General features: G+C 46.1%; 1 protein-coding gene across 3 annotated transcripts; it reads right to left on the bottom strand.

The window, feature by feature from the left end:
• Positions 1–33667: 33667 nt before the first annotated feature.
• Positions 33668–55068, bottom strand: LOC123062056 (probable sugar phosphate/phosphate translocator At1g06470). Of its 3 annotated transcripts, none has more exons than XM_044485388.1 (12): positions 54423–55068; positions 54142–54314; positions 39574–39659; positions 39436–39485; positions 36721–36788; positions 36316–36416; positions 36160–36172; positions 35659–35843; positions 35248–35334; positions 35056–35150; positions 34193–34330; positions 33668–34108 (listed from the first exon to the last, which is right to left on the bottom strand). In XM_044485388.1, the coding sequence occupies exons 1-11, from the start codon at positions 54833–54835 to the stop codon at positions 34207–34209; spliced, it is 1395 nt and encodes a 464-aa protein (XP_044341323.1). In that variant the 5' UTR covers positions 54836–55068; the 3' UTR covers positions 33668–34108; positions 34193–34206. The 3 variants fall into 3 exon arrangements, with proteins under 3 accessions (XP_044341323.1, XP_044341322.1, XP_044341321.1); XM_044485387.1 differs by having other exon boundaries at positions 33668–34115; positions 34202–34330; XM_044485386.1 differs by having other exon boundaries at positions 33668–34115; positions 54423–55067.
• Between the last annotated feature and the right edge of the window lie 17021 nt (positions 55069–72089).

Genomic DNA, 72089 nt, shown 5'->3' with positions numbered 1-72089 from the left:
TTGGGGTTATGCATTAGAGACGGCTGCATTCACGTTAAATAGGGCACCATCTAAATCCGTTGAGATGACATTATATGAATTGTGGTTTGGCAAGAAACCTAAGCTGTCGTTTCTTAAAGTTTGGGGTTGCAATGCTTATGTGAAAAAGCTTCAGCCTGATAAGCTCCAACCCATATCGGAGAAGTGTGTCTTCATAGGATACCCAAAAGAAACTGTTGAGTACACCTTCTATCACAGATCCGAAGGCAAGATCTTTGTTGCTAAGAATGGATCCTTTCTAGAGAAGGAGTTTCTCTCGAAAGAAGTGAGTTGGAGGAAAGTAGAACTTGATGAGGTAATTGTACCTTCTCTCGAATTGGAAAGCAGCTCGTCACAGAAAACCGTTCCCGTGATGCCTACACCAACTAGTGAGGAAGTTAATGATGATGATCATGAAACTTCAGATGATGTTATTACCAAACCTCGTAGGTCAACTAGAGTACGTTCCGCACCAGAGTGGTACGGTGATCCTGTTCTAGAAGTCATGTTACTAGACCATGACGAACCTACGAACTACGAGGAAGCGATGATGAGCCCAGGTTTCGCAAAATGGCTTGAGGCCATGAAATCTGAGATGGGATCCATGTATGAGAACAAAGTATGGACTCTGGTTGACTTGCCCGATGATCGGTAAGACATAGAAAATAAATGGATCTTCAAGAAGAAGACTAGCGCTGATGGTAATGTTACTGTCGACAAAGCTCAACTTCTTACGAAAGGTTTTCGACAAGTTCAAGGAGTTGACTACGATGAGACATTCTCACCCGTAGAGATGCTTAAGTCTGTCCAAATCATGTTAGCAATTGCCGCATTTTATGATTATGAAATCTGGCAAATGGACGTCAAAACTGCAATCCTTAATGGATTTCTCAAAGAAGAGTTGTATATGATGCAACCAGAAGGTTTTGTTGATCCTAAAGGTGCTAACAAAGTGTGCAATCTCCAGCGATCCATTTATGGACTGGTGCAAGCATCTTGGAGTTGGAATATACGCTTTGAGAGTGTGATCAAAGCATATGGCTTTATACAGACTTTTGGAGAAGCCTGTATTTACAAGAAAGTGAGTGGGAGCTCTATAGCATTTCTAATATTATATGTGGATGACATATTGTTGATTGGAAATGATATAGAATTTCTGGATAGCATAAAAGGATACTTGAATAAGAATTTTTCAATGAAAGACCTCGGTGAAGCTGCTTATATACTGGGCATCAAGATCTATAGAGATAGATCAAGACGCTTAATTGGACTTTCACAAAGCACATACCTTGATAAAGTTTTGAAGAAGTTCAAAATGGATCAGTCAAGGACAGGGTTCTTGCCTGTGTTACAAGGTGTGAAGTTGAGTCGGACTCAATGCCCTACCACTGTAGAAGATAGACAGAAAATGAAAGCCATTCCATATGCATCAGCCATAGGTTGTATCATGTATGCAATGTTGTGTACCAGACCTGATGTGTGCCTTGCTATAAGTTTAGCAGCGAGGTACCAAAGTAATCTAGGAGTGGATCACTGGACAACAGTCAAGAACATCCTGAAGTACCTGAAAAGGACATGATATGTTTCTCGTTTATGGGGGTGACAAAGAGCTCATCATAAATGGTTACGTCAATGCTAGCTTTGACATTGATCCGGATGACTCTAAGTTGCAAACCGGATACGTATTTATATTGAATGGTGGAGCTGTCAGTTGGTGCAGTTCCAAGCAAAGCATCGTGGCGGGATCTACATGTGAAGCGGAGTACATAGCTGCTTCGGAAGCAGCAAATGAAGGAGTCTGGATGACGGAGTTCATATCCGATGTAGCTGTAATACCTAGTGCATCGGGTCCAATGAAAATCTTTTGTGACAATACTGGAGCAATTGCCTTGGCAAAGGAATTCAGATTTCACAAGAGAACCAAACACATCAAGAGACGGTTCAACTCCATCCGTGATCAAGTCAAGGAGGGAGACATAGATATTTGCAAAATACATACGGATCTGAATGTGGCAGACCTGTTGACTAAACATCTTCCACGAGCAAAACTTGATCAACACCAAGACTCCATGGGTCTTAGAATCATTGCAATGTAATCTAGATTATTGACTCTAGTGCAAGTGGGAGACTGAAGGAAATATGCCCTAGAAGCAAATAATAAAGTTTTTATTTATATTTCCTTATATCATGATAAATGTTTATTATTCATGCTAGAATTGTATTAACCAGAAACTTGATACATGTGTGAATACATAGATAAAACACCGCATCCCTAGTATGCATCTACTAGACTAGCTCGTTAAAGCAAAGATGGTTAAGTTTCCTAACCATAGACATGTGTTGTCATTTGATGAACGAGATCACATCATTAGGATAATGATGTGATGGACAAGACCCATCCGTTAGCTTAGCATAATGATCATTAAGTTTTATTGTTATTGCTTTCGTCATGACTTATACATATTCCTTTGACTAGGAGATTATGCATCTCCCGGATACCGGAGGAATACCTTGTGTGTTATCAAATGTCACAAGTAACTGGGTGATTATAAATATGCTCTACAGGTATCTCCAAAGGTGTCTGTTGGGTTGGTATAGATCGAGATTAGGATTTGTCACTCTGAGTATCGGAGAGGTATCTCTGGCCCCTCTTGGTAATGCACATCATGATATGCCTTGCAAGCAATGTTACTAATGAGTTAGTTGTGGGATGATACATTACGACACGAGTAAAGAGACTTGCCGGTAATGAGATTGAACTAGGTATGAAGATACCGACGATCAAATCTCGGGCAAGTAACATACCGATGACAAAGGGAATGACGCATGTTGTCATTACAGTTTGACCGATAAAGATCTTCATAGAATATGTGGGAACCAATATGAGCATCCAGGTTCCACTATTGTTTATTGACCGGAGAGGTGTCTCGGTCATGTCTACATAGTTCTCGAACCCGTAGGGTCCGCACACTTAACGTCCGATGACGATTTGTATTATGAGTTACGTGATTTAGTGACCAAATCTTGTTCGGAGTCCCGAATGAGATCACGGATGTGACAAGGAGTCTCGAAATGGTCGAGATGTAAAGATTGATATATTGGACGATAGTATTCGGACACCGGAAGTGTTTCGGAATGTATCGGAGTACCGGGGGGTTACCGGAACCCCCGGGGGAAGATATGGGCCATAGGAGGGAGGCAGGCCAGCCCACAAGGGGTGGCGTGCGCCCCCAAGGGAGGAGTCCAAATTGGACTAGGGGAGGGGGCGGCGCCCCCCTTTCCTTCTCCTTCTCCCTCTCCTTCCCCCTTCCCCCCTCCGATAAAAGGAAGGGGGGCGAATTGGACTAGGAGCCCAAGTGGGACTCCTCCCACTTGGGGCGCACTAGGGCCAGTCTCCTCCCCTCTCCCTCCTTTATATATGGGGGTAGGGGCGCCTCTAACACACATCAATTTGTTCCAAGCCGTGTGCGGCGCCCCGCTCCACCGTTTTCTCCTCCAGTCATATTGTCGTAGTGCTTAGGCGAATCCCTACGTGCATCACTTCACCATCACCATCACCATGCCGTCGTGCCAACGAAACTCTTCCTCGACACTTTGTTTGATCAAGAGTTCGAGGGACTTCATCGAGCTGAACGTGTGCAGAACTCGGAGGTACCGTACGTTCGGTACTTGATCGGTTGAATCGAGAAGATGTTCGACTACATCAACCGCGTTAAGTAAACGCTTCAGCTTTCGGTCTACGAGGGTACGTGAACACACTCTCCCCCTCTCGTTGCTATGCATCTCCTAGATAGATCTTGCGTGATCGTAGGAATTTTTTTGAAATTGCATGCTATGTTCCCCATCACCCCCTACCTTGTCATCGCCTCGTGGACCCCCTTGACTTGTCCCCGACGCCAACACCCCCTATAAATCCCAAAAATCTCAGATATAAACCTAGATCGGGAGTTCCGCTGCCGCAAGCCTCTGTAGCCACGAAAAAGCAATCTAGGCCCTCTCCGGCACCCTGCCGGAGGGGGCCATCATCACCGGAGACCATGGAGGAGGATCCCGGAGGGGGCCATCATCACCATGGAGGCCAAGGACCAGAAGGAGAACCTCTCCCCATCTAGGGGGGAGGCCATGGAGGAGGAAGCACAAGGAGGTAGACTCTCTCCCCCTCTCTTTTGGTGGCACCGGAGTGCCATCAGGGGAAACATCGCCGCGGGGATCGTCTTCATCAACATCACCATCTTCATCACCATCCTCATCTCTTTTACGTGGTCCACTCTCCCGCACCCTGTTGTAATCCCCTACTTGAACATGGTTCTTTATGCCACATATTATGATCCAATGATGTGTTTCCATCCTATGATGTTCTGAGTAGATTTCTTCTGTCTTTGGGTTGAGTGATGATCTAGATTGGTTTGAGTTGTATGCTTTATTTTGGTGTTGTCCTATGGTGCCTTCCATGCTGCGTCACATGAAGGATTCCTGTTTTAGGGTGTTGCAATACGTTCATGATTCGCTTATAGTGGGTTGCTAGAGTGACAGAAGCTTAAACCCGAGTAAGGGGGTTACTGCGTATGGGATAAAGGGGATTTGATACTTTAATGCTATGGTTGGGTTTTACCTTAATGATCTTTAGTAGTTGCGGATGCTTGCTAGAGTTCCAATCATAAGTGCATATGATCCAAGAAGAGAAAGTATGTTATCTTATGCCTCTCCCTCATATGAAATTACAACGACGACTACCGATCTTGTTAACAATTGCCTAGGATAATTCCGCACATCGATCCATCATTATTCCACACTCGCTATTTATAATATATAGTAATATATTCTAACTTTATGTTGATAGAACCTACTTTTATATTTTAGTTCTCTGATATCATGCAAAGCTATCCTCTTCATACCCACAACGTAGTTTTATTTCTCGTTTCTAGTTGGAAGCAAACGTTCGGTGTACGTAGAGTCGTATCAGTGGCAAATAGGACTTGAGAGAAAATTGATCTTACCTTTAGCTCCTTGTGGGTTCGACACTCCATACTTATCACTTCCACCTTTGGAAATTGCTACTATGATTCCTTGCACTTGGGGATTATCAATCCGCCATCTCCAATCATTTTTCAGGAAGCTTTAAATCTGAAGGAGTCATAGCTAGGCGAGCTAGCAAAGAAAATTAATCATCAAGACGCTGAAACTGTGAAGGTTGAATCCAAATTCTAGTTTGCTCTGAAGGAGAACAAAGAACTCAAAGTGAAATTTGCTGTAGAGAGAGCTGCCTGGGAAACTAAGAAGGCGGGCTTAACCAAACGTGCCGAAGAAGCGGAGGCACAACTTAAGCCGGTTACTGATGAGCTTGCCGGCTTAAAACAACATATCACCCATATGACAACCGCCATCTTTGGTAAGTCATATGCAGCTTATCACCTCTCTGGACATTTCCTTAATCCACCTTGTCATTTTGAAATATGCAATGTCTTAACTTGCCTAGCAACTCTGATGCAAAAAATTAAATAGGCTCTAGAAGCGCCAGTCTCGGTCAGAATATGCTGATGAAGCTCAAGGCAATATATTCATTGATTGAGTAGTTATATGCTGAAACTTTGTGAAGCCTTGTTGCTCTATTAGGTGACAAGAACCCTCCAACTCAGATCAAGACCGTGTTAGATCAGCTTTCCACGGCGCCGGCTCAAGTCACTAAATACAAGTTGTCAGCCGCCCGAGCCGGAGCCATTGTTGTTCTGGGCTCGGCCAAAGCGTGGCAATCAAAGCTTGATTTGGTTGTAATAGCCACCGGCTGTCCAGAGTTCAAGGAAGACGGGTCTGCCTTTGAGGAGCGAGACTTCAACAACCGTGTCAGAGAGATGCGGCCTGTGGCATGCAAGCTGATCGAAGATGTGAACTTAGACCACTATACTACGACTTACGATGAGAACAACAACAAGATCAAGCCACCGTCGCATGAAGTGATAAATCTTGTTCCTTCAAGGCGTAAGCACATCTTTGCCCCTGATCTTAACCCATCCATTATTATTAATGATGAAGCCACATTCGAAGCCTTAACTGGCATCGACTGGAAATCGGTTGACCTTCAAATGGCCGAAGACGAAGAGCTGGCGCAGGATGACCCGGAACCTTCGAGGCGTCAAGAAGAGAATTAAGTAGTACCAAGATGATCCAGGTGGCTCTCAGGCCGGTTTACAGGAGTGCAGCTCCAAAAACACTTGATTGAATTTTGTGGGCTCAATATAAGAACCTTGTAATAGGAAGTTTGAAAACAATGATTCGCCCTTGTCATGCCATCACACATGTGTATCGCACAACTTTGATCCAAATGGATGTACTTCATAGCATGCTCAATATGTTTTGCCTTTGGTCTTGAATATATTACCCAGGCTCATCAGCACACCCATAGGCGACTTAAAATAAAAAAACCATCCGGTGACTTGAAGTCCAAAACCAGGGCGGGCGACAACCCGAAATGCTCAAACATGAGAATCATAACCCGGAGCCTCACGACCTGGGTAGCCAAAATTTGCACAAAAGCAAAAACTTAATAAAAACATCAAAAAAAAGATACAACAATCTCAAATCTTTGCTAGGTCGTGTTTCAAGACATGACCAAACAAGTAGGCTCACGGGCCTTGTGCTTTCAAGGTCGCACAACCGTTTGGTTTATCCTAGCTCATTGTAAGACGGCTCTCTCGTGACACAAGCAGCTATTTTAACCTTAACAAGTTGAGGGTCTTTAAAAAGATTGACTGTTAAGAGTTCGACAGGTCACCTGGCGGAGTAGAAAGTTGCAAACATGCATGATAACTCATAATTTTGGCGTCCACGCCTGGTCAAGAGGGTATGAAAGCTAAACCCGGTCGGTTGGAAGCCCCCAAGTGACCTTATGATTAATTAATAAAGACTCAGATACACAGAAATGAAACGAAAGAGGCCCCAAATTTTTTCAGGGATGCCGAATTATTATATTTGATCATAAAAAGATATATACACATCATCAAAAGTATGTACAATGATAAGAGCTAGTGGATCAGGTGTAGTAAGGCCGAAGATGAGCAGTGTTCCAAGGCCTGTTGGTCTCCTACTCAGAGGTGCATGACTCCTTTCACTCACGTATATCAATCAGATAATACGAGCCATTGTTGAAATTTTTGCTAACCACAAAAGGTCCCTCCCAGGGCCGGGACAACTTATGCATGTCAGTTTGATCTTGAATCAGACGGAGCACTAAATCTCCTTCTTGAAATGCCCGAGTTTTGAATCTGCGGCTATGATAGTGACGCAGGTCTTGCTGGTATATTGTTGAACGAGCCGTCGCAAGGTCACGTTCCTCATCCAAAGAGTCAAGTGCATCTTGCCATGCTTGCTCGTTGGTAGCTTCAACATAAGCCACCACACGGGGCGAGTCATGAAGGATATCACTTGGGAGAACCGCCTCTGCACCATAAACCATGAAGAAAGGCGTATACCCTGTTGATCTATTGGGAGTGGTATTGATGCTCCAAATTACTGAAGGTAACTCCTCAACCCAACACCCCGGTGTTCGCTCCATAGGAACCATAAGCCGGGGTTTGATACCTCTCAAAATTTCTTGGTTAGCCCTTTCTGCTTGACCATTAGATTGTGGATGAGCCACGGAGGAAACATCAAGACGGATATGCTCTCGTTGACAGAAGTCCTTCATAGCACCTTTAGATAAATTAGTGCCATTATCAGTGATGATACTATGAGGATAACCAAAGCAGAAGATCAGCTTTTTCACAAACTGAACTGCAGTCACTGCATCACATTTACTGACTGGCTCAGCCTCGACCCACCTGGTAAACTTGTCAACCGCCACCAAAAGGTGGGTCTTCTTATCCTTAGACCTCTTAAAAGGTCAAACCATATCAAGCTCCTAGACTGCAAATGACCAAGTTATCGGAATCATCCGCAACTCTTAAGCCGGCACATGGGCCTATCGAGAAAATTTCTAATATCCATCACACTTACTGAGAATATCTTATGTGTTAGCATGAGCCGTCAACCAATAAACCCCATGATGAAAAGCTTTAGCCACCAAAGATTTAGAGCCGGCATGGTGACCATAATCACCTTCATGAATCTCCCGTAAGATCTCACGACCCTCTTCAGGAGAAACACAATGTTGGAACACACCTGTCACACTACAATGGTGTAACTCGCCGTTGATAATAGTCATAGATTTAGACTGCCAGATTATCTGCCTTGCCAAAGTTTCATCCTATGGTAACTCCCCTTGGGTCATGTAAGCCAAATAGTTAAGCGTCCAATCAGGAATAGCATGGAGAGCCGCCACCAACTGCGCCTCCGGGTCAGGGACAACAAGATCCTCCTCAGACGGCAACTTGACCGAAGGATTGTGTAAAACATCAAGAAACATGTTAGGAGGCACCGGCTTACGTTGAGATCTGAGCCGGCTTAAGGCATCAACCACCTCGTTCTTCCTCCGATCAAGGTGATCCACTTGATAACCCTTGAAGTGACCATCAATATTATCAACCGCTCGGCGGTAAGCCGCCATGAGCGGGTCCTTAGAGTCCAACTTGCCTGAGACTTGCTGAGCCACAAGATCTGAGTCGCCCAGGCACCTGACCTGGCTTAAATTAATCTCTTTAGCCATACAAAGGCCATGAAGTAATGCTTCATACTCAGTTGCATTGTCAGTACAAGGAAACATTAACCTTAAAACATAACAAAATTTGTCACCTCGTGGGGAAGTCAAAATAACTCCAGCCCCCCGAGCCTTCCAACTGCCTGGATCCTTCAAAGTGAATCATCCAATACGTGTTGTCAGGCTTCTCCTCAGGTGTCTACAACTCAGTCCAGTCATTGATGAAATCCACCAAAGCCTGAGATTTGATGGCTATCCTTGGCACATATATCAGACCGTGAGGTCCAAGCTCAATTGCCCACTTAGCAACCCAGCCCGTGGCTTCTTTGTTTTGAATAATATCTCCTAAAGGAGAAAAGCTAACCACGGTAATAGGATGACTAAGAAAATAATGCTTCGGCTTTCGACTTGCCATGAACACCCCATATACCAGTTTCTGCCAATGTGGATATCGTTGGTTGGATTCAATCAACACCTCGCTGATATAATAAACCGGCCGTTGAACCGGGTATTCCTTACCCGCCTCCTTGCACTCCACCACAACTTCCACACTGACAGCCTTACTATTAGCCACCACATACAAGGGCAAAGGCTCTTTCTCAATGGGAGCAGCAAGAATGGGCGGCTTAGCTAACTACTTTTTGAGATCCTCAAACACTTGATTAGCTGCATCGCTCCAGGCAAAGTTTTCTGTATTCTTCATCATTAGATACAAAGGGATGGCCTTATCTCCCAAACGGCTTATGAACCGGCTCAAAGCTACAATACGAACCGCCAAGCGTTGGACGTCATTAACACAGGCCGGCTTAGCAAGCGAAGTAATGGCCTTGATCTTTTCCGGGTTAGCTTCGATACCTCTCTCTGAAACCAGAAAACCCAATAGTTTACCTGCAGGCACACCAAAGACACACTTGGCCGGGTTAAGCATCATCTTGTAGACCCGGAGATTATCAAAAGTTTCCTTCAGACCCTCTAGCAGAGTTTCTTTCTTCCTAGACTTAACCACAATATCATCCACATAAGCATGCACATTGCACCCAATTTGAGTATGCAAGCAACTTTGAACACAACGTTGGTAAGTCACATGAGCACTCTTGAGCCCAAAAGGCATAGAAACATAACAGAAGGCTCCAAAAGGCGTGATGAAAGCCGTCTTTTCTTGGTCTTTGACTGCCATCTTGATCTGATGATAACCAGAATAAGCATCCATGAAACATAAACTCTCACATCCCGCCGTGGCATCAATAATCTGGTCAATATGAGGGAGAGCGAACGGATCAGCTAGACAAGCCTTATCAAGATATGTGTAATCAACACACATACGCCATGTGCCATTCTTCTTGGGTACAAGCATCGGGTTAGCAAACCATTCAGAGTGAAAAACTTCAATGATGAACCCAGCCGCTAAGAGCCAGGCCACCTCTTCTCCAATAGCCTTGCGTCTCTCTTCATTGAATCAACGAAGGAACTGCTTGACCGGCTTAAACTTAGGATCCACATTAAGAGTGTGCTTAGCGAATTCTCTCGGGACACCCAACATGTCAGAAGGCTTCCAAGCAAAAATGTCTCGATTCTCATGGATGAACTCGATGAACGCTCTTTCCTATTTAGGAACCACATTAGCCCCTTGATGTCTACTACACAACCTTCTTCTTGTAGACGTTGTTGGGCCTCCAAGTGCAGAGACTTGTAGGACATTAGAAAATTTCCCTCAAGTGGATGGCCTAAGGTTTATCAATCTGTAGGAGGCGTAGGATGAAGATGGTATCTCTCAAGCAACCCTACAACCAAATAACAAAGAGTCTCTTGTGTCCCCAATGTTGGGGATCGTAGCAGAAATTTAAAATTTTCTGCGCATCACCAAGATCAATCTATGGAGTAATCTAGCAACGAGGGGAAGGGGAGTGCATCTACATACCCATGTAGATCGCTAAGCGGAAGCGTTACAAGAACGCGGATGAAGGAGTCGTACTCGTAGCGATTCAGATCGCGGTTGATTCCGATCTAAGCGCCGAACAATGGCGCCTCCGCGTTCAACACACGTGCAGCCCGGTGACGTCTCCTACGCCTTGATCCAGCAAGGGGAGAAGGAGAGGTTGGGGAAGACTCCGTCCAGCAGCAGCATGATGGCATGGTGGTGGTGGAGGAGCACGGGACTCCAGCAGGGCTTCGCCAAGCACTACGAGAGACGAGGAGGGAGAGAGGTAGGGCTGCGCCAAGGGAGGGAAGAACTTCATGTCTCTTGCAGCCCCTAATACCTCAAGTATATATAGGGGAAGGGGAGGGGCTGCGCCCCCATCTAGGGTTCCCTCCCTAGGGGTGGCGGCAGCCCCAAAACCCATCTAGGTTTGCGGCCAAGGGGGGAGAGAGGGGGGCGCACCTAGAGTGGGCCTTAAGGCCCATCTGGACCTAGGGTTTGCCCCTTCCCGCTCTCCCTTGTGCCTTGGGCCTTGGTGGGGGGGTGCACCAGTCCACCTGGGGCTGGTCCCCTCCCACACTTGGCCCATGCAGCCTTCTAGGGCTGGTGGCCCCACCTGGTGGACCCCCGGGACCCTCCCGGTGGTCCCGGTACGTTACCGATAGCACCCGAAACTTTTCCGGTGACCAAAATAGGACTTCCCATATATAAATCTTTACCTCCAGACCATTCCGGAACTCCTCATGATGTCCAGGATCTCATCCGGGACTTCGAACAACATTCGGTAACTGCGTACATACTTGCCCTATAACCCTAGTGTCATCGAACCTTAAGTGTGTAGACCCTACGGGGTCGGGAGTCATGCAGACATGGCCGAGACAACTCTCCGGTCAATAACCAACAGCGGGATATGGATACCCATGTTGGTTCCCACATGCTCCACGATGATCTCATCGGATGAACTACGATGTCAAGGATTCAATGAATCCCGTATACAATTCCCTTTGTCTATCGGTACGATACTTGCCCGAGATTCGATCGTCCGTATCCCGATACCTTGTTCAATCTCGTTACCGGCAAGTCTCTTTACTCGTTCCGTAACACATTATCCCGTGATCAACTCCTTGTTCACATTGTGCACATTATGATGATGTCCTACCGAGTGGGCCCAGAGATACCTCTCCGTTTGCACGGAGTGACAAATCCCAGTCTCGGTTCGTGCCAGCCCAACAGACACTTTCAGAGATACCCGTAGTGCACCTTTATAGCCACCCAGTTATGTTATGACGTTTGGCACACCCAAAGCACTCCTACGGTATCCGGGAGTTGCACAATCTCATGGTCTAAGGAAATGATACTTGACATTAGAAAAGCTTTTAGCATACGAACTACACGATCTTGTGCTAGGCTTAGGATTGGGTCTTGTCCATCACGTCATTCTCCTAATGATGTGATCCCGTTATCAACGACATCCAATGTCCATGGTTAGGAAACCGTAACCATCTATTGATCAACGAGCTAGTCAACTAAAGGCTTACTAGGAACATGGTGTTGCCTATGTATCCACACATGTATTTGAGTTTCCTATCAATACAATTCTAGCATGGATAATAAACGATTATCATGAACAATGAAATATAATATAATAATAACTAATTTATTATTGCCTCTAGGGCATATTTCCAACACCCAACACACCCAATACAATGGTAAATTGTATAGGTTCACTAGTTCGGCGAAGAGATGGTGATACAAGTGGTATATGGATAGTAGATAAAGATTTTTGTAATCTGAAAATATAAAAACAGCAAGGTAACTAATGATAAAAGTGAGCACAAATGGTATTGCAATGCGTTGAAACAAGGCCCAGGGTTCATACTTTCACTAGTGCAAGTTCTCTCAACAATAATAACATAATTGTATCATATAACTATCCCTCAACATGCAACAAAGAGTCACTCCAAAGTCACTAATAGCAGAGAACAAACGAAGAGATTATGGTAGGGTACGAAACCACCTCAAAGTTATTCTTTCCGATCAATCCGTTGGGCTATTCCTACAAGTGTCACAAACAGCCCTAGAGTTCGTAGTAAAATAACACCTGAAGACGCAAATCAACAAAAACCCTAATGTCACCTAGATACTCCAATGTCACCTCAAGTATCTGTGGGTATGATTATACGATATGCATCACACAATCTCAGATTCATCTATTCAAACCAACACAAAGTACTTCAAAGAGTGCCCCAAAGATTCTACCGGAGAGTTAAGACGAAAACGTGTGCGAACCCCTATGCATAGGTTCATGGGCGGAACCCGCAAGTTGATCACCAAAACATACATCAAGTGGATCAATAGAATACCCCATTTTCACCCCGGGTATCCCACGCAAGACATACATCAAGTGTTCTCAAATCCTTAAAGACTCAATCCGATAAGATAACTTCAAAGGGAAAACTCAATCCATTACAAGAGAGTAGAGGGAGAGAAACATCATAAGATCCAACTATAATAGCAAAGCTCGCGATACATCAAGATCATACCACCTCAAGAACACAAGAGAGAGAGAGAGATCAAACACATAGCTACTGGTACATACCCTGAGCCCCGAGGGAGAACTACTCCCTCCTCATCATGGAGAGCATCGGGATGATGAAGATAGTCACCGGAGAGGGATTCTCCCTCCAACAGGGTGCCAGAACGGGTCTAGATTGGTTTTCGGTGGCTACGGAGGCTTCTGGCAGCGGAAATCCCGATCTATTGTCGTCCTCGAAGTTTTTAGGGTATATGGGTATATATAGGAGGAAGAAGTACGTCGGTAGATCTTCGAGCTGTCCACGAAGCAGGGGGGCGCGCCCCCCACCCTCGTGGGCAGCCCGGGACTCTCCTGGTCCAACTCCGATAGTCCGTGGGCTTCTTCTGGTCCAAAAATAAGTTCCGTGAAGTTTCAGGTCAATTGGACTCCATTCGATTTTCCTTTTCTGCGATACTCTAAAACAAGGAAAAAATAGAAACTTGCACTGGGCTCTAGGTTAACATGTTAGTCCCAAAAATCATATAAAATAGCATATAAATGCATATAAAACATCCAAGGTTGATAATATAATAGCATGGAACAATCAAAAATTATAGATACATTGGAGACATATCAGCATCCCTAAGCTTAATTCCTGCTCGTCCTCGAGTAGGTAAATGATAAAAATAGAATTTTTGATGTGGAATGCTACCTAACATATTCATCATGTATTTCTCTTTATTGTAGCAAGAATATTCAGATCCATAAGATTCAAGACAAAAGTTTAATATTGACATAAAAATAATAATACTTCAAGCATACTAACTAAGCAATCATGTCTTCTCAAAATAACATGGCCAAAGAAAGTTCATCCCTACAAAATCATATAGTTTGGTCATGCTCCATTTTCGTCACACAAGAATGCTCTCATCATACACAACCCCGATGACAAGCCAAGCAATTGTTTCATACTTTAGTAATCTCAAACTCTTTTCAACTTTCATGCAATACATGAGCGTGAGCCATGGATATAGCACTATGGGTGGAATAGAATATAATGAGGGGGTTATCTGGAGAAGACAAAAAGGAGAAAGTGTCACATCGACGCGGCTAATCAATGGGCTAGGGAGATGCCCATCAATTAATGTCAATGCAAGGAGTAGGGATTGCCATGCAACGGATGCACTAGAGCTATAAATGTATGAAAGCTCAAAAAAAGAACTAAGTGGGTGTGCATCCAACTTGCTTGCTCACGAAGACCTAGGGCACTTGAGGAGGGCCATTGTTGGAATATACAAGCCAAGTTCTATAATGAAAATTTCCCACTAGTATATGAAAGTGACAAAACAAGAGACTCTCTATCATAAGATCATGGTGCTACTTTGAAGCACAAGTGTGGAAAAAGGATAGTAGCATTGCCCCTTTTTATTTATTTATTTATATTTATTTTATTTATTTATTTGGCCTTTCTTTTTTTATTTGGCCTTGATACGTCTCCAATGTATCTATTATTCTTGATTGCTCCATGTTATATTATCTTCTGTTTTGGACATTATTGGGCTTTATTATACACTTTTATATTATTTTTGGGACTAACCTATTAACCAGAGGCCCAACCCAGAATTATTGTTTTTTCCTATTTTAGGGTTTCGAATAAAAGGAATATCAAACAGAGTCCAAACGGAATGAAACCTTCAAGAACGTGATTTTTGGAAGGAACACGATCCAGGAGACTTGTACCCTATGTCAAGCAACAGGGAGGCCACGAGGTAGGGGGGCACGCCTACCCCCCCTCCCCCCAGGCGCGCCCTCCACCCTCGTGGGCTCCCTATTGCTCCACCGAATCGATCAGACACGGAGCCAAAACCCTAATTCCACCGCCGTAACTTTCTGTATCCACGAGATCCCATCTTGGGGCCTGTTCCGGAGCTCTGCCGGAGGGGGCATCGATCACGAAGGGCTTCTACATCAACACCATAGCCTCTTCGATGAAGTGTGAGTAGTTCACCTCAGACCTTCGGGTCCATAGTTATTAGCTAGATGGCTTATTCTCTCTTTTTGGATCTCAATACAAAGTTCTCCCTGTGGAAATCTATTCGATGTAATCTTCTTTTGCGGTGTGTTTGTTGAGATCGATGAATTTTGGGTTTATGATCAAGTTTATCTATGAACAATATTTGAATCTTCTCTGAATTCTTTTATGTATGATTGGTTATCTTTGCAAGTCTCTTCGAATTACCAGTTTGGTTTGGCCTACTAGATTGATATTTCTTGCAATGGGAGAAGTGCTTAGCTTTGGGTTCAATCTTGCGGTGTCCTTTCCCAGTGACAGTAGGGGCAGCAAGGCACGTATTGTATTGTTGCCATCGAGGATAAAAAGATGGGGTTTTCATCATATTGCATGAGTTTATCCCTCTACATCATGTCATCTTGCTTAAAGCGTTACTCTGTTCTCTTGAACTTAATACTCTAGATGCATGCTGGATAGCGGTCGATGTGTGGAGTAATAGTAGTAGATGCAGGTAGGAGTCGGTCTACTTGTCTTGGACGTGATGGCTATATACATGATCATACCTAGATATTCTCATAACTATGCTCAATTCTGTCAATTGCTCAACAGTAATTTGTTCACCCACCGTAAAATACTTATGCTCTTGAGAGAAGCCACTAGTGAAACCTATGGCCCCCGGGTCTATCTTCATCATATTAATCTTCCAACACTTAGTTATTTTCCTTGCCTTTTATTTTACTTTGCATCTTTATCATAAAAATACCAAAAATATTATCTTATCATATCTATCAGATCTCGCTCTCGTAAGTGACCGTGTAGGGATTGACAACCCCTTATCGCGTTGGTTGCGAGGATTTATTTGTTTTCTGTAGGTGCGAGGGACTGGCGCGTAGCCTCCTACTGAATTGATACCTTGGTTTTCAAAATCTGAAGGAAATACTTACGCTACTTTGCTGCACCACCCTTTCCTCTTCAAGGGAAAACCAACGCAAGTGCTCAAGAGGTAGCAATAAGGATTTCTGGCGCCGTTGCCGGGGAGGTCTACGCAAAAGTCAACATACCCAGTACCCATCACAAACCCTTATCTCCCGCATTACATTATTTGTCATTTTCCTCTCGTTTTCCTCTCCCCCACTTCACCCTTGCCCTTTTATTTGCCCTCTCTTTTTCACTCGCCTTTCTTCCGCCATGTCTGAATCAAAAAGGGTTGGGGGTTCTCTCTCGAGTTTTAGTACTTTGGACAATCCTTCTATTATCGCTAAGCTCATAAATAAGGATACAATGGAAAAACCTACCGGAGTTATCAATGAGAATCTTAATAATTTTGATGAAGATGATTCCAGAATTTTTCGTTTTTTACCTGATGAATCTTTGAAAGATGATTGGTATATACTATTAAGGATCAAGGCTAGCTATGTGCCTCAATACCAAATTGAAATTTACTTAAAAAGCTTTTATATTGCCCTTCCTTCTTCTTTTAAGCATGTCTTAGATTCTATATTTGAAGAAGGCTTTCTTGAAGGGGATTCTGTAGACACTTATGAGAAGATGAAAACCATATTTGGTCACCCCATGAATGAGAAAGTTGAAACTACATCTCTTTTGCTCTCTTACCAAAACGAATCTATCAAAGAGATGAAGGCTAGCTTAGATACAAATTTCCGTAACATACTTAATATTTCTTCTACCATTAATAGCCATGTGCTTTATCAAAATAGAAAGATTAATTCCATAGATAGCAAGTTTGCTCTTTTCTTCCCTAAAACCAAAGATGGCAATACTTAGATCTATCCTTGTTTTTATGCCTAGCTAGGGGCGTTAAACGATAGAGCTTGTTGGGAGACAACCCAATTTTATTTTTATTCCTTGCTTTTTGCTCATGTTTAGTAATAAATAATTTATCTAGCCTCTGTTTTGGTTTTGGTTTTTTGTGTTTAATTAGTGTTTGTGCCAAGTAGAACCGTTGGGAAGACTTGGGGAAAGTCTTGTTAATCTTGCTGTAAAAAACAGAAACTTTAGCGCTCACGAGAACTGCTGCCATTTTTATTTGGAAAGTTCTATTTAGTTAATTGTTTTTGCAGATGATTAATAGATAAATTCCTCACGTCCACCAATTTATTTTAGAATTTTTGGGGTTCCAGATTTTGCGTTAGATACAGATTACTACAGACTGTTCTGTTTTTCACAGATTCTGTTTTTCGTGTGTTGTTTGCTTATTTTGATGAATCTATGGCTTGTAAAACAGTTTATAAACCATAGAAAAGTTTGAATACAGTAGGTTTAACACCAATATAAATAAATAATGAGTTCATTACAGTACCTTGAAGTGGTCTTTTGTTTTCTTTCGCTAACGGAGCTCACGAGATTTTCTACTTTAAGTTTTGTGTTGTGAAGTTTTCAAGTTTTGGGTAAAGATTTGATGTATTATGGCACAAGGAGTGGCAAGAGCCTAAGCTTGGGGATGCCCATGGCACCCCCAATATAATTTAAGGACACCTAAAAGCCAAAGCTTGGGGATGCCCCGGAAGGCATCCCCTCTTTTGTCTACTTCTATCGGTAACTTTACTTGGAGCTATATTTTTATTCACCACATGATATGTGTTTTGCTTGGAGCGTATTGTATGATTTGAGTCGTTGCTTTTTAGTTTACCACAATCATCTTTGCTGTACACACCTTTTGAGAGAGACACACATGATTCGGAAATTATTAGAATACTCTATGTGCTTCACTTATATCTTTTGAGTTATATAGTTTTGCTCTAGTATTTCACTTATATCTTTTAGAGCACGGTGGTGGATTTGTTTTATAGAAACTATTGATCTCTCATGCTTCAATTGGATTATTTTGAGAGTCTTAAATAGCATGGTAAATTGCTTAAATAATCCTAATATGCTAGGTATTCAAGATTAGTAAAAACTTTCTTTTGAGTGTGTTGAATACTATGAGAAGTTTGATACTTGATAATTGTTTTGAGATATGGAGATGGTGATATTAGAGCCATGCTAGCTGAGTAGTTGTGAATTTGACAAATACTTGTGTTAAAGTTTGTGATTCCCGTAGTACGCACGTATGGTGAGCCGTTATGTGATGAAGTCGGAGCATGATTCATTTATTGATTGTCTTCCTTGTGAGTGGCGGTCGGGACGAGCGATGGTCTTTTCCTACCAATCTATCCCCCTAGGAGCATGCGCGTAATACTTTGCTTTGATAACTTGTAGATTTTTGCAATAAGTTTATGAGTTCTTTATAACTAATGTTGAGTCCATGGATCATACGCACTCTCACCCTTCCATCATTGCTAGCCTCTCTAATACCGCGCACCTTTCGCCAGTATCATACACCCACCATATCTTTACCTCATATTAAAAGGAGGATTGTTTCTCCACTTTTTTTGGGGTTCGGTGGGACCAAATTAAGTTTTGGTCCGTCAACACGATTTCTCATCTCGATCTCCTGATTTGTTTCCTAAAAAAACGTAGGATGCACAGGCCATCATGGGCCAGCCATTAGCGTACCAACTACTCGCGCCAGTAAAAATGTCCAAGGGAAAAATACTACTGTGAGGAATCGATCCCGGGAGCTCACACTAAACCACTAGGAATGCCACCCACCAGGCTAAACAAGACTTGGTGTTTAGTAACAGCGCAACGTCTTAAATTAAGATAATAGTCGCGACAGACAGCAAAATATTTAATTTAGAAAAAGTGAATATATTTTTGAACGCGAATATTTTGCAAATCTTTGAATAAAAAATCGAAACTCGAACATTTTTTAGAAAAAGAACAATATTTTTTTTAATCTTTTTGAGACCTGAATATTATTGAACACGAACAATTTCTGAAAACTAGGAGGTACTGTACTGTTTTTTTTATTGCGAACATTTTTCTAAAACACAATTTTTTTTTGAACTTCCAATTTGAAAAGGCAAACATTTTACAAGACATTATTTTTTTGGAAAACTGGGAGGTACTGTAGCTAACATTTTTCTAAATCTATACCTATGAAAAACTAGGTGAATTTTTAAAATATGCCTACGAATGCATTGTTTTAGTTCATTTTATTAAACTAGGGATATGAAAGGAATCTTTGTCTCCGTCGTGTCTTCACGTACGACCAGCCTCGCTCGGCCCAGTCACACGCGTCAAAATGAATGCGGAGTCCAACTAAGATTTCATGATCTATCTGATGCAAACTACTCAATTTACATGATAATAACACAGACATATGTTATATGCATTGGTTTTCCCTGTCTATTAGCCGGGTGATAAAAAAACTTTGGTCAACATTCTTGATCTCGCCGGACACGAAGGGGGCTCAACGATCCAGCTATTGGATCTCGCCAACCTTGGTTAGTGAGAACTGGTACTGCGACCACTGATACAAGGACAACAAAGAGGACAAGCGGAAACATGGGCCTGGTGTTATACTAGAATAGAGGATGTGAACCTGAGGATGAGGTATTAATTATGTTTATTATATTAGGGGCATGAGGGCGAGGTCTTTAGCCATGCTCAGTGGCAAGGATGTGTGAGGGTTGGTGTTCTCCCGTTGCAACGCACGTACATGTTTGCTGGTACCTTCCTCAAAACAGCCACCATACCTACCTATCATGGCATTTCCATAGCCATTCCGATATATATTGCCATGCAACTTTCCATCGTTCCGTTTACTATGACACACTCCATCATTGTCATATTGCTTTGCATGATCATGTAGTTGACATTGTATTTGTGGCAAAGCCACCGTTCATAATTCTTTCATACATGTCACTCTTGATTCATTGCATATCCCGGTACACCGCCGGAAGCATTCACATAGAGTCATATTTTGTTCTAAGTATTGAGTTGTAAGTAAATAAAAATGTGATGATCATCATTATTAGAGCATTGTCCCAAGTGAGGAAAGGATGATGGAGACTATGATTCCCCCACAAGTCGGGATGAGACTCCGGACGAAAAATAAAATAAAATAAAAAGAGGCCAAACAAGCCCAAATAAAAAATAAGAGAAAAAGAGAGAAGGGACAATGCTACTATCCTTTTACCACACTTGTGCTTCAAAGTAGCACCATGATCTTCATGATAGAGAGTCTCCTTTGTTATCACTTTCATATACTAGTGGGAATTTTTCCTTATAGAACTTGGCTTGCATATTCCAATGATGGGCTTCCTCAAAATGCCCTAGGTCTTCGTGAGCAAGCAAGTTGGACGCACACCCACTTAGTTTCTTTTTGAGCTTTCATATACTTATAGCTCTAGTACATCCGTTGCATGGCAATCACTACTCACTCACATTGATATCTATTGATGGGCATCTCCTTAGCCCGTTGATACGCCTAGTTGATGTGAGACTATCTTCTCCCTTTTGTCTTCTCCACAACCACCATTCTATTCAACCTAAAGTGCTATGTCCATGGCTCACGCTCATGTATTGCGTGAAGATTGAAAAGGTTTGAGAATGTCAAAAGTATGAAACAATTGCTTGGCTTGTCATCGGGGTTGTGCATGATTTAAATACTTTGTGTGGTGAAGATAGAGCATAGCCAGACTATATGATTTTGTAGGGATAACTTTCTTTGGCCATGTTATTTTGAAGATACATAATTGCTTAGTTAGTATGCTTGAAGTATTATTATTTCTATGTCAATATTAAACTTTTGTCTTGAATCTTTTCGAATCTGAATATTCATACCACAATTGAGAAGAATTACATTGAAATTATGCCAAGTAGCATTCCACATCAAAAATTCTGTTTTTATCATTTACCTACTCGAGGACAAGCAGGAATTAAGCTTGGGGATGCTTGATACGTCTCCAACGTATCTATAATTTTTGATTGCTCCATGCTATATTATCTTCTATTTTGGACATTATTGGGCTTTATTATACACTTTTATATTATTTTTGGGACTAACCTATTAACCGGGGGCCCAACCCAGAATTGTTGTTTTTTTTGCCTATTTTAGGGTTTCGAAGAAAAGGAATATCAAACGAAGTCCAAACGGAATGAAACCTTCGGGAACGTGATTTTTGGAACGAACAAGATCCAGGAGACTTGGACCCTACGTCAAGCAACCAACAGGGAGGCCACGAGGTAGGGGGTGCGCCTACCCCCCCCCCTAGGCGCGCCCTCCACCCTCGTGGGCCCCCTGTTGCTCCACCGACACACTCCTTCCTCCTATATATACCTACGTACCCCAAACGATCAGACACGGAGCCAAAACCCTAATTCCACCACCATAACTTTCTGTATCCACGAGATCCCATCTTTGGTCCTGTTCCGGAGCTCCGCCGGAGGGGGCATCGATCACGGATGGCTTCTACATCAACACCATAGCCTCTCCGATGAAGTGTGAGTAGTTTACCTCAGACCTTCGGGTCCATAGTTATTGGCTAGATGGCTTCTTCTCTCTTTTTGGATCTCAATACAAAGTTCTCCCCCTCTCTTGTGGAGATCTATTCGATGTAATCTTCTTTTGCGGTGTGTTTGTTGAGACCGATGAATTGTGGTTTATGATCAAGTTTATCTATGAACAATATTTAAATCTTCTCTGAATTCTTTTACGTATGATTGGTTATCTTCGCAAGTCTCTTCGAATTATCAGTTTGGTTTGGCCTACTAGATTGATCTTTCTTGCAACGGGAGAAGTGCTTAGCTTTGGGTTCAATCTTGCGGTGTCCTTTCCCAGTGACAGTAGGGGCAGCAAGGCACGTATTGTATTGTTTCCATCGAGGATAACAAGATGGGGTTTTCATCATATTTCATGAGTTTATCCCTCTACATCATGTCATCTTGCTTAAAGAGTTACTCTGTTCTCTTGAACTTAATGCTCTAGATGCATGCTGGATAGCGGTCGATGTGTGGAGTAATAGTAGTAGATGCAGGCAGGAGTTGGTCTACTTGTCTCGGACGTGATGCCTATATACATGATCATACCTAGATATTCTCATAACTATGCTCAATTCTGTCAATTGCTCAACAGTAATTTGTTCACCCACCATAAAATACTTATGCTCTTGAGAGAAGCCACTAGTGAAACCTATGGCCCTCGGGTCTATCTTCATCATATTAATCTTCCAACACTTAGTTATTTTCATTGCCTTTTATTTTACTTTGCATCTTTATCATAAAAATACCAAAAATATTATCTTATCATATCTATCAGATCTCACTCCCGTAAGTGACCATGTAGGGATTGACAACCCCTTATCGCGTTGGCTACGAGGATTTATTTGTTTTGTGTAGGTGCGAGGGACTGGCGCGTAGCCTCCTACTGGATTGATACCTTGGTTCTCAAAAACTGAGGGAAATACTTATGCTACTTTGTTGCACCACCCTTTCCTCTTAAAGGGAAAACCAACGCAAGTGCTCAAGAGGTAGCAGGCCTTTCCTTTTTTGGGGGGGGGGGGGCAATGCTCTATTATTAATGATCATCACGATTCTATTTATTTACAACTCAAAGATTACAACTCGATACTAGAACAAGATATGACTCTATATGAATGCCTCCGGCGGTGTACCGGGATTGCAATGAATCAAGAGTGACATGTATGAAAAATTATGAATGGTGGCTTGGCCACAAATACGATATCAACTACATGATCATGCAAAGCAATATGAAAATGATGATGCGTGTCACAATAAACGGAACGGTGGAAAGTTGCATGGCAATATATCTCGGAATGACTATGGAAATGCCATAATAGGTAGGTATGGTGGCTGTTTTGAGGAATATATAAGGAGGTTTATGTGTGATAGAGCGTATCATATCACGGGGTTTGGATGCACCGGCGAAGTTTGCACCAACTCTCGATGTGAGAAAGGGCAATGCACGGTACCGAAGAGGCTAGCAATGATGGAAGGGTAAGAGTGCGTATAATCCATGGACTCAACATTAGTCATAAAGAACTCACATAATTATTGAAAAAATCTACAAGTTATCAAAAACCAAGTATTACGCACATGCTCCTAGGGGGATAGATTGGTAGGAAAAGACCATCGCTCGTCCCCGACCGCCACTCATAAGGAAGACAATCAAATAACACCTCATGTTTCAAATTTGTTACACAACATTTACCATACGTGCATGCTACGGGACTTGCAAACTTCAACACAAGTATTCCTCAAATTCACAACTACTCAACTAGCACAACTTTGATATCACTATCTCCATATCTCAAAACAATCATCAAGTATCAAACTTCTCTTAGTATTCAATGCACTTATATGAAAGTTTTTATTATATCCCTCTTGGATGCCCATCATATTAGGACTAGTTTCATAACCAAAGCAAATTACCATTCTGTTTAGGACTCTCAAAATAATATAAGTGAAGCATGAGAGTTCATCTATTTCTTTAAAATAAAACCACCGCCGTGCTCTAAGAGGATATAAGTGAAGCACTAGAGCAACGACAAACTACTCCGAAAGATTTAAGTGAAGATCAATGAGTAGTCAAATAATTATGCAACGATGTGAAGACTCTCTAACATTTAAGAATTTCAGATCTTGGTATTTTATTCAAGCAGCAAGCAAAACAAAGTAAAATAAAATGACGCTCCAAGCAAAACACATATCATGTGTTGAATAAAAATATAGCTCCAAGTAAAGTTACCGATGAACGAAGATGAAAAAGGGGATGCCTTCCGGGGCATCCCCAAGCTTAGGCTCTTGGTTGTCCTTGAATATTACCTTGGGGTGCCTTGGGCATCCCCAATCTTAGGTTCTTGCCACTCCTTATTCCATAGTCCATGGAATCTTTACCCAAAACTTGAAAACTTCACAACACAAAACTTAAAGTAGAAAATCTCGTGAGCTCCGTTAGCGAAAGATAACAAAACACCACTTCAAGGTACTGTAATGAACTCATTATTTATTTATATTGGTGTCAAACCTACTGTATTCCAACTTTTCTATGGTTTATAAACTCTTTTACTAGCCATAGATTCATCAAAATAAGTAAACAACACATGAAAAACAGAATCTGTCAAAAACAGAACTGTCTGTAGTAATCTGTAACTAAAGCAAATTTCTGGAACCTCAAAAATTCTAAAATTAATTTATGGACGTGGGGAATTTATCTATTAATCATCTTCAAACATAATTAACTAAATAACACTTTCCAAATAAAAATGGCAGCAATTCTCGTGAGCACTAAAGTTTCTGTTTTTTACAGCAAGATCAACAAGACTTTCTCCAAGTCTTTCCAACGGTTCTACTTGGCACAAACACTAATTAAAAACAAAAAACACAACCGAAACAGAGGCTAGATAATTTATTTATTACTAAACAGTAACAAAAATCAAGGAACAAAAATAAAGTTGGGTTGCCTCCCAACAAGCGCTATCGTTTAACGCCCCTAGCTAGGCATGATGATTTCAATGATGCTCACATAAAGGATAAGAATTGAAACATAAAGAGAGCATCATGAAGAATATGACTAGCACACTTAAGTCTAACCCACTTCCTATGCATATGGATTTTGTGATCAAGCAATTTATGGGAACAATAATCAACTAGCATAGGAAGGCAAAACAAGCATAACTTTGAAACTTTAAGCACATAGGGAGGAAACTTGATATTATTGCAATTCCTACAAGTATATATTCCTCCCTCATAATAATTTTTAGAATCATGAATGAATTCAACAATATAACCAGCACCTAAAGCATTCTTTTCATGATCTACAAGAATAGAAATTTTATTACTCTCCACACAAGCAAAATTCTTCTCATTCATAATAGTGGGAGCAAACTCAACAAAATAACTATCATGTGAGGCATAATCCAATTGAAAACTAAAATCATGATGACAAGTTTCATGGATAACATTATTCTTTATAGCATACAAGTCATCACAATAATCATCATAGATAGCAACTTTGTTCTCATAAGCAATTGGAACCTCTTCCGAAATAGTGGATTCATCACAAAATAAAGTCATGACCTCTCCAAATCCACTTTCATCAATATAATCATCATAAATAGGAGTCATGCTTTCATCATAATAAATTTGCTCATCAAAACTTGGGGTACAAAAAATATCATCTTCATCAAACATATCTTCCCCAAGCTTGTGGCTTTGCATATCATTAGCATCATGGATATTCAAGGAATTCATACTAACAATAGTGCAATCATGCTCATCATTCAAATATTTAGTGCCAAACATTCTAATGCATTCTTCTTATATTGAGCACAATTATCGGAATCCTTATTTTCATGATAGATATTAAAAAGATGAAGCATATGAGGCAAACTTAATTCCATTTTTTGAAATTTTGTTTTATAAACTAAACTAGTGATAAAACAAGAAACTAAAAGACTCGATTGCAATATCTAAAGATATACCTTCAAGCACTCGCCTCCCCGGCAACGGCGCCAGAAAAGAGCTTGATGTCTACTACACAACCTTCTTCTTGTAGACGTTGTTGGGCCTCCAAGTGCAGAGGTTTATAGGACAATAGCAAATTTCCCTCAAGTGGATGACCTAAGGTTTATCAATCCGTAGGAGGCGTAGGATGAAGATGGTCTCTCTCAAGCAACCCTGCAACCAAATAACAAAGAGTCTCTTGTGTCCCCAACACACCTAATACAATGGTAAATTGTATATGTGCACTAGTTCGGCGAAGAGATGATGATACAAGTGGTATATGGATGGTAGATAAAGGTTTTTGTAATCTGAAAATATAAAAACAGCAAGGTAACTAATGATAAAAGTGAGCACAAACGGTATTGCAATGCGTTGAAACAAGGCCTAGGTTTCATACTTTCACTAGTGCAAGTTCTCTCAACAATAATAACATAATTGTATCACATAACTATCCCTCAACATGCAACAAAGAGTCACTCCAAAGTCACTAATAGCGGAGAACAAACGAAGAGATTATGGTAGGGTACGAAACCACCTCAAAGTCATTCTTTCCAATCAATCCGTTGGGCTATTCCTATAAGTGTCACAAACAGCCCTAGAGTTCGTAGTAAAATAACACCTTAAGACGCAAATCAACCAAAACCCTAATGTCACCTAGATACTCCAATGTCACCTCAAGTATCCGTGGGTATGATTATACAATATGCATCACACAATCTCATATTCATCTATTCAAACCAACACAAAGTACTTCAAAGAGTGCCCCAAAGATTCTACCGGAGAGTCAAGACGAAAACATGTGCCAACCCCTATGCATAGGTTCATGGGCGGAACCCGCAAGTTGATCACCAAAACATACATCAAGTGGATCAATAGAATACCCCATTGTCACCACGGGTATCCCACGCAAGACATACATCAAGTGTTCTCAAATCCTTAAAGACTCAATCCGATAAGATAACTTCAAAGGGAAAACTCAATCCATTACAAGAGAGTAGAGGGGGAGAAACATCATAAGATCCAACTATAATAGCAAAGCTCGCGATACATCAAGATCGTACCACCTCAAGAACACGAGAGAGAGATCAAACACATAGCTACTGGTACATACCCCCAGCCCCGAGGGAGAACTACTCCCTCCTCGTCATGGATAGCACCGGGATGATGAAGATAGCCACCGGAGAGGGATTCCCCCTTCGACAGGGTGCCGGAACGGGTCTAGATTGGTTTTCGGTGGCTACGGAGGCTTCTGGCGGCGGAACTCCCGATCTATTGTTGGCCTCGAAGTTTTTAGGGTATATGGGTATATATAGGAGGAAGAAGTACGTCGGTGGATCTCCGGGCTGTCCACGAGGCAGGGGGGCGCCCAGGGGGGTGGGCGCGCCCCCACCCTCGTGGGCAGCCCGGGACTCTCCTAGTCCAACTCTGATACTCCGTGGGCTTCTTCTGGTCCAAAAATAAGTTCCGTGAAGTTTCAGGTCAATTGGACTCCGTTTGATTTTCCTTTTCTACGATACTCTAAAACAAGGAAAAAACAGAAACTGGCACTGGGCTCTAGGTTAATAGGTTAGTCCCAAAAATCATATAAAGTAGCATATAAATGCATATAAAACATCCAAGGTTGATAATATAATAGCATGGAACAATAAAAAATTATAGATACGTTGGAGACGTATCACCCCTATCGTGAACTGCTGAGATGAATCGCTAGGGACAAAATCAACTTGTTTAGTATCATCAGCCTGAAACTTCAAAAGAGGGTCTTGCTCAGTAGTGGGCTTCCTCAAAGGATTCATATCAGCCGGGTCAACATTATCTGTATAAAACTTGATCTCTTTCGTGGCACAAGCCGACTCAGCATAAGCAGCATCACCTTCCTCACACTCCAAAGCGATATTTTAGTTGCCATGGACCGTAATTGTGCCCTTATGTCCTGGCATCTTAAGATGCATATAAACATAACAAGGCTAGGCCATAAACTTGGCATAAGCCGGCCGCCCAAACAAAGCATGATATGGGCTCTTGATTTTGACCACCTCAAACCATAATGTCTCTGCCCTATAGTCATGATCATCACCAAAGGCCACTTCCAAGGAAATCTTTCCCACAGGATATGCTGATTTACCAGGCACCACACCATGGAAGACTGTGGAGGATGGCTTAAGATCCTTGTCAGTTAAATTCATACGTCGAAAGGTGTCATAATATAAAATGTTGAACTGCTGCCTCCATCCATAAGTACTTTAGTGAACTTATAACCACCCACTTGAGGGTCTACCACTAATGCCAGATGACCCGAATTCTCGACCCAGGGCGGGTGATCCGCTCTACTCCATGTGATCAGATGTTCTGACCATCACAAGTACCGTGGAATTGCCAGCTCAAGATTATTGACCACGCGCTTACGAACCTTCTTATCACGCTTGCAGAGACTTGTGGTGGACACGTGATATTGACCCCCATCAAGCTGCTTTGGATTGCTCTGATAGCATGACTTAGCATTTTGTTGCTGGTTGCCCTGACCAGATTGTTGGTTGTATCCACCATGGTTACCTTGACCTTGATAACTGGAATTTGAGCCGCCACCACCAAAACTGGGTCCCTGTGACCTGGATCCTGACCCGCCAGGTGGCCCATTATTATTACCATGATTCTGATTAAAATGAGAATTCATGTATTCTCTCATGATAAAACAATCCTTCCAGACATGACTCGCCGGCTTATCAGGCAGACTGTGCTTTGGGTAGGGTTCATTAAACATCGCCTCAAGGTTAAAATTCTTTCCTCCAAAGGCCGGCTTACCATTACCATTACGATGCTGGCCTTTATACCCAGTGTTGGTGTTGGCCACTATATCTGACCCGCCATCAGGGTGCCTGCGCTTACCACTGTTGCCCCGATTGCGGCCATTGTGCCCTGTCACATTCTGCTGCTGACCCTTACCACTGCCATTCTTCTTGCCCTTGTTAGTCCATTAGCTCACCCATGTCATTACAATGACGTTTAAGGCGCTCGAGCTTCTGCTTGAGAGGGGTGAAATGATAATTTTTCTCCAAGACTAGGACCACTGAACCCGCCACAATGTTGTTGATGAGTGGATAATAGCTGAAACCCGGCGAACCCAATGGTGGGCCGACTCATCCTCACGTTGCACGCAGTTATCGAGATCAATAATCGTCAGAGGTTGCTTGCATGTACCTTTAAAAATATAAATAAACCGTGCCTTCAGCTCTGCCCATGAGCTGATGGAATTGGCAGGCAAGATTTTTAACCATGTTTGAGCTGGACCATCGAGCATCATAGTAAAGTACTTGGCACATACAACATCATTAACATCCAACATCTCCATGGCCAATTCATAGCTCTCAATCCAAGCCTCGGGGGAAGATCAGCTGTATAATTAGGCACCTACGAGGGCCATTCTTGGGCAACTGTTCATTACGCAAAGCCGGTACCAAACATGGCACACCAACTATCCTGGAAGTCATCCCAGTTTCAAGTGAGGCCGAAGGGTTCCCCAGGGGCTGCTGATAAGTGCCCAATTGAGCCGCTACTTCCGCCTCACGGCAAGCTCGAGCTTGATCCACAATCTCCTGAGCATTAGCTAGTAAATTATCATCACGGGGCGGGTTATTCCCACGAGGCGGGTCATCATTGCGGGGCAGATTACGACGCCGTTTGCTGCTGGAAACCGCCGGTGAATCAATACGTTGGCTATAACTTTGACTTGGGCGAGGAGTTGAATGAATTCGCTCACGGCCGTATGAATAAGCAGCCTGATGTGCTACAGCTGTCTGAAGAAGCTCCACAATGTTCCGGGTCTCCACTGCAGCCGGAGGCTCGCCCTTAATCGGAATAGCTACCAATCGTGTCGCCGCTGCTATCATATTATCCACTGGGTTAGAATTATGGCCAGAGGGTGTTGGAAACCGCCGAGGAGGGGTATGATCCCTACGAGGTGGGTCCGGCAAACGAGGCTGATCCTCCGTCCCGCTCCCTGGCACCTCTGCAGCCCGGGTTACACCGGGCGGGTTACTTGTCCCGGCCCCAAGTGTGTTAAAAAGGTTCCGCCCCTCATACATTGTGATTCCGCATCCATCAGAGCTCGCTCCGTCACCATCCTGGTATTCTCCGCGTTAAGATCCTCCTGGGCCTTAGCCACCTCATCTCGCACCTTTGCAACTTCTGCATTGTGCTGTACTTGATTCGTCGTAGTAAGCTCTATGGCTAACAGAGTCAACAAAGTGCCCAAGAGTTCAGATAAGACTTGAGCCGGCGGCTGCGCTGAGCCGCTGGCCCCAGCTGTCACAGCGGCAGTCGATCCAGACGTCATCACTGCTGCTGTTGATGAATTAAGAGTCGGCCCAGTGCCAGCCATGAAGATCGCAGCCCTGGAGGGCGGCTCATAGGGGTCTGAAATACTGTTGTCATCGGAGTAGCCCCCAAGCTCGTCGTCTTGAAGCTGATAGATGGATTCCGTCTCTCCGGTTGAGGACTCAATCACCCGAGTAGATGGCCTTCTCTCCACCAGATGCAAAATCTTCCTCAAGATCTACCCCATGAACAAATCCAATGAAAATGTGCTTCTGGCCGGGTTAAACCCTGGCAGGTCGTGCGCGCTGAACCGTCTCGACGATGTCGGTGCAGATGTCCGGCTCAGGCTCTGACTCGCCGATCTTGCCGATGAAGACGTGAATTCCGCCAAAGGGGACCCGGTACCCATACTCGATTGAGTCGGCCTCAGGGCCCCAGCCAGCATTGTCGATGTAAAGCTTGCCGTGGCGACTCTTAGTCATCCGGCCCATGGCATATCCTTCGATCCGTGGGAAATTTCCCTTCAAGAACTTGAAACCACCGTGCTCTGGCTCCACGGTGGGCGCTAACTGTCGTGGTTTTGTCACGGCAGATGTCCTTGTGAAAGGATTTAAGCGTGGAGCCATCGCAACGTAGGTTAGCTCGAAGGGGTTGAACGGGATGAAGGATACAAGTTTACCCAGGTTAGGACCCTCACAACGAGGTAAAAGCCTACGTCCTGCTTTGAGTTGTATTGCTTGAGTATCAATTGCAGGGGAGCGAAATCGCTTGACCTAACTCTCGATCAATTGTTTCTTAACTTAACCCACCGCAGGGTCTCGCCTTTATATACACAGGTCGAGGCCCTGGGCTTACAAGAGTCCCATTCGGATCACACAACGTGACCGGCCCGGGTTCTAAACTATCTTGTCTTTATAGACAAGTCATCTTCCGGCGGCTTACAAAGGCCGGTTCTCACACCACCATCTGGGGTTGGGCCTTCGGCGGGTCACCACCTAAGCCGCCCTCTTGGCTCTTCATCTGGCCTCTTGAGCCTTCTTCAAATATCGCAAGTTGAGTCGCCAACTGTGTAACCCGACCCCTCCTAGGCGGGTCACACCGCGGGGTTATATCCCCAACTCTACTTGTCCTGGACATAAGGCATGTGTAATGATTATGCCATGAATGATCACAATTATAACTATGTGAAACTTTATCAATTCCCCAACAGTAATTTGTTTACCCACCATTGCCATGCTTTCGAGAGAGATGCCACTAGTGAACCTATGGTCCCGGGTCTATTTTCCATCAATCCAAAATTCTCCATAATTGCTCTTTTTATTTGTTCCTTACATTCTACCGCTTTGCATATCGCCATCTGCTTTTAATCCAAGAACAAGGGGAGTGATGACCCCCTTGCCTTTGTTGGGTGCAAGCAATTGTTTTGTTTGTGTGCAGGTGCTTCTAAAATTGTTCGTGTGTTGCCTCCTACTGGTTTGATAAACCTTGGTTCTTAACTGAGGAAAATACTTCCTCTTGCTGTGCTACATCACCCTTCCTCTTCGAAGAATCCAACGACTCTATCGTGAGTAGCAAGCATCCAAGAAAATGGTCAACGTGTCCTGATACCATTCTGCATTGCTAAGGTTTCACACCTGGATCCATCTCGCTCTCCACTTCCTAAGATGGTTGCATACCTGTGTTGAGATCACCTTCGTGCTACAGAGCTCTAAAAACCGTCTTCACAACAATGTTTAGGTGCATCTCCTTGAACTCGTTGTCAGTCCTCACCCCGTTGGTGATGATATCGTACATCTTGTCGAGGACGAAGGGACATAAAAGAAACCCATTTCATTGTATCCTCCTTCATTGACTCCCTCATATGTGCCTTGTCATCCTTAATGTCTACCTTAGTAGCTACCGCAGGCATCGCCACAACTAAAGAGAACACAAGAGGACCATGTGCATGCGGAGTCAACGACTGGCTAGGAGTCCTAAACATAGGAGGTAAATAATTGGGTGTCCAACAAAACAAGGGCCTAACTAAAGTCTTCACCGGTCATTGTCTACAATGGTTAGCATCAGGACTAACTGAACAAGAACAATGCATCTAGCATATTCCACATGGACTGGTCATGAAGCTGAAGACACTACCACATCTACCATGCTAGCATGGAGTGATCATGAAGCTCAACACATTGCCACATCTACCACAAACACCATGGACATCATCGCCGCCAACAAACAAAAACTACCATACTACAAAAATGGCACCACTAACATCTGATCTACCACATCCTCCCATGACACCATGACACAATACTTGCATAACCTACCATACTACCTGTTCTAATCTACCACATGCTCACAGATCTAGGCTACAACAAGTAGAGTGTGATGTTACTTACAACCATCGAAAGAGTGGGGAGAAGGTAGGGAGCAACTCGGAGAAGAAGACGAATAAGGCAATCGGCAGGAGGTGATGAAATTATCCCCAACGTTTTTTCGGCCACGAGCATGAGCTCACGCCATCCCTTCCCTCGTACGAGCTCAGTCGTCGTGTTACCAATTCGGACATTATTCTCTCTGGCTAGGCTGAAGAGTGCTTTAAGATTTGTGCGGACCACTTTCATAATGCAGCCTAGCTAACCAAAAATGCCAAATTTGCACCCCCAGAGCCTACATGGGGCTGCGAGCAACCAAACTATATTAAAAGCTGATTGCAGATTTTAGATCTGGCCTCTAAGTTGCTATAGCAGTGGGGAGAACATCCAGACCACAGAGGATCACTCATTAGCCAAGCTCTAATATGCTGACAAAGGAATTAAAATGGCCGACATAAAGGAGGATAAGAGCGATTTAAGAGTGAACAAGATCTCAATTTTGTGAGAGAAATCTTCTAACTTGGCGTCTAAGATTTACACTTTCTCGTGTACTCAATGAGCTAAAAACATTAAGGTGCACAATCGTATACAACACATACCACCAATCTAATTCCTTTCATTCTCAGCAAGTAATGTATATTTTGTAATGCTAATATATGTGGGGCTCACAAGTTGCACCAAAATTGAGCTCTTCACACTCCCAGTAAAAAGCACAGCAGCTGTATTTCTAAGGGACCGCAAACATTCTTATCTTCCCCTAATAATAAAGCAAATAGTGCTTCTGGTCGTCCGTCATTAAAACTGTCCCTAAAGTTGTAAATTATTACCCACCAATGCCACCGGTAAGTGAGAAAAACGTTTGGTTTGTTTTATTTTGTTTCGTCTGCGGCGGCCATAGCTCAAAAGGAAGAGATCCCCACTTATGAAATAACCATGCACACAGTGCACGGTTGGTGTCTTCACCTACCACGCTGGAGGTTGTGTGTTTGATCCCCACCCTTTTCCTTTTTTCCAAAAGATCAAATACTTTTTGAAATTTTCATATCTTTCAGACCCTAACTCCAAATCTAACATGTCATATATGATAATTCATCAGAAAAATGTGTAGATTCCAAATATTCCTTTATCATTAATTTTTATAAATATCATTAATTTTTAGAAATATGTTCAGGGTGCAAACTTAAATAATACGTTCATTATATGATGAGATATTTTAAAAATGCCTATTACATATGCCCTTATAGATTGGTTGTTTTTTGTGGAGCAATCCGATATGTTTGCAACCAAATTAAGTCTTGAATTGAATTATGGTTGCAAATGCACATATATTTTTATATATGCAAACATATATATGACAAAGATAATGCTCTTATGCATATGCTATCATGGAATACTAAAATGTACTTTGCTATTTTCATTCTAATGCAATATTTTTTGGGCATCACCGAGAAACAACATCAAATGCATAAACATATACCGGCAACTAGGTAGATATTTGTGTTGTATAATGAATTCTAAACACCTTGAATACACTTCAAAAATCATCACACATTTATGTTTTTTCACAACACCACTTAGCATGTTGTTGTTGCGTGGCATCATGAAAGATTTCAAGGAATTTGCTGTGTCGTCAAGTGTGTGTATGAGGGGTGAATTTTTTTCTCCCGTTGCAACCCACGGGCATGTTTGCTAGTATTCTTATAATATATGATATACAATTTCTGCACAGCTCTTGGTATGCACCATTTTTGTTTCCGAGTAACAAAATCTTTCTTCTGCTACTTGTATCAGTGTGCCTCTTCTCAATCAGCGATATGATTTATGGCATGACCACCATCATGCTCATGCACATGCAGCATAACTCCACAAAGCCGTGGAAGAACACAAGTAAGCACTGGTGCCTCTGAAACCAAGCAATGGTAAGTCGGTAGCAGTGTCCTGAGCCGAATACGCCAGCCCATAAAATGGTCTGCTCTCTGGAAAGGAGAAAATGCAATGAATGCAGATGTCAAACTGATAGCAAACAATGTAAACTATTTATTCGATTATCCACCTTTCATACTTGGGTCAGCCTGTATCATCCTGATCTTCAATATCATCATCAATGATAACATATTTTGAGGCATCATTGGAGGAATGGGAATTTGGGTCAACATGTTTACTGTGGCGGTCTTTCTTGAACCTATGATACCTTCATATATCACAAGATAATAGTCAGAATAACCATACTAACACATCAGAAATTAACCTACTCTAATATTTCCACTTTACGCTTTTGTAGTCAAATTATGATCAGTGTTTACTAATGGCTCTTTTTATAGTTAGTCTTATTGCATTTCTCTCTGTACAAGGTGGCATGACATAGCAAGTTCATTGACTTGCCTCCCGCAAAAAAAAAAAGTTCATTGACTTGCAAATAGGAAAAAATATATTTGTGGACGTGAGCAAATTAAGGCTTCTTTGATTCAAAGGAATTTTATAGGATTTCTGGAGGATTGAAGTCCTTAGGATTTTTTCCTATATTGGTCCTTTGATTCATAGAATTGGATCCCATAGGAATTTTTCCTATGGAATCTTTTGTACTACATTTCATAGGAAATTTAACATCCACTCCAACCTCTTTTTACAATTTCTTTGTTTTTCCCGTGGCATCAAACAATCATTGCTAATTCTATAGGATTCAAATGGGCATGCCACTCCAACCCTACACTTTTCCTATTCCTACGTTTTCAAAATCCTACGAATCAAAGAGGCCCTAAGTTTGACTCCTCTTGAACAATTTACTCCCCAAAAAAGTTGGCATGGAAGTCTGAACTTATCAACATAGTAAGAAATTTGAAGTTGATTCTGTGAGTCGTAAAATATGGACTGGAAATAAGTTAGTAGCTTGGAACAACAAATATATGAACAACTCACTTGTACAGATTGAAAAGGCTGACACCAAATATAATTGTTGCCAGTCCAAATCCCTTTAACCAGGTAAATGGATCATTGAAGAAAAGCACAGCAACCTGTCGGATTGTTTGTCATCACAAATCACACTTATATGCATGAACAAAGATAAATTCAATGAAACTTTGAAAGTAACTATAGAGTGGGAATCAATACCAAAATTGTGACAGCTTCCTTGACAATCCCAGCTATGGTCACTGTTACAGCACTTGTTACAGAAACCAGAACATATTCTGTCAAAACCTTCAAAGAACAAATCAAGTGATTATAAACCAGATAAAAAAATGCTAACAAGAATACTTTTTTTTTGTGAATACCAACAAGAATACTTGGCAAGCATGTCTTAACAACAAACCAACAATAGATGACTGCAAAAAGGATTTATTGGTTATTACAAGTATTCTCAGACTCTCGGTGCATGAAAAAATGAAATAGTAAGAACCAACAGTGTATTGACTGGTTCCAGCAAAAAAGAAAATGACTTTTTGCATGACAAATGTAATGATTGGTAAGTAAAATGCTCTGGCATAAATGCTGTACTTCCCAGGAAGGAGTACTGATCCATACCATGAAGAATGCCAAAGCACCACCTAGAAGCATCAATAAGATGCTTCTTAATATGTGATCTGGACTATCAAAGAAGTGACTTGCTCTGACTTCATGCCATGGATCCATGGCAATGGAAATAATTGCAGTTGTTATTGCCATCACCGGGGTAACATAACTCATTAAGGTGAAGGGGTTCTTTAATCCTGCATAACACAATAAAAATGATGCTGTAAAGGATGCTGCATTACATATTTATTGAACAAATCACGTTCGATATTATCATTTTGATATTTTTTAAGAGAAGACAATGCACATAGCCGCTACAGCTCATACTGATGCACTAACTCAGATTTAAACAAAAACAGGTGTCCATTGAAAATACATGAGTCATACATGTGCCTGAAATTAATAAAGCTAATCTCGCTGCTTTTCAGTTTTCAAGAATGAGATGCTAAGACGACAACGAACAGTATTTATAATTTCCTCTCACTGGACAAGAAGCTAAGATAGAACGCATACCATATTCCTCTTTCTTCAGCAGATTTAAGGGACGCATAAGGGTAAAAGAAAAGTTCAGTCAGGACAGGAATGAAAGGGAAGTAGAACATAGGATTAATAAGGCATATTACCATGTTCAGAACAAAAAAATGGAAGTACTACATTACACTGACAAACCTGGAGGAGAATCTGTGTCATGCACCAGCGGAAACCAGACATGACAGCAGCAAGCATAATAAATATAAATCCCCAAAGATTAAATTGTGTCTCTTTAGCAACTGCAAGAGGAACAGTATTACCACAGTCCACAGTTAAGATGATGAATCCACATAAGAGAAATTTAAGAAAATAGAGTCAGGATGCAAAATTAAGCCCACAAATTACAGTGCCAAAAATCTAATCAAGTAAAAAGCTATTACCTCCGCCCTGAATTACTTGTCTTAGATTTGTCTAGATACGGATGTAATTTGTGGCGGAGGGAGTAGCTAGGAGGTCTTTTTCTGAGCTCTCTCCAGGAAAGCACAGAAGCATGTCACTTTGGAAAAAGTAATATAAGCTGTTGATGTACACTTATGACTTTACCTGTCAGTAGAACTCCAACAGAAACAATCAGCATGATTCCAAGAATGTTAAAGCTCGGCTTCTCTAGCCTTCAGGGAAAAAAGGGAAACCTTCGATTAATAACATGAAAATGATATGGAGACGCAGAATACAATGGTTGTTGACGTTCATTTTGTGGTTCTGGTGCTAGGAGCCTTCTGTTTTAGTTAGCTGCGATATATTTGCATCAGCGTAGTCTCGGTTTTTGTTTTGCTGCTGTTGCTGGGGTCTATGTGTTTTTCGAGCAGTAATTTTCTTCCTTTGTATTTCATACTTCTCCTAGTCCTGTTGGCTACCTTTATATCTGAACTACCGTACTCTGCTGCTCTGTTATTTTTTAGCAATAGTGGAACCTGACCACCATGAGCAGGCGTAAGGAAAAAAAGGGAATGATATAGAGCATAACAAAAGCCCATAAACCGATAATTAAACAGAAATAGGTGCAGTGTTGTCAGAAAGACAAGTTACAAGAGGGCACAAAATTATTTGCATAGGAACATGAAAAGGCTAAGGCCAACTCCACCGCGCGACCCTATCCTGTCCGGCCCCATCCGTTTGGGGTAAAACGGACAAAGGAGGCGGCCCAGCGCGCGACGGCCCGGACCCATCTTGTCCGTTTTGTGTCCGGGCCTACCCATTTCGAGCGCAAACTTGCGCCGGGTTTGGGTCGCGACGGACACCAAACGGACGCCCGCCTCGTCTGCGTCGGGGCCGCGTGGCAGGCGGCCACCTACCTCCCACCCGCCCACATCAATGCACACGAGCGGTCGGCCCCACCTGTCATCCGCACGTCGAACGGTCGCCGTCCTTCTTTAAGTGGGAAGCGTGGACGGGTCGTCGTCCACACTGCCCCACGCCACCCCGCGGCCTCCTCGAAACTCGACAGCCCTGGTCCCAAACCCTAGCCAACACCTCGCCGGCCGGCCGCCCGCAGCAATGGGCCTCTGGAAGTCCGGCCGCAAAGGCAAGCACGACCGCGAGGCTGGTTCCTCGTCGGGACGCCGCCGCGGCTCGCCATCGCCACCACGCCGGGCCCCCGCGCCGCCCGCGTTCTCCATCGCACCCACGTCTGCCGGCGACCGCGACCGGCATTACGTCCGCTCGTCGGTGTGCCGCCGTTATTGGGAGACGAGGACGCCGCTCCCCTGGAGCAACGTCCATCTCCCCAATAACTGGCATCTCTCCGCCGACCGGGTCCCGATCCCGACGAGCGGTCGTGCGCGCGAGAAGGAGATCGAGCGCCGCGCCGCCTCCTCCCCGACGACCTCTTCTACGACCCCAGGTACGCCCCCGACTCCAGGCTCTGGGACACCTGGTTTCGTGACGAGCACGACACCAGGAACGCGTCCTTCTTCGCCGGCACCTCGACGGGGTCGCGGCGGCCACGACAGGAGCACGCAGCGCCTGCTCCCCAGGAGCGCGGGCGTAGGCGGGTGCGCGGCGTCACGCCCACGCCGTCGCCTTCGCCGTCTCCATCGCCACCACCACCTCCTCGCATGACGGACGAGGAGGAGGCCCGTCTCATGGCGCGTGTCATGGAGGACTCCATGTACACGCACGATGAGCGGCAATGGGAGGGCCTGGAGGAGATGACGGCCCGCTCCGCTGCCGGCGAGGTAGCCATCCCCGAGGAGGAGCCGGTGGCTGCGTTCCAGCAGCTGCTGGGCTAGGGGTGGGGCTGGTCCTGCACTGCTTCGGAGATGGCCGCCGACGTGGGCGTGAACTGGTGCTCCACTCCGCCGCGGTCACCGGAGCGGGAGGCGTCGCCACGGGAGGAGGTGGTGCAGGCACCTCCGTCCGTCCAGCCCGCCCCCGTCTACCACGCACCGCTGGCCCACCTGTGGACGCCGCCGGCCTACATCGACCTCGTCAGCGACGACGACGACACCGGCGGCCAGTGAAGACCGTGACGGCCACGGCACCGACGGGCGCGGCAGGAGCGCGCGGGAGGCGTTTTTTTATTTTGTTTTTATATGTTAATTATGAAACGGGGCCTTTTAAGTGGTCGTGGAAACTGGGCCGTTTTGTGGCCGACCCCTATATATGTTTTATGTTTTTTTTAAATGTGTTTATTTACTTTTTTAGTTATTTCATTCTAGTTTTTTTAAAAAAATTATTCACGTCCACCCCGGACACGATTTGGGGTGTGGCCGCGCGGTGGGCGCACGCACGACCCATCGGACAAAGCCAGACACAGGCGAACCCATCGGCGCCCCCAAGGGACAAAATCCAGCCAATCCGGACGTCCGTTTGGGGTCGCGCCGTGGAGTTGGCCTAAGTGAATGTCAAGAAGCAGTACTATAAGAAATGATGGCTATGCAAGAAACTGCTCAATGTTTTTTCTTTGTCGGGAGATACTGCTTAATTTTAGTTCTTGCAGTTCTAACATTTGCATCCCATTTCTCAAAATGATGTGTATATGGAACCAACTTTGTAAAGTCTGCAAGCTAGTTCAAAAGTATTCAGTTGGCCTAGGACAAATGTTTCACATAACCTAATAGTACAGGTTAACCCTCTTCATCCCACCCCACCCCACCCATAGGAGATGAAAACCATTAGAAAACAGCAGAATGAAGCTCAACTTTTTCAGGACAAGGTTCTGTAACTGATATTCCATACCAATGAACACAAGAAGTTGCTAAACTAGAAGACAAAAAGGGCATGCACTGCTGAAAACGAACCAGCAACTGAGCTTACCTGAATAAAAAAGCAAAGAGAAGAATGAAAATTGGAGCCCCAGATTTACACTGCACAATAATTGAAAGCCATAAATTAGAAGTCCAAATATTAAGTGAGAAGAGCAGGAAATAATAACTCACATGGAATGAAATGTACCATTGTAGCGAATGTCACAGTAATGAAAACAAACGAAATGTTGGTCAAATTTATATCAAGAGCAGTAGCCAAAGCTGTTGGAACAACTGCAGAAGAAATATTCAAATTGTTACTATATCTTTAAAGATGATAAACACAATAAGAACGGACAAAAAATCTCTACATATTTGAAGTAGAATTGTCGGGTGGTAGGTGCGACATATGCCAACGGGTGGCTTATCATTGTGGGAGCCAGTAAGACGTCGCCGGTGCCTGGAAGCGGGATGAGGCGAAGACATGCACGCCGGCGAATCTTACCCAGCTTCAGGGCTCTCCGTGGAGATAACACCCCTACTGCTGCTCTGCGGGGTCTCCGCATGATCACTAGATGAACGAGTGGCTACAAGATGCTCCTTGAGCTGTTTGGCGAGAAGAAGAAGAAGGGCACGGCTAGCTCTCCTCTCCTCTCTATGTGGTGTCTCAAACTAGATCAGATCCCCCTTTTGCATGGGTGCCCCGGGGGGTTTATATAGGCCTACCCCTCGGGGGTACAATGGTAATCCGGCTGGGCGTGGGCCCTAACCGTCTGTGTCTACGCTCTCCGGCTTCTGCGCCGGCTGCTGGGGCCCGCCGGCTGGTGGGTCCCGCCGGCTGCCGGCTCCTTGGTCGACAGGCAGGCCCCACTGTCAAGGGCCTTGTTGGTGGCTGGTTACTGTTGCCTCAAACCTGGTGACGAGGGCTTCGCCGAGGTAAGCGTGGCTACAGTGCCGCCGCCCGGCGGGCGATCGCTGTAGCCTCACCTCGTCTTGTCTCCTTAATGGGGCGTCTCCTTCGAGGGAGGAAGCAAGCCGGCTGTGGGGAGCCGGCCCTGTCTTGGGCCGACTGGGGGAGGCCTGGCCGCCTTCGGGTGTCTCTCTGCCTGAAGGGGCCCACCGCCTGTGGGCCGCGCTGACAGCCCGTCGTGGGTGGCATCAGGGTCAACATGGCAACAGTGCCGCGCCGGACGGGTCATGGCCACCCCGTACGGCGCACTGTGCCAGGCGTGCTCCGGGATTCGGGGGTGGCAGGCTTTACTGTAGCCACGCCCCGCCACATCGCCGTTATGTGGATGCAGACTTCGAGGGTACGATCTTGACCGCTTTGTGGGAGTCGGCTTCTCGCGGCCGGCTTCTTGGAGCCGGCCCTCCCGCGGCTTTCTTCATGAGGGCTAAAGCGGGCCGCCTTTCGATAGTCGGCCTGGGAGACAGCCGGCAAGGGGAAGGCGGCCCCACGTCTTGGATTCTTGAGGGCCGGATCGGCTCGTAATTTTTTCAGAAGGGCCAGGGGGAGCCGGCTAGGCTACCCGTGGTCGTTTACTCCGACAGTAGTCCCCGAAGCTGATCGAGCTTCGAGGCTGACAAAGGGACGAGAAGCTTGGTCAGCTTCCTATCCTGAGGAGCCGGCTTTGCTTATGCGCGCCGTCTTCGGAAAGCTCCGTATCTTGTAGGCGGGAACGTGGGTCGGCCTGCGAGCTGACCGCGCGCCACCCCGCGGGCCACGTGGCAAGGAAAGCCTGCCAACGCACGCGCGCGATGGGACGCCGCCGCAGGCCCGGGCCCGCCACTTCTAGGCCTCGGCCCAAGCGCGGATCTTCTGCGGCCCACAACGGACCGCTCGCCTTCCCGCGGCGGTTTCATTTCGTCATCAGGGCGCAATAATCGCGGGACGTGGGGGAGTGGGCGCAGTTGATCCCACGTTCCCCCACACCACGCCTCCTCGGCTCCGCCGCGCGGGTCTATAAGTAGGGGGAGGAGAGGGAGCGGCAGAGGCTCGCACGCTCTCCCTCGCTCCACCCTTTCTCACCTTCCTTCTCCTTCCTTCCGCCGCCGCAGCGACCCATTGCCGCGCCGCTCCGCCGTCGGACCTCTCGGTTCCTTCGGTCCCGCCGTAGCGGGGTCGTGCGCGTCTCCGCCGTCGCATCGCCTTGTTCCTCGCCGCGTCGCTCCCATGGCGTTGTCGAGCTCGTGGGACGGCTCCAACGTCCACGAGGACCACGTTGAGTTCCTCCGCCGGACGCGGCGTCTGCCGGGCGAGAACTACGTGCGGGTTCGTCGTGCGCCGGCGAGGGAGATTTCGCCGGCACCGGAGGAGGGCGAGCGGGTAATCTTCCGCTCGCACTGCCTGCGCGGCTTCGGCCTCCCGGCGAGCGGATTCCTTCGCGCTTTTCTTGAGTTTTACCACCTCCAGCCGCATCACCTCACACCCAACGCGGTGATGCTGCTGTCGGCTTTCGTCACCCTGTGCGAGGGCTTTCTTGGGGTTCTCCCCACTCTCGAGCTCTGGGGAGAATTCTTCCAGTGCAAGCTCGGCACCGTTGTCGCGGGCGTGCCCGCCCCCTGCGGAGCCTTCATCGCCATGAGGCGGACGGGCGAGAACAATCCGTTCCCGCCCATCCCGCTGATCCAGTCGGTGAAGCTCTGGCAGAAGTCCTATTTTTACGTGAAGAACGTCGCCCAGCAAGGCGACTTCGTCAACCTGCCGGCTTACGTAGCCGGCCCGCCGGCTGGGAGGCAACCCTCGTGGAGCTACCGGGCCAGGTCGTTGTCTCAGGCCGGGAACGCAGCCGTCGCCCGGCTCCGGGTGATGATCCAGTCGGAGGGCCTGACCGGAGCCGACCTGGTGGCCGCCTTCGTGGAGCGCCGAGTACTTCCGCTCCAAGGCCGGCCTCACATGATTTGTCAGATGAGCGGCCGCTTCGACCCGTGCCGGCTGAGCACCAGGGAGATGCCTCATGTCGAGGTGTCTTACATGGTGAACTACATCTCCAACTGCAAGCTCGCCGAGGATTGGCGATACGGCAAGGGGCCGTATTCTCGCGCCAACCCTCCGCCTGCTGTAAGTTTTTCTTCTTTTCTTCCTTTTTGTAGCCGGCCTCATGATGGCCGACTTCTGATCAATTGGTTTGTCCTCAGCAGAACCCTCTTCTTCCGCCGACGGCCGGGGCCGCAGGGGTAGAGCGCCAGCTCCTCCCCGACCGCACGGTGGACGACGTCGATGATCCGGACCTGGGAGCGGCCGCCATGGAAGATGCCGTCATGGGGGAAGGCGACAAGGCAGGCGGCGCGGGGCTCGGGGCCGGCCTCGAGGACTGGGCGGACGATGACGAGGTCGAAGCCGTTCCGCACCGCCAGCCGGCGCTTGATCATCAAGGCGCGGGCCCGTATGCCGCGCCGGCTGCCCGTGGCAGCGCGCAGAAACGCCAGGCCGCATCGACCTACTTCGGCAGCCGGCCGAAGAAATCCAAGGGTTCCACGGCGGCGACCAAGCGGGATGAGGCGGCCGTGAAGGCGGCCCGCTTCCGCAAGGCGGTGAAACAGCCGCAGGCGATCTCGGCGTAAGCGTCAAACGTCTTGTATTTTTTGTTGTCCTCTTCGATTGAGGCTCTTCTAAACTTTTCTTTGCTCGCCGGGCAGGGCACCGCTTTCCCTCGAGCGAGGTCCTGGCGGCTCCGTAGTCGGACCGACTGGAGGGTCCTCAGGCTCCCGCCGCGTGGATCCCCGCGCCGACCTCATGGAGGCCACGGAGCGGAACGCACGGGAGGCGCGGGAGGAGCGGGAGGCGGCGGAGCGAAGGACCGCCCAGGCGGCGAAGGAGCAGGCCGACGCGGCGGCCAAGGCCCGGGCGGAGGCGGCGGCCGCGGAGAAGGAGGCGGAGGCCTCGCGCAACCAGCCTCCGCAGCTCGTCGTTCCCCTCCGCGCCGTGGCCCCCGACATCCCCGTGCCCCCGTCGGAGGAGGTCGACCGAGACGCACCGGTGATGGAGAGGAGGGAGGACCACGTTGTCTTCATGGAGGAGGCGCCGCAGACGGCGCCGACTGGAGCGGGCCAAAGCGGCCAACCAGCCGCGGCGCCAGAGCAGCCGGCCGGGGGCGAGCCGGAGGCAGGGGCCGGCCTCGAGGTGCAGCCGGCATTTCGCCGGCGCGCAGGGGGAGCTACCTCCGCGCCGGAGCCGCACAGAGCTGCGGGCGCCAGCCGGACGGCGGAGGCCCTGGAGGCGGCCAGCGCCAGCACGTCCGAGTGGACGCCCAGCGGGGGGACGGCCGAGCTGAACACGGCGGCCCAGGAGGTCCGGAACCGGCTTCAAGCCCAGGCCGCTTCGCTGCAGCGATATACCCAAGAGTTCCTCACGACGCGGGCCGTCATCCGGGTGAGCCTTCTGGCCTTGGTTGTTTTGCTTTTTTGATTTCTTCCGTGGGGGCGCGTCAGCGCACCCACTGGGTGTAGTCCCCGAGTTCCGAGTCGGCTGCTGAGCAGGCGGCTTGGAACTTACTAGGTCCTGACAGCTATCTTATTCTTGCATCCTGTCTGATCTTCCAGGAATACCATAACCTCCGCGCTGCTGCCTTCAACTCCCAGGCTCAGGAGCTGGGCCAGAAAACCGAGGACCTGACCAACAGCCGGAGTGCGTGCTTTGTCTCGTTCATCTCCTGTGGGGGCGCGTCAGCGCACCCACTGGGTGTAGTCCCCGAGATTCGGGCCGACTGCTGAGCAGTCGGGTCGGATCTTCCCTGACGACTTCTTCCTTATTGATTTTTCCTTTGTCTTCATGCTTGCAGGAGCCAATGCCGACTTGAGGGAGCAGCTCAGCGGGGCCCAGACCGCCCTTCGCGCCAAGGAAGCCGAGTGCAACGCCTTAGTCCTGGAGCGTGACCGCCTGGCCAAGAAGTTGGCCGACCAGGAGGAGAGCCACAAGGCGGCCCTGAAGAAGGCGCAGGACAGCGAGGACGCCCTCAAAGCTGAGTTCGAGACCGAAGCGGCGGGCTGGGCTGAGGCAAAACAAGCGCTGAGCGAGGGCTACGGCCGGGTTGAGGATCTGATCGATGGTAAGCCGCCTTCCTCACTCCTTGCTTGCCCCTTGCCCCCTGATTTGTGTTCTGACTTGTGCTGCTTTTTGTTCTTTGTGCAGACTACTTCCCCGGCTACTCCGTCTTTGCCACCCAGACCATCGAGGCCCACCGCGAGGCGCGCCGGCAGGCGGGGGCTGAAATCGCGCCGGACGCGAGCCGGACGCTTGAGGAGCAACTCTTGGCGGTCCAAGCCCGGCTGCAGCCGGCTCACCGCATGCTCCGCCGCCTCCAGCGCGCCGGGGCGCAGGTGTTGGCCGCCCTCTGGCCAGGCGAAGCGATTCCCCGCACCCCGAGTCGGACTGCCGACTGGCTGGAGGTTGCGGTTGGCCGCTTCGAGGCCTGGAAGGCATCGGCAGCCCGGCTTGGAGCTGGGCGGGCGCTGGAGTTTGTCCGAGCCTGGTATCCCGGGCTGAACCTGGACCAGCTGCGCACCTGGCGGCTGGAAGCCGACGAGGAGATGGAGGAGGTGCGGCCGGCTATCGCTCAGCGTGCCTCGACGATCGCCGAGTGCACTGACATCAGCGCCTTTGCTCCTGAGATAAACGACGATAGCGTTGCCCAGCCGGAGGAATGGTTCGGGCTGGAACCCGGCAGAGGGTGAGGACTCGGCGGAGGAGATCGCTTCCAGCGATGAAGGTGAAGACGATGAAGGAGAGGAAGGCGAAGACGTCGAGCCGGCCGGTGAAGCGGCCAGCCAGCCTCAGCTTGACCGTGCCTCCAGCAACGAGGCGCGTGCTAGCGCGCCCTCTGCGGGAGGTGGTGATCATGCCGAGGTTCGCCAGCCGGCCACTCCTCCAGCCAGCACTGCCGTCTCTACCGACCTGCCCGACTCGCCAGTCGTTCCCTTGGCTTAATCTGCCGTCCTTGCTTTTCCTGCTTGTTACTCTTTGAACAATTTTTATTAAACTTGCGCAGTTCCACCCACTGGGGTGTATTCAAACTATGTTGAATGCTGGCCTTTCGAAGGTCTTTTGTGTAAATATGATCGTGTGTGTGTTTGGCTTCCATTCGCGTATGCTTTTTATCCTTAGGCTGTTTCCTTTGCCGCCTTCCCCTGGCTGCTGCCTTCCCAACCGGCAGCTGCTCTGCAGCCTGTGGCTAGGGAAGAACTTGGCTATATTTTTTTTTGGGGGGAAGGCAAGTACTCGAGCTTTCATAGATTGAAGCGAGGTGAATGGAAGCCGGCCGGCCGGCTACTCTGGTAGTCGGTCGGTGGTGGGAGAAAAACCGGCTTTTGTTATATTAGTCCGTTAGTCCCTAGCCGTTTTTCGTGTGGGCGTCCTTTCCTGCCTTTAACTCTTGCCAGCCGGACAGCCGGTTCTTCGAACTGCGACTTTTGGCAAGAGAAGGCTTGGGTGCCGGCACACTACTTGTCTGACCGCGGGTAGGACTTCTAATATAACTCAAGGCGGCCAGTCCCCGGGCCGACTAGTCGAACCCGGTGCCGGACGAAAAAAGTGAATGTAATGACATGATCATAAGCATGATACTCTTCATTCATAGATAAAAGATGGCAGTCCCCGAGCTCTCCTCGGGGGGCCTATTGTCTCGTACTTAGTACAAAAGTTAGCGTGATACATACTGCATTTCAACTGTAAAATCTTCGGAGGAGGTTGGCGTTCCATGGTCGTTCCGACTCCTTGCCGGAGTCGTCTCTCTTTCGTACCTTCGGCTTCTGTGCGTCGATCAGGTAGTAGGAGTCATTTCCCAGCGCTCTGCTGATGACAAAGGGGCCTTCCCAAGGGGCCGAGAGCTTGTGCTGGCCGGCTGTTCGCTGGATCAGCCGGAGCACGAGGTCGCCCTCTTGGAAAGATCTTGGTCTGACCTTCCGGCTGTGGTAGCGGCGCAAGCCCTGCTGGTAGATGGCGGACCGGCTGAGGGCTAACAGCCGGCCTTCTTCCAGCAGGTCGACGCCGTCTTCTCGTGCTTCCTTGGCCTCCGCCTCCGTGTACATGGTTACCCGAGGCGAGTCGAACTCGATGTCAGTTGGGATGACCGCCTCGGCACCATACACGAGGAAGAAAGGAGTGAAGCCGGTTGACTTGTTTGGGGTAGTGCGCAGACTCCAGAGGACGGCCGGCAGCTCATCGAGCCAACAGCCGGCCGAACGTTCCAGTGGTACGACCAGTCGGGGCTTGATGCCGGAAAGGATGAGGCCGTTGGCTCGCTCGACTTGGCCGTTTGACTGCGGGTGGGCAACGGACGCTAAGTCCAACCGGATGCCCTGCGTCGCGCAGAAACGTGCCAATGCTCCCTTGGCGAAATTCGTGCCGTTGTCGGTGATGATGCTGTGTGGCACGCCGTACCGAGTTGTTATATCTGCGATGAATGTCACGGCAGTCGGCCCATTCAGCTTCTTGATCGGCTTTGCCTCAATCCATTTGGTGAATTTGTCCACGGCGACAAGCAGATGTGTCATGCCGCCGCGCGCCGTCTTGAATGGGCCCACCATGTCCAGTCCCCAAACGGCGAAGGGCCAAGTGAGGGGAATGGTCTTGAGTGCCGAAGCCGGCATGTGTTGCTTGGAGCTGAAGACTTGGCACCCTTTGCAATGTTTAACTAACTCCTTGGCGTCATCCAAAGCAGTCGGCCAAAAGAACCCATGGCGGAAAGCTTTGGCGACGAGTGATCTTGAGGCCGCATGGTGGCCGCATTCTCCTTGGTGGATGTCTCTGAGGATTGCAATGCCCTTCTCTTGCTCGACGCATCGCTGGAAGACTCCAGTGACACTGCGCCTGACGAGCTCTCTGTTGACGATTGTGTATGCTCCGGCTCGGCGTTGGACTTGTCTTGCCTCTGTTTCGTCAGCCGGCAGATCTTGGTTTATTAGGAAGTTGAGGATGGACTGGGCCCATGATGGAGCTGCGACTTCTTCTATTGCCAACACGGCTACTGCGACCAGGGCGGGCGGGCTGGGTGGTGAAATGCTGGAGTCGGCCGCCGCCTGTTGTGTTGGTGCAGTCCCGGGCCGACTACCGCAGTCCCCGAGCCGGGTGTGGCAGTCCCCGGGTCGGGCGTAACTACGGAAGTCCCCGAGCCGCCTACTGACGTCCCCGGGCCGACTATCGAAGTCCCCGGGTCACCTGCTTGGTTCTTCGAGCCGGACCCGGCTGCGTCGGGGTCAGGCGGCACGAAGATGGAATCGGACTCTGGAGACGGCTTGATAGACGGCTTGAGGAGGCGTTGCAGAGAGACACCGGTTGGTATTGCCTGCCGAGTGGAGCCTATTCGAGCCAGGGTATCAGCTGGCTCGTTGTCGGCTCGCGGTACGTGGAGGAACTCGCATCCTTCAAAGTACCCGCTGATCTGCTGAACGAGGAAGCGGTAGCTTGCCATATTTGCGTCCTTGGCGTCCCAGTCGCCGGATGATTGCTGGACTACCAAGTCCGAGTCGCCGTAACATAGGATCCGGCGTATGCCGAGCTCTTTGGCAAGCCGGAGCCCGTGTATGAGCGCCTCGTACTCGGCCACGTTGTTGGAGGCGGCAAAGTGAATTTGCAGCGTGTATCTGAGCTTGTCGCCTTTGGGAGAGGTGAGGATGACGCCGGCTCCCAAGCCGGTGCGCATCTTGGACCCGTCGAAGTGCATGCGCCAATGAGTGGAGTCGGGAGCTGGCGGCAGGTACTGGGTCTCGGCCCAGTCGACGAGGAAGTCGGCCAATGCTTGGGACTTGATGGCGGTGCGAGGCTGGTAGAAGATCGTGTAGGGGGCCAGCTCGATGGCCCATTTCGCCACCCGGCCGGATGCATCCCGGCTGCCTATGATCTCGGCAAGCGGGGCGGTGCATACGACCGTGATGGGGTGCTCTTGGAAGTAGGGCTTCAGCTTCTTGGCGGCGAAGTACACGCCATAGCACATCTTCTGGTAGTGCGGGTAGTTCTGCTTCGAGGTAGACAGCACCTCACTCAAATAGTACACCGGCCTCTGGACCGGCTGGGCTCGGCCCTCTTCTGGGCGCTGGACTACGATGACGGTGCTGACCACCCGGCTGGTTGCAGCAATGTAGAGGAGCATGGGCTCTTTCTCAGTCGGCGCCGCCAGGACAGGCGGCGTGGCCAGCATCTTCTTCAGCTCGTGAAAAGCTTGGTCGGCTTGGTCGTTCCACTCGAAGTGAGTGGTCTTCTTCATGAGGCGGTAGAGGGGGAGAGCTTTCTCTCTGAGCCGGCTGATGAAGCGGTTCAGGGAGGCCAAGCACCCGGTGAACTTCTGGACGTCTCGAAGTTTGGTGGGAATCGCCATTCTCTCAATGGCCTTGATCTTTACTGGGTTGCATTCGATGCCGCGTTCGGAGACCAGGAAGCCTAGGAGCTGGCCGGCTGGCACTCCGAACACGCATTTCTCGGGGTTGAGCTTGATCTGGAACCGGCGCAGGTTCTCAAATATTTCCTTGAGGTCTTCCAGCAAGGTGTCGCGCTTCTCCGTCTTCACCACGATGTCGTCTACGTAGACGTGGGCATTTCTGCCGAGCTGCTTGAGGAGGCACTTCTGCATGCAACGCTGAAAAGTGGCACCGGCATTTCTTAAGCCGAATATCATAGTCAGGTAGCAGAAAGCTCCGAATGGCGTGATGAAGGCGGTCTTCAGGCGGTCAGCCGGATCTAGCTTTATCTGGTGGTATCCTGAGTAAGCATCCAAGAAACTCAACAGCTCGCATCCGGCCGTGGAGTCTATCACTTGATCAATCCTTGGCAGGGCAAAGTGATCTTTGGGGCAGGCCTTGTTGAGGCTCGTGTAGTCTATGCACATGCGCCACTTGTTGTTCTTTTTTAGCACGAGGACCGGGTTGGCGGGCCACTCTGGAAAGAAAACCTCCATAATGAAGCCGGCTGCCAGAAGCCGGGCTATCTCTTCTCCTACAATCCTTCTTTTCTCCTCCGACTGTCGGCGGAGGGGTTGTTTGATTGGTTTTGCGCCTTCTCGGACACCCGGCATGTCCTTAGGGGACCATGCAAAGATGTCCCGATTCTCACGGAGGAAATCGGCGAGCTCGCCTTCCTATTTACTGTTTAGGTTTGCCCCGATGACGGCAAACCTTTCTGGGTGCTCGGGGTCAAGAGGTATCTTCTTCGTCTCCTTGGCCGGCTGGAAAGATCCTTGGGCATCACACTCCTTGGGATCGGGGGACAGGGCCGGCTGTTTGCCGGCCATGGCCACGACTCGGTCCAACATCTTCTTTTCTTTGGCAATCACAAGGGACTCGGCCAGCCGGCTGCTGGCTGCTGCGCACTCGGAAGATTTCTTGTAATCGCCGGCTATGGTGATGATGCCCTTGGCGCTCGGCATCTTCATCTTGAGGTAAGCATAGTGGGGAACAGCCATGAACCTGGCCAAGGCAGGACGGCCAAGCAATGCATGGTAGGGGCTCTCCAGGTCCACCACTTCAAACCAGATCGCTTCCCGGCGAGAATGATCCTTGTCCCCAAAGAGAACATCAATCTTGATCTTGCCAATGGGGGCGCAGGACAGGCCAGGTACAATGCCATGGAACACAGTCCGAGTTGGCATGAGTTGCTTCGTCTTGACGTTCAGCTTCTCCAGGGTGTCACGGTACAGGATGTTGATGCTGCTCCCGCCGTCTATCAGCACGCGGGAGAAACGGGCGGCGCGTCTGTCCGTTGCAAGGGTGGCATCCAAAACCAACGCATAAGAGCCGGGAGATGGCATCACCTCTGGGTGGTCGGCCCGGCTCCAGCTGATAGGCTTTTCTGACCAGTGCATGTGCTCGGCGGGGTTGGTAGCGACCACGTTGACTTCCTGGTGCTCTCGGCGTCTGCTGCGCCGGCCTTCGGGCTGGCTTGTAAAGACGACATAGGCGGCATGCTCGTCGGGGAACTCATCGTGCACAGCTCCGACTGCTGGCCGAGCGGTCGGCAGCTGCGGAGCCGGAGGCGGCGGACCAGCAGGCGGAGGCGGCGCGAGCCCTTCGCCTTTGGAGATTCGGGTGAGCCAGTGGCACTTCCGGGTTGTGTGGTTGGACGGCTTCGCGCCGCTGTGGAACTTGCATGGGGCGTCGAGAGTTTGCTCGTAGGAGAAGGCCGGCTGCCAAGCCGGCCTGCCGCCCCTCTGCTTCTTGGGTGCGGGCCGCCCTTCGGGCTGCTCGTCTTCGACTGTGGCCACCTGCCGACTGGTGGAGAGCGGCACGGGGCCCTTGCGCTTGTGGTCGTTCTGGTACGGGCGTCGGCCGGAGTCCCCAGCCGGCGTCTTGGGCGCCGGGTTGAGTACCTTCCCGGACGCGTCTACCCGGAGTTCAGTCTTCATTGAGGAGTCGGCGGTGGCGTACTTGTCCGCTATGACCAGAAGCTCGTCGAGGGTAGTCGGCTCGTCGCAGAGGAGCTTGTGCTTGAGGAGGGTGCCTTCTCGGCACCCGGCAGTGAAGTATTCTATGGCTTGCACCTCGTGCACCCCTTCGCAAGAGTTGCGGAGCTCGACCCAACGCGTGAAGTAGTCGCGAGTGGATTCGGCGGGGCCTTGTACGCACAAGGAAAGCTGTCTGGGCTTGGGAGCCCGCTTGTAGGTGCTGGTGAAGTTGCGGACGAAGGCTTCTGTGAAGTCTAGCCAGATGTTGATGATGTATGGCCTGAGGCTGTTGAGCCAGGTCCGCGCCGTGCCTTGCAGCATGAGGGGCACGTACTTCACGGCAACGCGCCTGTTGCCGTTTGCTATGCGAACCGCTGTGGAGTAGTCGATCAACCAATCTTCCGGCTTCACGGAGCCGTTGTACTTGGGCGTGTCTCTTGGGAGCGAGAACCCTTTGGGGAAAGGCTCGTCGCGGATGCGGGGGCCGAAGCAAGGCGGGCCGACATCATCTTCTTCTAGCGCCAGGGATCGCGCTAGGCGGTCGATCCGATGGCGGGCGTCGTTCTCGCCGACTCCTTCGCGGCGACCTAGTAGGCCGCTGAGAGTCGGATGCGTGACAGGCGGTGGGGTGGGATATCTCTCCCCACGAGGCGGAGGCGGAGGCGGGTTGCCCCGCCGCTCCACGGCCCAGGGACGGCCTTCTGCGTCTCGCTCGATGGAGATCCGGGTTCGGCTTCGGCTGGCAGCCGGCTCTTTCTCGTGTCGCGCACGGGTTTTACCCGCTGTCGGCGTCCGGGACGTCGCGCCATGCTCTCGGCGCGGGGGAGGGCTTTCCGCGCGGGCGTCGGCTTCGTGCCGCTGTGCGGCTGCATCGATTAGTTGCTGGATGCGTCTGGTCATGTGGGGGAGTTCTTCGGCCCCCAGTCCGTCTAGCTCGTCTACGGCCGCCTGGGCAGCGCGCAGGTTCTCGAGTAGAGTGGCGTAGACTGGGCGGTCGACTCCTAGCGTGTCGGCGAGGGCAGCGCCGCGCTGTCTGACAACGCCGACTCGGCTTGGCCCGCCTGGGGGCGGCGTGCCAAAGGCGGCGCGGTCGGCTTCGCGCTGGTGGGCCTCAGCGAGGCGTCTCATGGAAGCCAACTTCTGGCCCTCCGCGAGGAGGGCGAGGCGGCGAGCCTCCAGTGCTTCGGCGTCGGCATCGGCCGGAAGGGGGATGGACAAGTCGTGGACCGCCGCATGCGGGGCGTCGAGGGCGTTCTCGCTAGAAGCACCGCCGTGGCCGATGACCATCACCTCGGTGGTGGCACCGTCGCAGCCATCGGCCCGGGGAAGCGGGTCGTTGTAGATCGCGACGTCGGTGGGGAAAGCGTCAAGCGAGGCCATGTCGGAGTCGACAGGCATCGGATCGGTGGAGCCAACAGACTCCAAGTCCACAGCAGGCTCGCCGGAGACGTGGAGCTGGCCGAGGAGGTTGACGAGGTGGTCGGTGCCCGCGTCAGAGACGGGCTCGTCGGAGATGAGGGTCTCGTCAAGGAGATCGGCGAGGCCGCTCGCTACGCAGACGTTGGTGACGCCTTGCAGCGCATCGTGGCAAGCGCCATCGGGCGTGCCGGGCTGGCTACGCTCGCTGGGGAGGAAGAGGGTTCCCGTCCAGAACAGGTCTCCGGACGACGGTGCACCTGGCCCCACGGTGGGCGCCAAATGTCGGGTGGTAGGTGCGACATATGCCAACGGGTGGCTTATCATTGTGGGAACCAGTAAGACGTCGCCGGTGCTTGGAAGCGGGATGAGGCAAAGACATGCACGCCGGCGAATCTTACCCAGCTTCAGGGCTCTCCGTGAAGATAACACCCCTACTGCTGCTCTGCGGGGTCTCCGCATGATCACTAGATGAACGAGTGGCTACAAGATGCTCCTTGAGCTGTTTGGCGAGAAGAAGAAGAAGAAGGGCACGGCTAGCTCTCCTCTCCTCTCTATGTGGTGTCTCAAACTAGCTCAGATCCCCCTTTTGCATGGGTGCCCCGGGGGGTTTATATAGGCCTACCCCCGGGGGTACAATGGTAATCCGGCTGGGCGTGGGCCCTAACCGTCTGTGTCTACGCTCTCCGGCTTCTGCGCCGGCTGCTGGGTCCCGCCGGCTGCCGGCTCCTTGGTCGACAGGCAGGCCCCACTGTCAAGGGCCTTGTCGGTGGCTGGTTACTGTTGCCTCAAACCTGGTGACGAGGGCTTCGCCGAGGTAAGCGTGGCTACAGTGCCGCCGCCCGGCGGGCGATCGCTGTAGCCTCTCCTCGTCTTGTCTCTTTAATGGGGCGTCTCCTTCGAGGGAGGAAGCAAGCAGGCTGTGGGGAGCCGGCCCTGTCTTGGGCCGACTGGGGGAGGCCTGGCCGCCTTCGGGTGTCTCTCTGCCGAAGGGGCCCACCGCCCGTGGGCCGCGCTGACAGCCCGTTGTGGGTGGCATCAGAGTCAACATGGCAACAGTGCTGCGCCGGACGGGTCATGGCCACCCCGTACGGCGCACTGTGCCAGGCATGCTCCGGGATTCGGGGGTGGCAGGCTTTACTGTAGCCACGCCCCGCCACATCGCCGTTATGTGGATGCAGACTTCGAGGGTACGATCTTGACCGTTTTGTGGGAGTCGGCTCCTCGCGGCCGGCTTCTTGGAGCCGGCCCTCCCGCGGCTTTCTTCTTGAGGGCTAAAGCCGGGCCGCCTTCCGATAGTCGGCCTGGGAGACAGCCGGCAAGGGAAAGGCGGCCCCACGTCTTGGATTCTTGAGGGCCGGATCGGGTCGTAATTTTTTCAGAAGGGCCAGGGGGAGCCGGCTAGGCTACCCGTGGTCGTTTACTCCGACAAGAATAAAAATATATAAGTCCATGCTAAGTCCTAGCCCTCGTTGATTAAATGGATTCATCGAATGAAACAATAATATCCAGTAGGTCATGGCCCAACTTAATTGTAAGTTAATAAAGTACGGTGATTCATCCAGCCAGAGGTGTAGGGCTAAACTCTATTTTGAGCCCATGTGGCTCTATAGCAGCTTGGATTCACATGCAGCGCACCAGTTAAAGTTTACTTCTATCTTTAACCTTAATTTGATAACTTATGATAATCTAATTTAGTGAGTCATGTTCTGTTAATTGGCCAATGGAGGTTTCTGCCCCCACCCATGAAAATAACCGACCAGCATCCATGTTCAGTGCTTTACACCTGAGCTCGAACTGAAACAAACCCTTCTTTTAACACTAGTACTCTATATGTATGTCCCACAGAAGTGCAGAATGCACAAAGTTGCTATTGCAAATTATACGCACCAAGCCATGAAATTTCCAGGGCACTTGTTGTGACAGAATGTAAGGAACAAACTACTGTGTAAGCATCGGGCAACATAAGTTTGAAATAACACAGTAGCTACCTCGCTGAAAGTAATCTTTCCATGACATTGTATAACGCTCTGCCTCCATGCCCCGTTGCTGGAACCACACGATCACCCTCGACGCAACAGCCTGCATGGTGAAATGCACCGTGTTCATCAGGAACGGGGCAGGGAACTTCCACATGCGCTTCCCAAGCATCTCCTTGTTATACCTGGCCACAGGCACAAGGGCGCACAGAGAACACCAGCATCAAACGCGTGCCCGGCAATAGCTCCTCTGAGCATCCGCGCACAAATAACGAGAAAAACGCGTTACTCACAGCGTCAAGCAGGTGCTCAGCGTGTACCAACTCGCTATCAGAAATATAATCTTGGCGATCAGCCACGGCGAGACTGGGACGCTGTCAGATCCCGCCGCCGCTCCTGCCTCGATATCCATCGGCGAGCGGTGGGCGGCGGCGGCGGGCGGCAGAAGCGGCAGCTCGAACTCCTCCGAATCATCGTCGCTCGGCGCAGAGGCCGGCGAAGCGGCGCCGGCGGGGGCATTGGGCGCCGCGGAGGGGTCCTTGCACCACCGCGAGAACGACGGCTCCCTGCGTATCGCTCCCTGCTTCTTCTGCCCGCCAGCCACCACCTGCGGCTCCGCGGCGCCCTCCGCGGGCTCGACGGGCACTTCCGGTGCGTCCTCTTCCTTCGGGTGGGCGTGGCCGTTCTCCACGGCGCAGTCCCCCATGGACGGTGCTGGAGGTGGCGTAAGGCTCTAGAAAGGCTTGGATCTGGGCGGCGCGGATCTCATCGGCGGCGGCGGCGAAGGAGGGTTTGCAGCTAGCCTGCGGGATTTCGGTAGCAGGTCAAAATCCAGCACCTCGTGACGACGACTTCCTGCGCGGGGGTTATGCTTGCAACTTCCTCCGTCGGCTGGTACCGGTAGCTTTGCTTGCGCCAGAGGAGGACGATGTTTTCTCTCTTCTCCTCCTTTTCGCCTCGCATGAAAATGCAGAAATCACAAAACGTACTCACCATTCTTTTTTTTTTTAGAAAAACTGCCCCAAAAAGCATTTTATATGTGATAATTACCCAAGAAAATAGTACCCAATACAAAACAAAAACATCAAGATATAAAATGACTAGAAAATAAAAATCTGTCGAAAACCGTACTACTCATTTTCTTCGATCGATGGTACGTCACCCACCCCAACTTGGAACTATATTAAATCGACAATAAGTAAAATGGACCCCACACATACCCTCGTCATACTAGGCCTTTAAACCCACAGTACTCACTCGTCTGTATGAACGACATCCAGTAATTGCTGAAGGACCATCGGTTACGGCAGCATCACCCCATATAGCACTGCAGTCCTTCCACGTCAGTCAGGAATATTGGAGAAACTAGGTCACGCTATAGGACAAATTGAAGAAAGACACGAAAGTCGCCGCATCAAAGGCAAACCAATTGCCTCTCTCAAATGACACATAAATTCACAAGATTTGTCAGCATTACGGAATAAGGGGTTCCCTGGATCTGCTAATGATGGGCCTGGTTGGATCTTTCAAAGCCTAGGAGTCGAAGATTTCCATGCTCTAGACTCCCCAAGCACCAAGGCGACGGCGACCACTGAAAGCCTAAGTGGTGGTCGGGTCCTTCCCCGACTTTTCCCGAGAAATCTCTTTGAGAGGGGTTTTATAAACGGTGCAAGGGGAAAAGTTGGCCTAAATTTTTTTCTCTGGAGTCTCCGTGAGACTCGAGGCCGACAGGCACATTAATGGCAATGCCTACACGCCAGTGATAACCTACGTTTTATAGACTGTTGTGGTTCTGAACTATAAGCCGATTCATCCCAAATCGAAATGATATGGCCTGCCGCACTTCAGGAATTTAACAAGTTTAGGACACCCTTTTGACTATTGACGCGTTGGACATGGCATGTCTTCTCAACTCTGTTAGGGATTCGTCAAACCTCGCTTGCACTCGCCGCCTTATTTTCTGACAAGCCCGCGTGGGCCATGCAGGATCGGTCACTCAGATTGTGTGTACCATGTTTTACGATAGACCATTGAGGTGCCCCCAAGTCCTATATAAGGGGAGGACCGAGGCCGTGCAAAGGATTTGCAGCCTGAAAGAATACTGGCTAGCAGGAGAGTAGTTAGGGAAAGGATACTAGCTTTCCAAAACTAGAGAAAAATAGTGAGAGAGAGAGAGTTCATCTTGTAATATGTGATTCATAAACAGATGAAGGGCTAAACCAGGATGTAGGGTATTACACCATCACGGTGGCCTAAACCTGGGTAAAAAAACTTGTATATTCGCTCGAAGATTTCTAGGGTGTTTTAGCCCCTGGTTGAGTGGAAAAAGGGGATTCCAATGATCCCAGATATCGACAGTCCATCGTCCACATCTGGCATGCCATGTAGCGGGCTAAGGCTTCTGTTCTCTTCACATCTTCATCAACAATGGCCAAGCATGGATCATGGGCGAGGTTGCGATCACTGTCGTACTCAAGGGCCTCCCAAGAGGAGGGCAACCGCGTTGTAGACAATGCCTCACAAAGGGAGACGACAGAGTCCGAAGAGCATGTTTATATTGGCTCTCAGCATTCTTCGCTCCGTGTGTTTTTTGACCACCGCTAAGTGGGAGGGTGATACGTCTTCAATGTATCTATAATTATTATTGTTCAATGTTATTATAGTATCAATCTTGGATGTTTTATATGAAATTATATGCTATTTTATATCATTTTTTCGGACTAACATATTAACCCAGTGCCAGTTTCTATTTTTTGCTTGTTTTTTGCTTTTTAGAAAATCAATATCAAACGGAGTCCAAACAGAAAAAAAACATTTGGATTATTTTTTTCCAGACCAGAAGGGACCCTAGAAGGTCCAGGAGGACGCCATAAGAGTTACGAGGGACCGACAAGCTTGTAGGGAGCGCCCCAGGGGGCGTCCCTTGAGCTTGTGGGTCCCTCACATCATGTATTGACCTAATTTCACCTCTATAAATTCAAAAATATTCCCAAATCAACAGAGAGCCACCCGGAACACTTTTCTCGATGCTTCAAGCTTCTATTCATCCGCGAACCCATATAGAGGCCTTTTCCGGTACTCTGCCAGAGGAGGAACCGATCATGAAGGGCTTATACGTCATCCTTGCTACCTTCCGATGATGTGTGAGTAGTTTACCACGGACCTATGGGTCCATAGCTAGTAGTTAGATGACTTTTTCCCTCTCTTTGATCTTCAATACCATGTTCTCCTCGATGTTCTTGGAGTTCTATCCGATGTAATCTTCTATTGCGGTGTGTTTGTTGGGATCCGGTGAATTGTGGGTTTATGATCTGAATATTCATGAGAAGTAATTGAGTCTTCTCTGAACTTTATTATGCATTATTGTTATAGCCTTGTATTTCTCTCTGATCTATCTGTTTGGTTTGGCCAACTAGATTGATTTGTCTTTAGTGGGAGAGCTGCTTTGTAATGGGTTCAATCTTGCGGTGCTCTGTATCCCAGTGAAAGAAGGGGATAAGACACGTGTTTGTATTGTTGCCATTATGTGTAAAACGATGGGGTTTATTCATATTGATTGAGTTTGGTTTGTCTACATCATGTCATCTTGCTTAAGGTGTTACTCCGTTTTTATGAACTTAATACCAAAGGTGCATGCCGGATAGCGGTCGACTGGTGGAGTAATATTAGTAGATGCAGGCAGCAGTCGGTGTACTTGTCTCGGGTGTGATGCCTATATACATGATCATTGCCTTAAATATCGTCATAACTATGCGCTTTTCTATCAATTGCTCAATAGTAATTTGTTCACCCACCATATGATATGTGTTCGAGAGAGTAGCCTCTAGTGAAAACTATGGCCCCAGGGTCTACCTTTATCATATATAAAAAACCAAATACCTTGATGCAATTTTTTATTTTATTTTTTCAATTTATCTATCTACCACTACAAGATTTAATCCTTGCAAGTAACCGCCAAGGGATTGACAACCCTCTTGTTCGCGTTGGGTGCAAGTATATGCTTTTGTGTGTGCAAGTGTTGTTCACGAGGCTTTGCGTGATCCTCCTTTTGGTTTGATAAACCTTGGTTCTCACTAAGGGAAATACTTATCTCTATTGTACTGCATCTCCTCTCCTATTCGGAGAAAATCCCAACGCAGCTCACTGATACGTCCATTTTGCATCATGTTTTACCTACTGTTATTCATAATGTTTTTATGCATAATATTGCCTTTTGGAGTAATTCTAATTCTTTTCTCTCATAATTTGCAAGGTACACACAAAGAGAGAATTTCGGCAGCTAGAAATCTGGACTTGAAAGAGCTATGTCAGGCTACCTATTGTGCACAACTCCAAATGGGCTGAAAATTCACGAGGATTTTTATGGAATAAATAAGAAATACTGGAGCAAATAACCACCGGAGGGGGGCCACCCGGTGAGCACAAGACACCATGGCGCGCCTGGCCCCCAGGCGCGCCCTGGTGGGTTGTGCTCACCCTAGCCCACGTCTGGTGCCCATCTTCCTGTATATAAGTCATTTTGACCTAGAAAAAAAATAGGAGAAGACTTTCGGGACACAGCGCCACCGTCTCGAGGCGAAACTTTTGCAGGAGCACTTTTACCCTCCAGCAGAGCGATTCCGCTAGGGGAACTTCCCTCCCGGATGGGGAAATCATCATCATCATCATCACCGATAACTCTCCCATCTTGGGGAGGGCAATGTCCATCAACATCTTCAACAACACCATCTCCTCTCAAACCCTGGTTCATCTCTTGTGTTCAATCTTTGTACCGGAACTATAGATTGGTGCTTGTGGGTGACTAGTAGTGTTGATTACATCTTGTAGTTGATTACTATATGGTTTATTTGGTGGAAGATTATATGTTCAGATACAATATGCTATTTAATACCCCTCTGATCTTGAGCATGATTATCATTTGAGTAGTTACTTTTGTTCTTGAGGTCACGGGAGAAATCATGTTGCAAGTAATCATGTGAACTTGATATGTGTTCGATATTTTGATAGTATGTATGTTGTGATTCCCTTGGTGGTGTCATGTGAACGTCGACTACATGACACTCCATCATATTTGGGCCTAAGGTAATACATTGTGGAGTAGTTATTAGATTATGGGTTGCGAGAGTGTCAGAAGATTAAACTCTAGTTTATGCGAATTCCTTAAGGCACCAATTGGATCCAAAAGTTTAATTCTATGGTTAGAATTTATTCTTAATACTTTTCTCGTAGTTGCGGATGCTTGCGAGGGGGTTAATCATAAGTAGGAGCTTTGTTCAAGTAAGAACAACACCTAAGCATCGGTCCACCCACATATCAAATTATCAAAGTAGCGAACACGAATTGATTCAACATGATGAAAGTGACTAGATGAAATTCCCGTGTACCCTCAAGAACGCTTTGCTTATTATAAGAGACCGTTTTGGCCTGTCCTTTGCCTCAAAAGGATTGGGCTACCTTGCTGCACTTTTGTTACTACTATCATTACTTGATTGTTACAAATTATCTTGCTATCAAACTACTCTGTTACTTACAATTTCAGTGCTTGCAGATATTACCTTGCTGAAAACCACTTGTCATTTCCTTCTGCTCCTCGTTGGGTTCGACACTCTTACTTATAGAAAAGGCTACAATTGATCCCATATACTTGTGGGTCATCAAGGCTATTTTCTGGCATCGTTGCCGGGGAGTGAAGTGCTCTTAGTAAGTGGAAATCGGTAAGGAAAAATTATTACTACGTGATGAAATTTATTGTCACTTGTTACTATGGAAACCAATCCTTTGAGGGGTTTGTTTGGGGTATCTTCACCTCAACCGGAACCACAATTAGTTACCCCTCAACCTACTGCACCTACTGAAAATATTGAATATGAAATTCCTTCGGGTATGATAGAACAACTGCTAGCTAATCCTTTTGCGGGAGATGGAACCGAACATCCTGATACGCACTTGATATATGTGGAAGAAATTTGTGGATTGTTTAAGCTTGCAGGTTTACCCGGAGATGAAGTTAAGAAGAAGGTTTTCCCTTTATCTTTGAAGGGAAAAGAATTGGCATGGTATAGGCTATGCGATGATATTGGATATTGGAATTGGAGTTTCACCAAAAAAAATTATCCTATGCATCTAGTTCATCGTGATTGGAATTACATATATAATTTTTGGCCTCGTGAAGGAGAAAGTATCGCTCTAGCTTGGGGGAGGCTTAAGTCAATGTTACATTCATGCCCCAATCATGATCTCTCAAGAGAAATTATTATCTAGAATTTTTATGCCCGACTTTCTCATAATGATCAATCCATGCTTGATACTTCTTGTGCTAGTTCTTTTATGAAGAAGACTATTGAATTCCGGTGGGATCTTTTGGAAAGAATTAAACGCAACTCTGAAGGTTGGGAACTCAACAAAGTAAAGAGTCGGGTATTAAGCTTAAGTTTGATTGTGTTAAATCTTTTATGAATATCGATGCTTTTCAAAATTTTAGCACTAAATATGGACTTGACTCTGAGATAGTAGACTCCTTTTGTGAATCATTTGCTACTCATGTTGATCTCCCTAAGGAGAAGTGGTGTAAATATCACCCACCTATTAAAGAAGAAATTAAAGAACCGGTGCCAGCTAAAGAGCAAACTATTATTTATAACGCTGATCCAGTTGTTCCTACTGCTTATATTGAGAAACCACCTTTCCCTATTAGGATCAAGGAACATGCTAAAGTTTCAAATGTGGTCAACAAAAGTTATATTAGAACACCCAAATCTGATGAACAAATCAAAGTAGAACCTAGTGTTGCTATGGTTAAGGATCTCCCGGAAGAAATATAGATGGGCATGTTATTTACTTCTGTGAAGAAGCTGCTAGAATTGCCAAACCCGATAAAAAGATAAACATGGACCTGTTGTTGGCATGCCTGTTGTCTCAGTTAAAATAGGAGATCAATGTTATCATGGTTTATGTGACATAGGTGCTAGCGTGAGTGCTATTCCTTTTACCTTAAATCAAGAAATTATGAATGACATAGCACCCACAGAGATAGAAGACATAGATGTTACTATTAAACTTGCTAATAGAGATACTATATCACCAATTGGGATTGTTAGAGATGTTGAAGTCTTGTGGGGGGAAATAAAATACCCTACTGATTTCTTGTTCTTGGTTCCCCACAAGATGATTTTTATCCCATTATCTTTGGTAGACCATTCTTGAACACCATTAATGCTACAATAGATTATAAGAAACAAACTTTTGGTGTTAGCTTTGGTGATGAGTCTCATCAGTTTAAATTTTCCAAGTTTAGTAGAAAGCCTCATAAAAAAGAATTGCCTAGTAAGGATGAAATAATTGGTCTTGCTTCTAGTGCTATGCCTCCTACTGATCCTCTAAAACAATATCTGCTAGACCATGAAAATGATTTACATATGCATGAAAGAAACGAAATAGATAAGATTTTCTTTGAGAAACGTCATCTGCTTAAACACAATTTGCCTATTGAAACTCTAGGAGGTCCTCCTCCACCTAAAGGTGATCCTGTGTTTGAATTAAAACAATTGCCTGCCACTTTGAAATATGCTTATCTTGATGAGAAGACGATATATCATGTTATCATTAGTGCTAACCTTTCAGAACATGAAGAAGAAAGATTATTGAAAGTTCTAAGGAAGCACCAAGCTGCCATTGGATATACTCTTGATGATATAAAGGGCATTAGTCCCACTCTATGTCAGAACAAGATTAATATGGAACCTGATGCTAATTAAACCGGTTGTTGATCACCAACGTCGGTTAATTCTGAAGATGAAGGAAGTGGTGACAATGGAAATACTAAAACTTCTGGAAGTAGGTATAATCTATCCTATAGCTGATAGTAGATGGGTAAGTCATGTTCATTGTGTCCCTAAGAAAGGAGGTATTATTGTTGTTCCTAATGATAAGAATGAACTTATTCTACAAAGAATTTTTACAGGCTATAGAATGGTAATTGATTTTAGAAGATTAAACAAAGCAACTAGAAAATATCATTACCCTCTGCCTTTTATTGATCAAATGCTAGAAAGATTATCTAAGCACACACATATTTGCTTCCTTGATGGATACTCCGGTTTTTCACAAATACCTCTTTCTCAACCTGATCAAGAAAATACCACTTTTACTTGTCCTTTTGGAACTTATGCTTATAGACGTATGCCTTTTGGTTTATGCAATGCACCTGCTACCTTTCAAAGATGTATGACTGCTATATTCTCTGACTTTTGTGAAAAGATTGTTGAAGTTTTCATGGATGATTTTTCTGTTTATGGGAAGTCTTTTGATGATTGTTTAAGCAATCTTGATCGAGTTTTGTAGAGATGCGAGCAAACATATCTTGTCTTGAATTGGGAGAAGTGCCACTTTATGGTTAATGAAGGTATTGTTTTGAGCCATAAAATTTCTGAAAGAGGTATTGAGGTAGACAAAGCTATGGTTGATGCAATTGAGAAAATGGCATGTCCTAAAGATATCAAAGGTATTCGTAGTTTCTTAGGTCATGCTGGTTTCTATAGGAGATTTATCAAATACTTTTCTAAAATTTCTAGGCCCCTTACAAATCTTTTGCAAAAGGATGTTCCTTTTGTTTTTGATGATGATTGTTTAGAAGCCTTCGAAACACTCAAGAAAGCCTTAATTTCTGCACCTATTATTCAACCACGTGACTGGAACTTGCCTTTTAAAATTATGTGTGATGCTAGTGATTATGCTGTTGGTACTGTTCTAGGACAAGGGATTGATAAGAAACTAAATGTTATTCATTATGCTAGTAAAACTCTAGACAGTGCTCAAAGAAATTATGCTACTACTGAAAAGAATTTCTAGCAGTGGTGTTTGCTTGTGATAAATTTAGATCTTACATTGTTGATTCAAAAGTAATTGTTCACACCGACCATGTTGCTATTAAATATCTTATGAAAAAGAAAGATGCTAAATCTAGGCTTATTCGATGGGTTCTCTTACTACAAGAATTTGATTTACATATCACTGATAGAAAAGGAGTAGAGAACCCCGTAGCTGATAACTTGTCTAGGTTGGAGAATGTCCTTGATGACCCACTACCTATTGATGATAGTTTTCCTGATGAGCAGTTAGCTGCAATAAATGTTTCTCATAACACTCCTTGGTATGTTGACTATGATAATTACATTGTTGCTATTACCACCTAGCTTTACATACCAACAAAAGAAAAAAAATATTCTATGATTTAAGACATTACTTTTGGGATGACCCACATCTTTATAAAGAAGGAGTAGATGGTATTATTAGACGTTGTGTACCTGAGCATGAGCAGGGACAAATCCTATGGAAATGTCACTCCGAAGCTTACAGAGGGCATCATGTGGGAGACAGAACAGCTCACAAGGTATTGCAGTCTGGGTTTTATTGGCCTACCCTTTTCAAGGACGCTTGTAAGTTCGTCTTATCTTGTGATGAATGTCAAAGAACAGGAAATATCAGTACGTCAAGAAATGCCTATGAATTATTCACTTGTTGAACCATTTGATGTTTGGGGTTTTGGTTACATGGGGCCTTTTCCTTCCTCTAATGGGTATACACATATTTTGGTTGTTGTTGATTATGTTACTAAGTGGGTAGAGGCTATTCCAACTAGTAGTGCTGGTCACAACACCTCTATTAAAATGCTTAAGGAAGTTATTTTCCCAAGGTTTGGAGTTCCTAGATATTTAATGACTGATGGTGGTTCACACTTTATTCATGGCGCTTTCCGTAAAATGCTTGCCAAGTATGATGTTAACCATAGAATTGCATCACCTTATCATCCTTAGTCTAGTAGTCAAGTTGAACTTAGCAATAGAGAAATAAAATTAATTTTGCAAAAGACTGTCAATAGGTCCCGGAAGAATTGGTCTAAGAAATTAGATGATGCACTTTGGGCTTATAGAACAACATATAAAAATCCTATGGGTATGTCTCCTTATAAGATGGTTTATGGAAAAGCTAGTGATTTGCCTCTTGAGTTAGAACATAAAGCTTATTGGGCAATCAAAGAACTCAACTATGATTTCAAACTTGCCGGTGAAAAGAGGTTATTTGATATTAGCTCATTAGATGAATGGAGAACCCAAACTTACGAAAATGCCAAGCTATTTAAAGAAAAAGTTAAAAGATGGCATGATAAAAGAATCCAAAAGCGTGAGTTCAAAGTTGGAGAATATGTTCTTTTATACAACTCTCATTTCAGATTCTTTGCAGGAAAACCCCTCTCCAAATGGGAAGGACCCTATGTTATCGAGGAGGTTTATCGGTTTGGAGCTATCAAAATAAATAATGCTGAAGGTACTAACCCGAAGGTTGTTAATGGGCAACGAATAAAACATTATATCTCAGGTACGCCCATTAATGTTGAAAGAAATATTACCCAAACTATGACACTGGAAGAACACATAAAAGAAACCTTCCGGAACACTCCAGAATCGTGAAAAAGAGGAGGTACGTGAGACGGTAAGTAAACGGACTCCGAAAAATCCGCAAAAATATTTTTTGTAAGTTTTGGAATATAACAAAATTTAGGAAAATAAGAAACAACTAGGAAGGTCACCCTGGTGGGCACAAGACACCAGCCAGGCGCGCCTAGGTGGGTTGTGCCCACCTCGGGTACCTTTCGGACTCCATTTTTCTTTCGTTTGCTTGTTTTCCAAGATAAACAAATCTTTATATACCCCCCGAACCTATTGACTGCCGTATCATGGAGAAAACTTTTGGTTTCTTTTCTTGTTGTTTTCCTGATAGATCTGAAAATATGTCATCCCAAGACTGTGAGGGTGAGAGCTATGTTGTTGATTTCATCGCAAATCCCAAGTCTTATGGGGATGTGGAGCATCATGGTTGGACTTCAGAGGAAGAGGAAGACTATTATCCTAGGGAGAAGGAGGAGACGAGCTCAGACGAGGACGAAGCCCCATTGCCTCAACCTGGGGACATGTATGTGGAATTCAATAAGTCGAGCCTCTCTAACAAAGGAAAGAGGCCTAAGGTTCAGTTTATACAATTCCGCCTTTTGCAGGAAAATAAGCAAGATTTATGCAAAAAGGTACTGGAGCTTGAGCAGGAGATCGGTGAATTGAAGGAGGAAAATTGCATCCTCAAGCGGAAACTGAGGAAGAAGGACAAACCCTCTACCTCATCACCACCACCACCTTCTTCATCACCAAAAGAAAATTGAGTATCGGGTATGGGCACTCCCCTTGGCTTCCACCAAGCTTGGGGGAGGTGCCCCGGTATCGTATCACCTCCACTATCTTTTGCCTTTACTTATCTTAGTTCGATCCAGAGTTATCTTTTTTGCTTTAGATGAATAAAAGTTTTCGATTCTTTCTTTTTGAGAGTTTGCTTAGTGATCTATCCTTGTAATCGTGTGCGAGATATATAATAAAGTTTAGTTTGAGTTTTTTGCTTTCTTTACTTTCATGTTCCAATAAAAAGAAAGGAAATAAATGAAAAAGATCATATGCTAATCTTATGGTAGGTAATGACACCACATAAGGAAAAGTATAAGTAGAAAATTTTATTAGAGATTGACAAACATAGCATTGGTCAATGATGCAACTCATGAAAGAATTAATAAGGGAAGAGAGGATTCACATACAAATACACTATCCTAGAAATCTTTTGTGATTGTGAGCCCCCATCAAAATATTATATGCCAAAAATTTTGACGTTGGACAAGGAAGACAACGTAATGATTTATGTTTGTTCATATTCACATAGAAGTTATATTGTCATAGATCCTTCAACAATGTGGTGCTTGCCCCCCCCCCCCCCCCCACCTTTGCTAGCCAAAAAATCTGCACTAAGTAGAGATACTACTTGTGCATCCAAAAACCCTTAAATCCAAATCCTATTTTCAAGAGTCCATCATACCTACCTAAGGATAGAGTAAGATCCTTCAAGTAAGTTGTCATCGGTGCAATAAGGCAATAAAAATTGCTTCTAAAAGTGTTAGATCATTTAGTGTAAGAGAAAATTGAGCGTTGTACAAACTTGTGATAGCAAAGAATAAAAGCGACAAACTGCATAATAAAGGTTGCTATCATAAGGGGCAATATAACGTGATGTTCTTTTGCACTAAGGGGTTGAGCATATAAATAAATAAGCACATGGCAATGATACGTCTCCAACGTATCTATAATTATTTATTGTTCCATGCTATTATATTATCTGTTTTGGATGTTAATGGGCTTTATTTTACACTTCTATATTATGTTTGGGACTAACCTATTAACCGGAGGCCCAACCCAAATTGCTATTTTTTTTGCCTATTTCAGTGTTTCGTAGAAAAGGAATATCAAAAGAAGTCCAAACGGAATGAAACCTTCGGGAATGTGATTTTCTCAACAAACGTGATCCAGGAGACTTGGAGTGGACGTCAAGAAACAAATCAAAGAGGCCACGAGGCAGGGGGCGCACCTACCCCCTCTGGGCGCGCCCTCCACCCTCGTGGGCCCCTCGTTGCTCCACCGACCTACTTCTTCCTCCTATATATATTCACGTACCCTGAAAACATCCAGGAGCACCATGAAAACCTAATTCCACCGCCGCAACCTTCTGTACCCAAGAGATCCCATCTTGAGGCCTTTTTTGGAGCTCCATCGGAGGGGCAACGGTCACGGAGGGCCTCTACATCAACTCCATGGCCTCTCCGATGATGTGTGAGTAGTTTATTTCAGACCTACGGGTCCATAGCTAGTAGCTAGATGGCTTATTCTCTCTCTTTGGATCTCAATACAAAGTTCTCCTCGATTCTCTTGGAGATCTATTTGATGTAATCTTCTTTTGCGGTGTGTTTGTCAAGATCCGATGAATTGTGGGTTTATGATCAAGTCTATCTATGAATAATATTTGAATCTCCTCTGAATTCTTTTATGTATGATTGGTTTATCTTTGCAAGTCTCTTCGAATTATCAGTTTGGTTTGGCCTACTAGATTGATCTTTCTTGCAATGGGAGAAGTGCTTAGCTTTGGGTTCAATCTTGTGATGCTTGATCCCGGTGACAGAAAGGGAACCGACACGTATTGTATTGTTGCCATCGAGGATAAAAAGATGGGGTTTACATCATATTGCATGAGTTTATCCCTCTACATCATATCATGTTGCTTAAGGCATTACTCTGTTCTTATGAACTTAATACTCTAGATGCATGCTGGATAGCGGTCGATGTGTGGAGTAATAGTAGTAGATGCAGATAGGAGTCGGTCTACTTGTCACAGACGTGATGCCTATATACATGATCATGCCTAGATATTCTCATAATTATTCGCTTTTCTATCAATTGCTCGACAGTAATTTGTTCACCCACCGTAATACTTATGCTATCTTGAGAGAAGACACTAGTGAAACCTATGCCCCCCAGGTCTATCTTCCATCATACAAGTTTCCCATCTATTTTATTTGCAATCTTTACTTTCAATCTATATCATAAAAATACCAAAAATATTTATCTTATTATTATCATCTCTATCAGATCTCACTCTTGCAAGTGGCCGTGAAGGGATTGACAACCCCTTTATCGCGTTGGTTGCTAGGTTCTTATTTGTTTGTGTAGGTAAGAGGTGACTCGCGCGTGGTCTCCTAATGGATTGATACCTTGCTTCTCAAAAACTGAGGGAAATACTTACACTGCTTCGCTGCATCACCCTTTCCTATTCAAGGGAAAACCAACGCAGTGCTCAAGAGGTAGCAAGAAGGATTTCTGGCACCGTTGCCGGGGAGATCTACGCCAAGTCAAGACATACCAAGTACCCATCACAACTCTTATCCTTCACATTACATTATTTGCCATTTGCCTCTTGTTTTCCTCTCCCCCACTTCACCCTTGCTGTTTTATTCGCCCTCTTTTTCCGTTCTCCTCTTTTCTGCTTGCTTCGTCATTATGGCTAGTCCTTTATCTCCCGAGAATGAGTTCCTTAATTTTAAACAAAGGGAGGGAGATAATCTAAAAGATGCTTGGTACAGAATTTGCAATGCGCAAAATAGATCTACTAGGAAGCAATCCACTTCCATTCTTGTTCGCAATTTTTATGTCGCATCACTCCTTGGAATAGATATATTCTTGACACCATTACCGTAGGAAATTTCTTGGGTAGCCATACTTTTGATTCTTATAATGCTATGATAGATTTGTTTGGCCCACCACCTCTTTTGGTTAATGGCACTATTTTAACTTTAGAACACGTGATGCAACGGCTTGAAATTATTGAAAATAAAGTTGCCACCGTAGAATTGATTGAAAATTTGGATAGAAAGATCCATAACCAAATTACCCAATACGGATCTAAGGTAGGAGTTGCTCTTAAATTTTTTAAAGAAAAGGAACCTATGGTTAATGAAAAGATAGATCAAGATTCCACTAGAATTGATAAAATTGAGGATATTATTACCAACCTAGGGTCTTCCTTTTCTTCCGTGAAAAACACTCCCTCTAATGCTAAGATTGCCAAATTTATGTATGTTCCTAAAAATAAGGGTGAAACTTCTAGTAAGGGAAATGCGGACCTCAAATCCATAAGTGTTCGCCCCAACTTTCTCACTATCCTTAAGGAACCTTTTGCTACAAAGATTTTCTCGATTTCGTGCCTAAGAGTTTGATAATTAATAAAAATAAAGAAACTCCTAAGAGTTATAGGTGTCTTATTGAAGAATTGCCTACCAAAGATGGCAATACTTAGATCTATCGTTGCTTTTATGCCTATCTTGGGGCGTTAAACGATAGCGCTTGTTGGGAGGCAACCCAATTTTATTTTTATTCCTTGATTTTTATTCCTGTTTAGTAATAAATAATTTATATATCCTCTGTTTTGGTTGTGTTTTTTATGTTTAATTAGTGTTTGTGCCAAGTAGAACTGTTGGGAAGACTTGGGGAAAGTCTTTTTGATCTTGCTGTAAAAAACAGAAACTTTAGCGCTCACGAGAATTGCTGCCATTTTTTATTGGAGAGTCCTATTTAGTTAATTCTTTCTGAAGATGATTAATAGATAAATTCCTCACGTCCAGCAATTTATTTTATAATTTTTGGGGTTCCAGAAGTTTGTGTTAGCTACAGATTACTACAGACTGTTCTGTTTTTGACAGATTCTGTTTTTCGTGTGTTGTTTGCTTATTTTGATGAATCTATGGCTAGTAATAGAGTTTATAACCATAGAGAAGTTGGAATAAAGTAGGTTTAACACCAATATAAATAAATAAAGATTTCATTACAGTACCTTGAAGTGGTGTTTTGTTTTCTTTCGCTAACGGAGCTCATGAGATTTTCTATTTAAGTTTTGTGTTGTGAAGTTTTCAAGTTTTGGGTAAAATTTGGTGAATTATGGAACAAGGAGTGGCAAGAGCCTAAGCTTGGGGATGACCAAGGCACCCCAAGGTAAAATACAAGGACACCAAAAAGCCTAAGCTTGGGGATGCCCGGAAGGCATCCCTCTTTCGTCTTCATCTATCGGTAACTTTACTTGGAGCTATATTTTTATTCGCCACATGATATGTGTTTTGCTTGGAGCGTCTTGTATGATTTGAGTCTTTTCTTTTTATTTTACCACAATCATCCTTGCTGTATACACCTTTTGAGAGATACACACATGAATGGGAATTTATTAGAATACTCTATGTGCTTCACTTATATCTTTTAAGCTATATAGTTTTTGCTCTAGTGCTTCAATTATATCTTTTAGAGCACGGTGGTGGTTTCATTTTATAGAAATAATTGATCTCTCATTCTTCACTTATATTATTTTGAGAGTCCTTTAGAACAACATGGCAATTTGCTTTTAGGAATAATAAAAACTTTCATATAAGTGCATTGAATACCATGAGAAGTTTGATACTTGATAATTGTTTTGAGATATGGAGATGGTGATATTAGAGTCATGCTAATTGAGTAGTTGTGAATTTGAGAAATACTTGTGTTGAAGTTTGTGATTCCCGTAGCATGCACGTATGGTGAACCGTTATGTGCTGAAGTCGGAGCATGATTTATTTATTCATTGCCTTCCTTATGAGTGGCGGTCGGGGACGAGCGATGGTCTTTTCCTACCAATCTATCCCCCTAGGAGCATGCGCATAGTACTTTGTTTCGATAACTAATAGATTTTTGCAATAGGTATGTGAGTTCTTTATAACTAATGTTGAGTCCATGGATTATACGCACTCTCACCCTTCCACCATCGCTAGCCTCTCTAGTACCGCGCAACTTTCGCTGGTACCATAAACCCACCATATACCTTCCTCAAAACAGCCACCATACCTACCTATTATGGCATTTCCATAGCCATTCCGAGATATATTGCCATGCAACTTTCCACCATTCTGTTTGTTATGACACGCTTCATCATTGTCATATTGCCATGCATGATCATGTAGTTGACATCGTATTTGTGGCAAAGCCACCGTTCATAATTCTTTCATACATGTCACTCATGAATCATTGCACATCCCGGTACACTGCCGGAGGCATTAACACAAAGTCATATTTTGTTCTAAGTATTGAGTTGTAATTCTTGATTTGTAAGTAAAAGGAAGTGTGACGATGATCATTATTAGAGCATTGTCCCATGTGAGGAAAGGATGATGGAGACTATGATTCCCCCACAAGTCGGGATGAGACTCCGGACGAAAAAAAAGAGAAAAGAGGACAAAAGAAAAAAAAAGAAAGAAGGCCCAAATAAAAAAAATAAAAAAAATGAGAGAAAAGAGAGAAGGGACAATGTTACTATCCTTTTACCACACTTGTGCTTCAAAGTAGCACCTAGATCTTCATGATAGAGAGTATCCTATGTTGTCACTTTTATATACTAGTGGGAATTTTACATTATAGAACTTGGCCTGTATATTCCAATGATGGGCTTCCTCAAATTGCCCTAGGTCTTCGTGAGCAAGCAAGTTGGATGCACACCCACTTAGTTTCTTTTGTTGAGCTTTCATACACTTATAGCTCTAGTGCATCTGTTGCATGGCAATCCCTACTCACTCACATTGATATCTATTAATGGGCATCTCCATAGCCCGTTGATATGACAAGTCGATGTGAGACTATCTTCTCCATTTTGTCTTCTCCACAACCACCATTCTATTCCACATATAGTGCTATGTCCATGGCTCACGCTCATATATTGCGTGAAGATTGAAAAAGTTTGATAGCATCAAAAGTATGAAACAATTGATTAGCTTGTCATCGGGGTTGTGCATGATTTAATATTTTGTGTGGTGAAGATAGAGCATAGCCAGACTATATGATTTTGTAGGGATAACTTTCTTTGGCCATGTCATTTTGAGAAGACATGATTGCTTAGTTAGTATGCTTGAAGCATTACTATTTTTTATGTCAATATTAAACTTTTATCTTGAATCTTACGGATCTGAACATTCATGCCACAATAAAAAAAATTACATTGAGAAATATGTTAGGAAGCATTCCACATCAAAAATTCTTTTCTTTATCATTTACCTACTCGAGGACGAGCATGAATTAAGCTCGGGGATGCTTGATACGTCTCCAACGTATCTATAATTTTTGATTGTTCCATGCTATTATATTATCTGTTTTGGATGTTAATGGGCTTTATTTTACACTTCTATATTATTTTTGCGACTAACTTATTAACCGGAGGCCCAACCCAAATTGCTGTTTTTTTGGTTATTTTAGTGTTTCGTAGAAAAGGAATATCAAACGAAGTCCAAACGGAATGAAACCTTCGGGAATGTGATTTTCTCAACAAACATGATCCAGGAGACTTGGAGTGGACGTCAATAAACAATCGAGGAGGCCATGAGGCAGGGGGGCGCTACCCCCCTGGCGCACCCTCCACCCTCGTGGGCCCCTCGTTGCTCCACCGACCTACTTCTTCCTCCTATATATATCCACGTACCCCGAAAACATCCAGGAGCACCACGAAAACCTAATTCCATCGCCACAACCTTCTGTACC

The sequence above is a fragment of the Triticum aestivum genome, chromosome 3A (assembly GCF_018294505.1).
Source record: "Triticum aestivum cultivar Chinese Spring chromosome 3A, IWGSC CS RefSeq v2.1, whole genome shotgun sequence".
Taxonomy (NCBI): Eukaryota; Viridiplantae; Streptophyta; class Magnoliopsida; order Poales; family Poaceae; genus Triticum; species Triticum aestivum.
Note: the sequence above shows the minus strand (reverse complement) of the source record. Positions and strands in the feature narration are given on the sequence as shown.

Excerpts from the sequence above, each read along its gene's own strand:
- LOC123062056 (XM_044485388.1), bottom strand. The coding sequence starts at position 54,835 with ATGGGGGACTGCGCCGTGGAGAACGGCCACGCCCACCCGAAGGAAGAG. Across the intron at positions 36,417-36,720 it reads TGTTGGAGTTCTACTGACAG|TTGCTAAAGAGACACAATTT; the intron begins GTAAAGTCATAA and ends TTCCTCTTGCAG. Across the intron at positions 35,151-35,247 it reads AGGAAGCTGTCACAATTTTG|GTTGCTGTGCTTTTCTTCAA; the intron begins GTATTGATTCCC and ends ACAATCCGACAG.